The 72,089-nt window shown below is 43.7% G+C and overlaps 1 protein-coding gene across 1 annotated transcript; it reads left to right on the top strand.

The window, feature by feature from the left end:
- Positions 1 to 27,016: 27,016 nt before the first annotated feature.
- Positions 27,017 to 54,930, top strand: LOC138855127 (RAC-alpha serine/threonine-protein kinase-like). The gene is made up of 3 exons (XM_070102494.1): positions 27,017 to 27,159; positions 37,140 to 37,330; positions 54,181 to 54,930. Exons 1-3 carry the CDS (start codon positions 27,150 to 27,152, stop codon positions 54,295 to 54,297), a joined length of 318 nt encoding a protein of 105 aa, XP_069958595.1. The 5' UTR covers positions 27,017 to 27,149; the 3' UTR covers positions 54,298 to 54,930.
- The last annotated feature ends 17,159 nt before the right edge of the window (positions 54,931 to 72,089 follow it).

The raw sequence follows: 72,089 nt of genomic DNA, 5'->3' as shown, positions 1-72,089 counted from the left end.
GTGCTCGTGCAGTACGTTTGAAACGCGCTGCATGGGGCAGGTACCGGTACAATCAAACCACAGAGAGACTTCTTGATTTTAAACAGAAGCGTGCGATCGCTCACCATGTCATCCGTGATGATAAAAGCACTTGCTGGCGAGATTATGTCTCCACCATCACCTCTGTTTCCTCTATGAGTGCAGTTTGGAAAAAAGGTACGAAAACTGAGTGGTAAATATTCTCCAGGCCCGGCTCCTGTTCTGCGGGTTGCCAGTGTTGATATAGCAAACCCACAAGATGTTGCCAGTGAAATTGGCAATCTGGTCCGTATTTCTCAGGGGCTCCATCTATGCCCCTCATTTCTTTCCTCAAAGTCTGCCAGAGAGTTAGCACCCTTGGACTTTTCTTCTCTCAGAGAAGAACAGTATAATGGGCCTTTTACACTTCAGGAACTGGAGACAACACTCAGCTTGCCGATCATCGGTAGCTGGGCCCTACAACATTCATATTCGTATGCTACAACATTTACATCAGTCAGCCCTTGCAGTCCTATTATGCCTTTTCAATCTTATTTGGTCACAAGGAGTCCTTCCAGAGCTGTGGAAATCTGCCATTGTTCTCCCTTTCCGCAAACTGGGTACTAGGGGACATGAAGCCTCCCACTACCATCCCATTGCTCTTACCAGTGCAGTTTGCAAAGTGATGGAACGCCTGGTAAATAGACGTTTAGTGTGGTATTTAGAGACACACAACAGTCTCTCCACTCGTCAATATGACTTTCGTAAGGGCCGTTTTACCATAGACCCCTTACTACGCTTGGATACGTATGTTCCTAATGCCTTTGTGAATAACCACTCAGTTACTGCCATATTTTTTGACCTTGAGAAGGCATATGACACAACTTGGAGGTATAATATTTTGGCCCAAGCCCACTCCTTACGCCTCCGAGGCAATCTACCATCCTTCCTTAAGAACTTTAACTGACAGACATTTCCGTGTTCGGGTTAATAATGTGCTCTCCCTGGACTTTATCCAAGCTGAAGGTGTCCCCCAGGGATGTGTTCTGAGCACAACACTTTTTCTCCTTGCTATAAATGATATGGCCTCTAGTCTTCCATCCAATATTTGCTCATCACTCTGTGTTGATGACTTCACTATTGCCTGTGCAGGCGCTGACTGTCACCTCACTACGGTTTCTCTCCAGCATGCGGTCGACCGTGTTTCCAATTGGGCCACCACACATGGGTTTAAATTTTCCAGTACCAAAACTCACCAAATTACTTTCACTAGATGCTCTGTCATCTCCGATCATCCTTTATACCTCTATGGCTCCCGTATCCCTGAACGTGATAAAGTTAGGTTTCTAGGCCTCCTCTTTGACCGTAGGTTATCCTGGAAACCTCACATTACCTCTCTAAAGACACCCTGGAGTTTACCTGGAGAGAGTTCCAGGGGTCAATGCCCCCACGGCCCGGTCTGTGACCAGGCCTCCTGGTGGATCAGAGCCTGATCAACCAGGCTGTTACTGCTGGCTGCACGCAAACCAACGTACGAGCCACAGCCCGGCTGGTCAGGAACCGACTTTAGGTGCTTGTCCAGTGCCAGCTTGAAGACTGCCAGGGGTCTGTTGGTAATCCCCCTTATGTATGCTGGGAGGCAGTTGAACAGTCTCGGGCCCCTGACACTTATTGTATGGTCTCTTAACGTGCTAGTGACACCCCTGCTTTTCATTGGGGGGATGATGCATTGTCTGCCAAGTCTTTTGCTTTCGTAGTGAGTGATTTTCTTGTGCAAGTTCGGTACTAGTCCCTCTAGGATTTTCCAGGTGTATATAATCATGTATATCTCCTGCCTGCATTCCAGGGAATACAGGTTTAGGAACCTCAAGTGCTCCCAGTAATTGAGGTGTTTTATGTCCGTTATGTGCGCCGTGAAGGTTCTCTGTACATTTTCTAGGTCAGCAATTTCACCTGCCTTGAAAGGTGCTGTTAGTGTGCAGCAATATTCCAGCCTAGATAGAACAAGTGACCTGAAGAGTGTCATCATGGGCTTGGCCTCCCTAGTTTTGAAGGTTCTCATTATCCATCCTGTCATTTTTCTAGCAGATGCGATTGATACAATGTTATGGTCCTTGAAGGTGAGATCCTCCGACATGAACACTCCCAGGTCTTTGACGTTGGTGTTTCGCTCTATTTTGTGGCCAGAATTTGTTTTGTACTCTGATGAAGATTTAATTTCCTCGTGTTTACCATATCTGAGTAATTGAAATTTCTCATCATTGAACTTCATATTGTTTTCTGCAGCCCACTGAAAGATTTGGTTGATGTCCGCCTGGAGCCTTGCAGTGTCTGCAATGGAAGACACTGTCATGCAGATTCGGGTGTCATCTGCAAAGGAAGACATGGTGCTGTGGCTGACATCCTTGTCTATGTCAGATATGAGGATGTCACAGCCGGCTGAACCTTCTTAAAACCCTTACTCATCTTTCATGGGGAGCTGATCGTCGAACTCTCCTTCACCTACATTCCACCCTCATTTTATCGAAACTTGATGATGGTGACCAGATGTATTCAGCGGCCTCTCCTGCTACTCTCTCTAGCCTTAACCCCATTCATCACCAAGGATTACGTTTATGCCTTGGTGCTTTTCGCTCTTCCCCTGTTGAGAGCCTCTATGCAGAAGCTAACATTCCATCCTTATCCGATCAGGGTGATGCCCATTGCCTTCGCTACTATGTATGCTCTCATGATCTCCGCAATCCTTCCATTTATAGAATGGTCACCAATATTAGTAGACATTATTTGTTTGCCACCCCTGTTTGCTCCGTCCCTTCTCTCTGCACCTACATTTGCTCTTGTCTTCTGTTCATTTACCACCTTTCTATGTTCATGTAGCATCTCACTTTTCCCTACCCCCTCTGGAAAGTTCCAGCTGTTCGAGTCTGCTCTTTCTCACTCCCTTGCTCGAAAGCCAAACTGGCTACAGTAGCTTCCCGCTCTCTTTTTCTTGACCACTTCCACTCTCATTCTCATGCCATTGCAGTGTACACAGATGGCTCTAAGTCTTCTGATGGCATAGGATTCGCAGCAGTGTTTCCAGACAGTGTCATACGAGGGCATTTACTATCTTCGGCTAGTATCTTTACTGCTGAATTGTATGCCATTCTTGCAGCACTTATCCGTATTGCATCTATGCCTGTATCATCATTTGTGGTTGTCTCAGACTCCCTTAGTGCTTTACAGGCTATAGAGAAATTTGATACACCTCACCCCTTAGTCCTCCGTATCCAACTTTGGCTACGCCGCATCTCTACCAAGCATAAAAATATTGTTTTTTGTTGGGTCCCTGGTCATGTTGACGTACAGGGCAATGAACAGGCGGACACTGCTGCGCGGTCAGCAGTACATGACCTACCAGTTTCATATAGAGGTGTTCCATTTATGGACTATTTTGCTGCAATAGCTACCTACCTTCACACCCGTTGGCAACAATGTTGGTCTACTCTACTCGGTAACAAACTTCAGTCTATTAAACCGAGTATAGGTTACTGGCCGTCTCCTTGTCATCAGTGTCGAGGTTGGGAGAGTACTCTCTCCTGTCTTAGCATTGGCCATACTCGTCTTACTCATGGATATCTCATGGAGAGGCGCCCTGCTCCTCTCTGTGAGACTTGTCAGGTTCCATTATCGGTCAGCCACATTCTGTTAGACTGCCCACTTTATCAACAAACACGCAGAATTTACCTCCAACGTCATCTTCGCTCCGCTGCTCTCTCTTTACCTTTCCTTCTCGCTGATGGACCCACCTTTCATCCGGACTCTCTCATTGAGTTTTTGACAACTGACTTATTTCACAAACTCTGATGATACCTTCAGCCCTTTCTACCTCAATCTCTTGCTGCCCTCTACCCCCGTACTATCCCCTGCCCCGCTGTTTTCTATAACCTGCTGATCATCCCTCCCCCCTTCTGCCACCCAATACCCTCACTTCCTTCCCTACCCTGCAGCGCTGTATAGCCCTTGTGGCTTAGTGCTTCTTTTTGATTATAATAATAATCTGAGCCTATATATACCCTCTGTGTTTATATATTGTTTGTAACGGCTTGACAAAGCTCCTGGAGAGCGAAACGTTGTCACAATAAAAATGTCACATTAGTTGCACTTGTGTCCTTTTACTTTACATATTGTCGGTAATTCTACCAGCATTATTACAATATATTTTACATGGAGACGACTATAACGTTACACATAGTGTGTGAGGACAGAGATGGGCCATACACTGTAACATAATTTCTTAGTGTTCAAGTATCCATTTATTTATTTATTTATTTATTTATTTGAGCATGATACAGAGAAGTACAAAAGAATACAGTTAAGTGCAGCATGCCAAAGCCCCTTGTATACAGAGCATTATGGGCAGGCTTAAAATTGTTTATAGACAAAGTTATGGTGATAAATTAGACACATGTGCAAGACTTGGGGTATCTTTATTGAGGAAACGTTTCGCCACACAGTGGCTTCATCAGTCTATACTATACAAAGGAGAATGGTGAAGAACAGGAGGAGTTTGAGGTAATCAATCCCTCAGCCTTGAGTCGATGTAATCAGTCCATCAATCTTGGAAAGAATACTTTCTCTTTTGTATGGTCTGATGAAGCCACTGTGTGGCGAAATGTTTCCTAAATAAAGATACTCATGTGTTGCACATGTGTCTAATTTATCAACTAGTCGGTTCTCTGAACCATTTATCTACATTACTGTTATGGTGGCAGAGGGTAATGAAAGACAGAGTAATAATAACACTCAACTCTTCAGAAGTCTCCAGTCACAACGTGGTATGGTGCCCCGTGGCCTGGTGGCCAAGGAGGGTAGAAGCATTGGGAGTGTTTTTTTTACACCGGTTGTCTATGTTCCCCATCAGTAAAATGGGTACCTGGGAGTCAGTCGACTGGTGTGGGTCGCATCCTGGGAAAAAACTGACCTAATTTTCCCGAAATGCTCTGCATAACAAGCGGCTTTCAAAATACATAGTAGTATGTCTTTGATGTCAGCTAGGCCTATATACCTTGTACATGTACTTGTAGAAATAAAGATATTACTGTTAAAACAAAAGGCAGTCGAACATAAACAAAATAACATAGGATTTAATTCTCTCTGCTCCCAGCACCTTACAGACATGTATTAGCAAACATTTTAGGAACACTGGGGCTCAATCTCTGGACACTTTATGTGCCTTTCTAATGTCTGGTGAAGGCCCACTAGATGGGTGTGTTGTTACGATTTTGAATCACCCTCAAAATTTCAGATATCTTTTCATAGCTAATAAAAGTTACAGTGGACCCTCAACCAATGGCATTAATCCGTTCCCGAGGGCTTACCGTTGGTCGAAATTGCGGTTGGTCGAGTTAATTTTCCCCATAAGAAATAATGGGAATAGAATTAATCCGTTCCTGACACCCCAAAGTCTGAAAAAAAAAAAAAAAATTTTTTACATGAAATATACATTTTCTTATATGGAAAGGAATGGGACATGCAGAATAAACAATAATTAAATGTCACTTACCTTTATTGTGGAGTTGTTGATGAGTGCCAGCAGCAGGGGAGATTCAGGATTGTCTATTGCTTGGAAGTAGAATTCCCTTTCATAAAGACTTCAGGTACCAAGTCCTTTGGTGGGGTTACATCCCTTCTTGGTTTTTTAATGCCACTAGGACCAGCTTGAGAATCACTGGACCACCCTCTACCACCATCACTACCACCACCACAACCACCATCACAACCACCATCACAACCAGCACCACCCTCTACCACCATCACAACCAGTGCCACCCTCTACCACCATCACTACCACCCTCTACTACCACCACTTCCTTTTTTTTTTTGTACAAACTTTTTCTTGAATTCTATAGTGTTTCTCACATCCTTTACCAAAGGGTTGGCTCTAGAAGCTTTCTTGGGGTCCATGGTGACTTATTTAGCGGTTACAAGCACTAGAAACGGTGGAATAATACAAAATGTATGGGAGGCACACGTGGAAACCAACCGCAACAGCTTGTAAACAATGGCACACTGAGTCTTGGAGTGGCTGGGCCTGCTCAGGCCATGTTCCGGGTGAACGTCGTTTGTGCCCAAAAAATGCTGCACCCACCTGACAACAGAAATGTGTCACTCATTAATCCATGAAAGAAAATGCTGCAGCACATACTGCCAGGCACATCATCTAAAGGGGACAAGAAGACACAGACCAGCCTGAATATGACCATGTGGCCTGGCTGGCAAAGCTCTCGCTTCACACATGGAGGGTCCGGGTTCAATTCCCGGTGGGGTAGAAACATTTCGATGCATTTCCTTACACCTGTTGTCCTGTTCACCTAGCAGCAAATAGGTACCTGGGTGTTAGTCAACTGGTGTGGGTCACATCCTGGGGGACAAGATAGAGGGCCCCAATGGAAATAAGTTAGACAGCCCTTGATGACGCACTGACTTTTTTGGGTTATCCTGGGTGGAAAACCCTCCTGGTATGGAAAATTTTATAGGGAGTTACCTATATGTCCCTCAACATTAAATGCATACAAGTAATCTCATTGGGAGATAACAACCATATTGTTTACCGTAGTCACCCCGTGTAGACATGTGAGAAAACTTAGCCACCCCTGGTCACTGCAGGTGGCTCCTTCGACCTCACAGTCTCACCCATATCTATCCAAGACCAGTATGAATTGGATAGCACCCACAAGTACAGTGTTACTAATTAATTGTGGACTGTATAGATTATATTAGTTTAACTGAATGAAGGTGGGGAAGGTTACACATGGATATATCCATCAAGGAAAAACACTTGTATATAATTCCACCACTTACCAGATATTCTCTGGTGGTCACTTAATGTAGCCGGATCACTCACAACCTATCCATTTACAACATACCTAACTGGCCAGTATCAGTTTGCTATAACTAGAAGGGTTACTTAACTGTGGGTGATTAATGCTCCTTATTTCCTCCATTCACCATCTCATTTCGATGTCCTGCTACACCGACACGGTTCTTATTCCAGCAGGACGAGGTATCCGTTGATTTGTCCCTGTTTAGAAGTCATGACTCCATAAAAACTTCACTATCCCCAGGACAGGAACCACGAGGTCTACACGTGTTCACTTGGAGAACAGCGACTTATTTCCCTTCAACATTCTCTTAACTTAGTGTTATTATCACCGATTACATTACAATTCAAAGGACGATTTAATGTCTCATAATTATTATGCACATTAGAGGTCACTGCATTAACATCTGAGACCGATGAGTGATGATTAAATCACGGGTATTTTCCCCTGGACACACCCCAATGGCGTCGCACTAGTCACCACCAGTCCTACCATTATTCACTAATTTTACCACGAAAAGACTTGGCAGACGATGCACCATCCCCCCAATGAAAAGCAGGGGTGTCACTAGCACGTTAAGAGACCATACAATAAGTGTCAGGGGCCCGAGACTGTTCAACTGCCTCCCAGCACACAAAAGGGGGATTACCAACAGACTCCTGGCAGTCTTCAAGCTGGCACTGGACAAGCACCTAATGTCAGTTCCTGATTAGCCGGGCTGTGGCTCGTACGTTGGTTTGTGTGCAGCCAGCAGCAACAGCCTGGTTGATCAGGCACTGATCCACCAGGAGGCCTGGTCACAGACCGGGCCGCGGGGGCGTTGACCCCCGAAACTCTCTCCAGGTAAACTCCAGGTATTATAGCGGTCCCAGAAATCACGTTCCCTCACTCTTCACCAGGAACAGTTATGACACTTCCTGTTATGAAGTGAGGCCTATAATAATCCTTAGGCCGCCGTGAATGCCAATTTCCTGGTCCCATGTTTTCCCAGCCTCTTAACTTCATTCCAAACACTCCCGCTCCTGATGCCCCATCTCCACCTCTCCCCTGCCCATCAGCGCAGGCGCAGAGCTTCCCTGTTGGTTCTATTCCATTTTCAAATACATTTTTTGACCCATATCAACACATTAAACACCTATTAGGCACTATAGCTTTGGAAAATTAAAATATTTTCCACACCGAGGTTAAAAATCTGAACGAAATCTTATCTGTCCCTCTTCAGGGACAGAGGTTTTTTAGGACCAGGAGGGAAAAAAAGACTGGCACGAAATGACAATAATCCTACACCAACTGAAGACGCTTCTGGAGCAGAGGCACAGACATTGACCTCCACTCCAGAACAACAGATATTAGAGCCAGCAAATAAAACCCCCTTAAATTCCACCAATATATCAACATTTGTCTTTGCAAACATACAGGGTCTAAAGCCGGCAGTAAACAAAATTTCTTGCATCAGGGGACTGCTCACAGAGTCAAATGCAATGTTTGCAGCATTCACAGAGACCCACATAAAGGATCATTATGACAATGAAATATCCCAGGTTATAACCTATTCAGATGCGACAGACTAAACAGGCAACAAGGGGAGGTTGGCCTGTACGTCACAGAGTCGCTCATTTTCTCAGAAGTACTAAACCCCTCAAACGATGTTAGTTTAATATCTTTATTATGCACCCCATACCCATCCTGTGGGTGGTAGTCGAAAAGATTACAAAGGTACATAATGGGTCCAGGGACTGGACCCCAAAGTTATGATAGCTGAACTAGTTACAAAGGTAATGAACTCCTGGTAGATCTGGTCATAATAATGCCATGCAAGTTACAAAGGTAATGAATCAGCCTCACTCCTATACATGGTTACAATCATGAATAAATTACGAAGTAATGAACCACTGATATGTCCACACATGGTCACAATTGCAATGAGTTATAAATACAAATATTAAGTGGGTCATACACCCACACTGGCTAGCGCGCGCACACACACACACACGAGGGTGCACGCACAGACATGCACACGAGCGTACAAATATATGCATACACACAAGCACGCACACACACACACACACACACACACACACACACACACACACACACACACACACACACACACACACACACACACACACACACACACACACACACGCACACACACACGCACACTCGGGGCCAGGAGCTAAGACTCGACCCCTGCAACCACAAATAGGTGAGTACACACACACACACACACACACACACACACACACACACACAGGGGTGGGTTGATTGCATCTTCTTGGACTGCAAGAAGGCCTTTGACACAGTTCCTCACAAGAGATTAGTGCAGAAGCTAGAGCATCAGGCGCATATAACAGGAAGGGCACTGCAATGGATCAGAGAATGCCTGACAGGGAGGCAACAACGAGTCATGGTACGTAATGATGTATCACAGTGGGCACCTGTGACGAGCGGGGTCCCACAGGGGTCGGTCCTAGGACCAGTGCTATTTTTGGTATATGTGAACGACATGACGGAAGGGTTAGACTCAGAAGTGTCCCTGTTTGCAGATGATGTGAAGTTAATGAGGAGAATTAAATCTGATGAGGACCAGGCAGGACTTCAAAGAGACCTGGACAGACTGGACACCTGGTCCAGCAAATGGCTTCTCGAATTTAATCCTGCCAAATGCAAAGTCATGAAGATAGGGGAAGGGCACAGAAGACCACAGACAGAGTATAGGCTAGGTGGCCAAAGACTGCAAACCTCACTCAAGGAGAAAGATCTTGGGGTGAGTATAACACCGAGCATGTCTCCGGAAGCACACATCAATCAGATAACTGCTGCAGCATATGGGCGCCTGGCAAACCTGAGAACAGCATTCCGACACCTTAGTAAGGAATCATTCAAGACACTGTACACCGTGTATGTCAGGCCCATACTGGAGTATGCAGCACCTGTTTGGAACCCGCACTTGATAAAGCACGTCAAGAAACTAGAGAAAGTACAAAGGTTTGCAACAAGGTTAGTTCCAGAGCTAAGGGGAATGTCCTATGAAGAAAGATTAAGGGAAATCGGCCTGACGACACTGGAGGACAGGAGGGTCAGGGGAGACATGATAACGACATATAAAATACTGCGTGGAATAGACAAGGTGGACAAGGACAGGATGTTCCAGGGAGGGGACACAGAAACAAGAGGCCACAATTGGAAGTTGAAGACACAAATGAGTCAGAGAGATAGTAGGAAGTATTTCTTCAGTCATAGAGTTGTAAGGCAGTGGAATAGCCTAGAAAATGACGTAGTGGAGGCAGGAACCATACACAGTTTTAAGACGAGGTTTGATAAAGCTCATGGAGCGGGGAGAGAGAGGGTCTAGTAGCAACCGGTGAAGAGGCGGGGCCAGGAGCTAGGACTCGACCCCTGCAACCACAAATAGGTGAGTACAAATAGGTGAGTACACACACACACACACACACACACTCACCAACACACACAGCTAAGACTCGACCCCTGCAACCACAAATAGGTGAGTACACACACACACACACACACACACACACACACACACACACACACACACACACGGGGCCAGGAGCTTGGACTCGACCCTTGCAACCTCAACTAGGTGAGTACACACACACATATACACACACACACACACACACACACACACACACACACACACACACACACGCACGCACACACACACACACACACACACACACACACACACACACACACACACACATGGTAATGCATTATTTACAGCTAGCAAAGTCAGGGTATTTCTCCAGAATGGTCTGTAATATACCACTGTGGATAAAATACTTTGCCATTTCTTGAACATTTCTGAGTGAGTTGTTTCTAAATTCATTAATTTGATCACACACTCTCTCTTAATCTTATAATGACGCAGGGTGTGACAATAGTCCATCTGGCAAAGTTTACATTTCGTTTGGTCTACATCTGGTGGTGGTGATTTAACCTGCCATAGATACTTGTAACCCAGCCAGAGCTGGGCGGTAGTGACATCCAAGAGTCTGCTTATCTTGAACATTAAAATGGTATAAAATACCGACAGGTTGTTAGGTAAGACACATATGCAACAGTTAGGTATCTTTATTATGAAACGTTTCGCCTACACAGTAGGCTTCTTCAGTCAAGTACAGAAAAGTTGATAGAAGCAGAAGATACTTGAAGACGATGTAATCAGTCCATCACCCTTAAAGTTTTGAGGTGGTCAGTCCCTCAGTCTGGAGAAGAGCATTGTTCCATAGTATGAAACAATATGGACTGATTACATCGTCTTCAAGTATCTTCTGCTTCTATCAACTTTTCTGTACTTGTTAGGTAAGACACATATGCAACAGTTAGACAACTTTATTCCGAAACGTTTCGCCTACACAGTAGGCTTCTTCAGTCGAATACAGAAAGTAGGCAGGAACAGTAGAGATGTGAAGACGATGTAATCAGTCCAGCACCCTTAAAGTCGTAGAATTTGAGGGACTGACAACCTCAAATTCTACGACTTCAAGGGTGATGGACTGATTACATCGTCTTCACATCTCTACTGTTCCTGCCTACTTTCTGTATTCGACTGAAGAAGCCTACTGTGTAGGCGAAACGTTTCGGAATAAAGTTGTCTAACTGTTGCATATGTGTCTTACCTAACAACCTGTCGGTATTGTATACCATTTTGATTTTCTGTACTTGACTGAAGAAGCCTACTGTGTAGGCGAAACGTTTCATAATAAAGATACCTAACTGTTGCATATGTGTCTTACCTAACAGTCTGCTTATCTTGTTGGATGCACCATAGACATGTGGCTCCTCCTGCATGATGGAATGATGATAGATGGACTGAGTTGTGTCAATCTCCCTAAGTCTTAAGTCAATAAAGTTCATTTGAAGTTCTTTTCGTATTATTGTTCTCAAACTGCTAACTGACAACCAAAGATTGTAATCTACCCCCTCTTTGAAAGCATACAGCTTAGCCAGTTTTGGCAGTAAAGACTGAAAACCAAAACCTTGTCATTGTGGTGGTATACAAGCCTCCAGATGCAACTTCCCAGCAACTCTAGGAACAGCTTGTTGAAATTGACCACTGTCTGGAAAATCTCCCAACTCTTGCCCCAAACATCGTACTACTAGGAGATTTCAACTCGAGACACCTAAAAATCACCCCAGGAGGCAGCTCAGATGAAAATTCACACACATATGAACTATTAAATCTCTGCACCAAATTCGCGTTAAACCAGAAAATATTAGAGCCTACAAGACTAGAAAATACGCTGGACCTCATCTTCACTAGCAACAATGATCTGTTACATAACATAACCGTATCACAGACAATACCCTCAGATCACAACATAATAGAAGTGCAGACATGTATGCACAGGGCTCCTGACCAGCAAAATGTGAGCAGTCATGAAGGTCCCTTCATGAAATTCAATTTCAATAACAAAAAACATACAGTGGGATCAAGTAAACCATGTCCTAAATGATATCCTAAGGCATGAAAACAGGCCTGGAAGATATCCTAAACAACACAGATCCGAACATTTGCCTTGAAAAAAATGAATTATGTGGTTTTTGAGATCTGCTCTAGTAAACACATTCCATTAAGAAAAAGAAAGAGAAGATGTAAACTAGAAAGAGAGAGACGCTCCCTATACAAGAGAATGCGAGAAGTCACAGAGCTGCTGAGAGGGGCCACTGTATCTAAAATACGAAGGGAGGCACTAGTCAATGAAATTGCAAATATTGAACTTAAGCTGAAGGAATCTTACAGGAGACAAGAATCACAGGAAGAACTAAAAGCCATAAAGGAAATTGAAAAAAAAAATACTTCTTATGCCAAATCTAAGGGAAAAACAACATCCAGTATTGGGCCCCTGCTTAGGCGGGATGGGACATACACAGATGACAGCCAAGAAATGAGTGAGATACTGAAGTCCCAATATGACTCAGTGTTCAGCGAGCCGCTGCCCAGACTAAGGGTCGACAATCCAAATGAATTCTTTTTGAACAAAACCCAAAATCTGATCATCTCAAAAATCTCGGATATTATCCTAACTCCACAAGACTTTGAAAAGGCAATAAATGACATACTCATGCACTCTGCCCCAGGCCCAGACTCATGGAACTCTGTATTCATCGAGAATTACAAGAAGCCCCTATTGCGTGCTTTCAGCATTCTATGGAGACCTGGAGTTTACCTGGAGAGAGTTCCGGGGGTCAACGCCCCCGCGGCCCGGTCTGTGACCAGGCCTCCTGGTGGATCAGAGCCTGATCAACCAGGCTGTTGCTGCTGGCTGCATGCAAACCAACGTACGAGCCACAGCCCGGCTGGTCAGGAACCGACTTTAGGTGCTTGTCCAGTGCCAGCTTGAAGACTGCCAGGGGTCTGTTGGTAATCCCCCTTATGTATGCTGGGAGGCAGTTGAACAGTCTCGGGCCCCTGACACTTATTGTATGGTCTCTTAACGTGCTAGTGACACCCCTGCTTTTCATTGGGGGGATGTTGCATCGTCTGCCAAGTCTTTTGCTTTCGTAGTGAGTGATTTTCGTGTGCAAGTTCGGTGCTAGTCCCTCTAGGATTTTCCAGGTGTATATAATCATGTATCTCTCCCACCTGCTTTCCAGGGAATACAGTTTTAGGAACTTCAAGCGCTCCCAGTAATTGAGGTGTTTTATCTCCATTATGCGCGCCGTGAAGGTTCTCTGTACATTTTCTAGGTCAGCAATTTCACCTGCCTTGAAAGGTGCTGTTAGTGTGCAGCAATATTCCAGCCTAGATAGAACAAGTGACCTGAAGAGTGTCATCATGGGCTTGGCCTCCCTAGTTTTGAAGGTTCTCATTATCCATCCTGTCATTTTTCTAGCAGATGCGATTGATACAATGTTATGGTCCTTGAAGGTGAGATCCTCCGACATGATCACTCCCAGGTCTTTGACGTTGGTGTTTCGCTCTATTTTGTGGCCAGAATTTGTTTTGTACTCTGATGAAGATTTAATTTCCTCGTGTTTACCATATCTGAGTAATTGAAATTTCTCATCGTTGAACTTCATATTGTTTTCTGCAGCCCACTGAAAGATTCGGTTGATGTCCGCCTGGAGCCTTGCAGTGTCTGCAATGGAAGACACTGTCATGCAGATTCGGGTGTCATCTGCAAAGGAAGACACGGTGCTGTGGCTGACATCCTTGTCTATGTCAGATATGAGGATGAGGAACAAGATGGGAGCGAGTACTGTGCCTTGTGGAACAGAGCTTTTCACCGTAGCTGCCTCGGACTTTACTCTGTTGACGGCTACTCTCTGTGTTCTGTTAGTGAGGAAATTATAGATCCATCGACCGACTTTTCCTGTTATTCCTTTAGCACGCATTTTGTGCGCTATTACGCCATGGTCTCACTTGTCGAAGGCTTTTGCAAAGTCTGTATATATTACATCTGCATTCTTTTTATCTTCTAGTGCATTTAGTGATCCAATAGTTGAGACAGACAGGAGCGACCTGTTCTAAACCCATGTTGCCCTGGGTTGTGTAACTGATGGGTTTCTAGATGGGTGGTGATCTTGCTTCTTAGGACCCTTTCAAAGATTTTTATGATATGGGATGTTAGTGCTATCGGTCTGTAGTTCTTTGCTGTTGCTTTACTGCCCCCTTTGTGGAGTGGGGCTATGTCTGTTGTTTTTAGTAACTGTGGGACGACCCCCGTGTCCATGCTCCCTCTCCATAGGATGGAAAAGGCTCGTGATAGGGGCTTCTTGCAGTTCTTGATGAACACAGAGTTCCATGAGTCTGGCCCTGGGGCAGAGTGCATGGGCATGTCATTTATCGCCTGTTCGAAGTCATTTGGCGTCAGGATAACATCGGATAGGCTTGTGTCATCTCACAGGGGTCATCTCACACACACTAAAAATAACAGATATAGCCCCATTCCACGAAGGTGGCAGTAAAGCAGTTGCAAAGAACTACAGACCAATAGCATTAACATCCTATATAAAAATCTTTGAGAGGGTTCTAAGTAGCAAGATCGCCAACCACCTAGATACCCATCAATTACACAAACCAGGGCAACATGGTTTTAGAGTAGGTCGCTCCTGCCTGTCCCAGCTACTGGACCACTATGAAAAGGTCCTGGATGCTGTAGAGGATAAACAAAATACAGATGTAGTATACACAGACATTGCAAAAACCTTTGACAAATGTGACCATGGTGTAATAGCACACAAAATGCGTGATGAAGGAATAACAGGAAAAGTTTGTAGATGGATCTATAACTTCCTGACAAACAGAACACAAAGAGTAGTAGTAAACATAGTAAGGTCTCAGCAGCCATGACAAATCAAGGATCATATGTTTGAGCTACCAGTTGTTGCTTTCCATCAAGTCAGTTTCACTGATTGCTCTGAATGACAAGGTGGCAGAGGATCCGTCCTGGGACTAGAAATATTTGTATAGGATTTGCAAAGGAGTGATCACAGGTGTGGCTGATGATAACTTGGCTGCTCTTGAACCAAGTCTACCGTGTGTGTCAAGGTGGAATACTTTATGGAGTAGGATCCTTAGGCTGTATGTGGCAACATCATGACCCAGTCAGGAGCTGAAAAGAGTCGTCATTATGATTTTAAAGTTAAGTTCTCCAATATCTACAGAATCTATCTCCTTTTTTACAACTTACTACATCACTGTTCCATCTTATTTTATTATAAACTAACCATAACTTGTCTTCAATAATTCTACCTCACTTTAAAAAATACTCAATTGCCCAATTTTATTCTAAATCCCTATTATTGCCCAATTTTACTTTAAACTATATTGATCAAACTTATTGTAAACTTCTTTTATTGACCATTTTTACTCCATACTTTTTTAAACTAGTATTTTCAACTACAACTTTTATATTATCCTGTCTACCATCTTACTAGCATATTATAACCAAGTCATTGCCATTTTTATTTTTATAATTTTTTTTATTATTCTTTTGCTACCTTAATTTGTGTATTTTATCCTGTCAATTTAAATCTAATTATACTCTAATTCTTGTAAACAACTTATATAAGACCTTAGTGCAATTACAATTGAGAGTCTTGTTCCTTTATTATATTATTAGATTAATCACAGTTTTACTCTAGCTCATTCTAGCTCAATACATAGTCAATACCAAATTCACTATACTAGACCATAGTGCAATTACTAGTGAGAGACTGGTGCTATTTGTAATTTGTATTTTTATATTATTGGACTGAACCTAGTTGTACTATAGCTCTTTCTAGCTCAATACATAGTCAATACCAAATTCACTATATTAGACCATAGTGCAATTACTAGTGAGAGACTAGTGCTATTTTTAATTTGTATTTTTATATTAGATTAAATTCAGTTGTACCATAGCTCATTCTAACTCAATACATAGTCAATACCAAATTCACTATATTAGACCATAGTGCAATTACTAGTGAGAGACTAGTGCTATTTTTAATTTGTATTTTTATATTATTAGATTAAACCTATTGTACTATAGCTCATTCTAGCTCAAAACATAGACTCCACAAAAGTCATTATTAGACCTTAGTGCAATTACAAGTGAGAGTCTTGTTCTATTTTTAATTTGTATTTTTATATTACTAGTTTATACCTAGTTGTACTTTAGTTCATTCCAGCACAACACACAGACAACATCAACTTCATTATGTGTAGTAGTGACTATACCCTACATGACCAAAATACTCTAGCTATATACTTGTCCAAACTCCCTACCACTACAGATATCAGTACTAGAACTCAACACACAACTCAGGATATAAATAACCATAATTTAAACCTAGAAGATGATTGATCACGTTGACCCTGATCTAAACCTCCATAATCTGACACCCAATCAAAACCTATTGGAAAGTAACTGCCTTTATTACACGGCATCACAAACCACCACTATCCTAAACAATGCTAAAAGTCTATCAGTACTTAACTACAACATCAGGTCCTTAAGCAAACACTATGATGACCTCCTAGCACTCCTTGAATCACTAAAGACACCCTTCTCCTGCATTATTCTTACTGAGACCTGGCTTAAGCAGGACACAATAGATATCTACCCTCTACCAGGATACACAGCAATTCACAACTGCAGACCAAACCAAGTTGGGGGTGGTATTGCAATCTATTACTCTAACCAATTATCTTGTCTTAGCACCACTTGCTTTAGTGATGAATATGGGGAATACATTTTTGCTAATTTTACTGTAAAAAAACTTAAGACGCCTATAACAATCGGTGCCATTTACCGGATACCTCACACAAACATCCCAAATTTCAGTGACTATAACAGTCACTAATAACAAACAGACAAATGAATAAGCACCACCTTCTCTTAGCTGGAGACTTCAACATCAACCTTGGCTTACTGGATGATCAGCCTGTAACTGATTTCATCAACAATATGAACAACACACTTCTCATACCAACAATAACTAAACCAACCAGGCTCATTGAGACAAGTGCAACCATAATAGACCACATATGGACCAATATACTAGCCCCCCTTAAATCAGGGATAATCACAGATAGCACTACAGACCACTACCCTACCTTCCTCCTGACAAACATTAGTAAACCACCACTTGAATACAACAAAGTCTCATTTAGACTCCATGACGAGACCTCAGTAAGGAAGTTCACAGCTGACCTAGAGACTAATGATTGGCCTACAGATTTCTCCAAGGCCAATGGTATTGATGACTGGACAGACATTTTTCTTAACAAATTACTTAGACTATACAACAAACATTGTCCTATAAAAACAAAACAGATCACAAACAAACGGCTTGGTTGCCCATGGCTAACCAGCACCATTCTGAAATCCATTGACAAGAAACACCAATATGAAAAGCAATATAGACAGGGCTTAATACACAAAGATATTCTTAAACACTATTCATCAGCTCTCACCAAAGTAATAAAGAAAGCCAAACAACTATACTACTCCAGTAAATTCACAGACACTAGAGGAGATATAAAAAAGACCTGGAAAACACTCTCTCAGATTCTAGGGACCCACAAACTGAGAAAAACCAAGAATATTGTCCTAACTAAACCTAATGAAACACCACTACATCCCACTGACACAGCTAACAAGATAAACGACTTCTTCTCAACCATAGGATCTAATCTCGCCAGTAAAATCCCACATACCAATGCCCATGCCGGGGACTACCTAGATGGGAATTTCCCTAATTCCTTCTATCTTGCACCAACTGAGCCCACGGAAGTCACTGAGATTATAAAGTCACTTAAAAATAACTCGGGGAATCTGTCTCATGTCCCACCATTACTGTACAAGCGAGCGGCCCATGTCCTTTCGCATGCTATTTCATTACTTTTTAACAAGTCACTAGAGACTAGCACCTTCCCGAAACTACTCAAGATGGCAAGGGTTACACCAATATATAAAGGTGGTGACCCTACAGACTTAAACAACTATAGACCAATATCTAACTTACCATTTTTTTTTTTTTTTTTTTTTTTTATTTAAAATACAATACATAGCTTAACATAAAAACCCTTAAACTAGGGTTGATACACATTGTATATAAACACATTTTGAAACAATCTCTCAGAACGTACAATAGCAAATAAACACAATATTAACAAACACAAGAGGTTACACAAATATACTAGAAAATATCGCTTGTGACAAAACATAACATTAAGAAGATGGGCAATCTTAACCCTATGTACACAAGAACAACAACAAGAACATAACATGTAGGTGACCCCTGTAGCAGGTTCAATAATATAAATAAAACCATAATCCCTTCGGGTATACACCAATTTACATAATATACTGGGACATTGCCAATGCACAATACAATACAATAAGAAGAATAGTATGATAAATATATAAATATATCGGTTACTCACAACCAACACAAATAATCGATAACCGAAAGAACCTACATCACAATCTCATGATAAAACAAAGTACATACTCTTACTCACCTAACTCCCAGTACATAAGTTCCCTACAGTCACACATACTCGCCTTACCACAAGTCTTACGAGTTAGCCACAAAACTAGAAAAGCCATAATCATTCCGCACTCATCTACAGGCTATACACATTATATAACATAGCAATAAAATGCTCGGTACAAACACACAAAACCCCGTTTGCCAGGCCATAGCCGAAAGGTACATCAAGTACTTCAACAAAGAAAGAAGGCAGTAGACTCTGACTTAAGACATCTATAACACATATAACTTCACCACCACATCCACTCACACAACCACATTTTCCTCAACCACGCATTACACAGATACACACAGTAAACCAGCCGTTGTGCATACCCAACCCCGGAGACAAGCCCGTTCCATCCCCTGAAATTCACTCCCCCCCCCCTTTCACAACGTTAACAATGCTCTCACACTCATACTACGGTACCCTGCTGAAAAAGCCTGGTCCCAGCGACTTCCATATATTTCCCGATTATAACACAACGTTCTATAAATGGTCCCCGCCAACACCCTTTTGCGCACCTCCCAATCCCCATTCCTTCTCATTGCCCAGGATACAAAAACAAAATCCGCAATTATATACGTGATTGCACGTTGCACAGGCGCCTCGATGCCTCCCACGTCCAAACTTAACGCCCTCAATACTAATATCCCGCCTCCTCCCACTGTCCTCAGAACCTTACCCATCCATTCCCTGATACTCCCCAAATTATCACAAAAATACACTACATGAAACGCAGTCTCCTCATCCCCGCACACCCGACACGCGCCCTCCACCATCAACCCTCTTTCCTTAAGTGCAGCACCCGACGGCAGTATACCATGGAGAAAACGGAAAAATACCTCTCGCACATTTGGACGCACGCGCATCAACCGTAATCTTTCCCATATATCCTTCCACGCATACATAGGGTAGATACTCTCAGCCTTCACGACTACCTTCGCCCTTACAACACGCTCTAAAACACCCACTCGAACTTTATTAGGGTCCCGTACATGCAGCAACGCCCGCAACACGTCTTCACACACTTTCATCTCCGACCCTCCCCACCACATTCGCACCTCTTCATGCAAGCCATTCACGCCCCTCCCTGCATGACCCCGCACACGGCGTAACCCCCACTTCAAATAAATGCACTTGACTCTTAACCGTAAATCAATCAACCCCAATCCTCCTCTGTTGACCGGTAAAGTAACCACACTCCTACTCAACCATTCACACCCGGAACCCCAAAGAAAATGGAAAACCCTCTTTAACAGCCTCGTAACATCCGGACCTGCTAACGGATATACCGCAGCCACGTGCCAGACTTTACTGTATAACAACACATTCACAACAATCGCACGCTGATGTACTGTCAAATGAGTTGGTCTCAACCCATCCAATCGCCCCACCACTCGATCCACAACAAGTCCAGAATTAACCATCCTCGCCTCTCTCGCACTACGCATATACACTATTCCACACACTTTTATCCTGTCCACCATATTCCAACGTACATTCCTTCCCCAACTCTCTCTTCCCACCCAATCTCCTAAGACCAGTAATTTTGATTTTTCCACATTAACTCTTAACCCGGTAACCCCCGCGAAATTATCAATAACATCTCCAACCGCACGTAAACTCCTCTGCGTTCGCACGAGTATTGTCGTGTCATCCACATACCCTATTATTCCCTGCACTCCACTTCCTACTCCCCAATCCACCTCCATACACGCTTCCACCTTTCTATAGAAAGGGTCTGTTAAACAGGCAAACAACAATTGAGACAGGGGACAACCCTGCCTAATACCCCGACCCATGGATACCCACTTCCCCAATTTCCCATTTACTTGTACACACACTCCCACACCTGTATACAATGTCTCTGCCCAACGTACCACCTCCTCCCCAAAACCCTGCCTCCTTAATATATACCACAACACCTCACGTTCTACACTATCATACGCCGCCTGCCAATCTAACGCTAAGACACCCCCCCCCTGCTCCCCTCCCGACCCTTCCACAAAATTCTTTATAATACTATGCCCGTCATACATCGTCCTCCCAGACACACCATATTGTCCTCTCGCAACCACTCTATCCACCACACACTTCATCCTATTTCCTAAAATTTTTGCAAAAATCTTATAATCAGCACACAGCAATGATATTATCCTAAAGTCCCGCACCGTGTCCTGTTTCTTACCTTTTGGCACTAAAACCACAACCGCAGTTCCTTGCAACCTGCCCATCCTCCCCTCCCTTTTCATCGTATTCATTAGTTCTACTAAGAAGGACTTCAACACATTCCAATGGCTCACATAAAACTCGCAGGGCAAGCCATCCAGACCTGGAGCCTTACCACGTGCCATCCCCTCCAAAGCCCTCCACACCTCCCCTTCTTCAATATCCCCCCCCAACGCCATGCGATCACTGCTACTTAGCACACAAGATACATTCTCCCCCAACCTCCCGAAAGCCTCCCCATCCACCCCTACACTCAGTAAATTTTTTCCAAACCACCTATCAACGTAATCACTCATTGCCTCCGTTGTTCTTAACTCATGTCCCGCCCTATATCCACCTAAGTCCTCATGTACCACCAGCCTATCAATTTCCATAGCCATACGTCGCTGCCTCTGTCCCCTTAACACACAGGCCGATGGTCGGTCACCCCACACCGCCTCTTCAATTCCACCCTGCACTCTCACCGCATCAAATCTATCATTCTGCAAATCACGAATCCTTCCTTTTAACAACTCGATTTCCTCCATGGGATACTGCCCTGCCTGCCCGCCCCTCTCATAACAACTTTGCAACCTACCCTCGAAATACTGCTGCAACCCGTACGTCATCCAACCCTGGTACTTTCCCCATCGCACATAAAACCGCCGGATCCTCTCCTTAGCTACCCCATCCCACCACCCCAGCAAGTCACCCACATCCCTACCCTCTCCCCACAAATTCTCCCACATTGTCCTAAAATCTAACCCCGCCTCCTCCACCCCAAGAAGTCTCACATTTAACTTCCAATACCCTGGATACCTCTTAGGTAAGCTGGCCCAAGTCAAGTCCGTATAAACAGCTCTATGATCCGTGTAAACAGCTTCCACCGTACGCACACACATAACTCGCACACTTCTCGTCACATATAACCTATCGAGCCTGGCCGCGTATCCCTGTCTATGAAACGTATGCTCAACCATTAGGTCCCCACCTCCAATAACATCCCTTAACCCCACGCCCAGCAAAAGATCCCTTAGGCTAACCAAAAAACACCCTGCCCCCCGTGGCTCCACATCCTTTCTACGTACTATACAATTCCAATCACCGCCCATGATTGTTACCGAGGGAAGAGATCTCAAATAATAAACCAAAACATCACGCACAAATTCATTCTTCACCCGTACATCACGCTCCGCCGGCGCATACACACAAACCACTGCCAGTCGCTCACCTCTCCACCATCCATCTACCCGGAGTACCCTACCCTCCTCCCCTCCCTCACATCTAATTACAACAAACGGGCTTGTCTCCCGAATCAGAATTCCAACCCCACCTTTCAAACGGTCCGAATATGCCACAAACACACGATATCCGTCCACATTCAAATCCCGACCCGCCTTAAAGTTATGCTCCTGCATGAATACAATATCTATGGCATGACGCCTCAGAAACCCCTGGAGCCACAAACGCTTCACATTCATACACAACCCATTTACATTCACAGTCATACACCTGAAACCTTCTTGAAGGGTTTTGCACGCTGCCCTGTAACTCCTTTCATAGACACGTCACCAGCCTTCCTATTTTTCCCACCATGCTCACCACAGTGAGCTCTATTCCCTCCCCGGTCGAACACCTGACCGGACACACCTGTGGCGCCTCCACTCACCACATCAGCCCACGGTTTCTTCCCCGGTCTTTGCGCCGGGGTCAAGACATCATCGGAATCAGAGTGCGTTGCCGCCCTCTTCCGCCGAACACTCTCTGCATCCATGGTCTGGTCGGGGGATGCCTCACAATGCACCTCCGCCGCCACCTCGACCACGGTCACCATTCCCGTAGAAGAGGCACCTGCAGTCAGCTGGCTGTCTCTCCTCTCGTCCTCACTCTCCTCAGGTCCCACCACCGATTGTACATCATCTCCAGCTCTCTTCGTCTCCAAAAACTTTTCCGTCAACTGCTCCAGAGCCACATCCTCTGCTCGTTCTCCTCCACTCAACTTGGTCTCCCCTTCCACCAAAACGGAGACTGTAGATTCTACAGGCATTGATGGGCTCGACCCCACCGTCGGGAACTCTCTCTCCACCTCCTCGCTCCAAGACGAACTATGGCCCTTTACAGGCGTCCCGCTGGCAGGCCCCGCCTTCGGGTCAGGCCCTCGCTCCGTTCTTCTGTCTGCAACCTGTCGTTGCTGCTGCCTCTCACACTGTGCTGCCATATGGTCATAAGCACCACATAGCCTGCAGGTCTTGCGCTGCCCTGCGTAATACACCATCACTTGCGTCCTAAAGTCGTCCAGGATGACAAACGACGGGATGGGATGCCTCAGCGTCATCGTTAGGTTGAACGTACCCTCCGGCCAGCCGGCGTACGCCCCATCCACCCAGGTACCTGCCATTGCCAGATGCACAGTACCATAACGTTCAAAAACGTTCCGTATATCTGCCTCGTCAGCTTCGAAAGGCACGTAGCGTACCTTCACCCAAGTGTAGTGTCTCGACACGTCAATTAAACGAACTCGTATTGCCGAGTTTACGTCCACACAGCCATCTTGATACTGCTCCACCAGGCGCTCATACACTGCCGTCGATCGTAGCTTAACGAATATTCGGTAAGCCCCGTTGAGTGATACTCCATACAAATCTTGATCAGCAATGCCATATGTGTCGCGAATAATCAAAGGTAGAAGCACCTGTGCGGACTGAGGCGTAATTACACCCCGCACTAAATCAAAGCACACAGTGTTGACGCGCCTTCTGATAGTCTGCGCCATCTTGTGAAAATCAATCTGCGCAGGAAGGCCTCTCAACCAGGAGCGTGTGCGCAGCACAACCTCACGGCAATAAAGCGATGAGGTCAATGCTAACTTACCATTGCTATCCAAAATCTTTGAGAAACTCGTGCACAGGAGACTGTATTCATTTATAACGGCTCAAAACATACTCAACCCCTGTCAATTTGGATTCAGGAAAAATAAAAGCACTAATGATGCAATCATAAAAATGCTAGATCTGCTTTACACAGCATTGGAAAATAAGGAATATCCACTAGGAATTTTTATTGACCTAAGGAAAGCTTTTGACACAGTAGACCACGACGTCCTACTCCACAAACTTGATCATTACGGTATAAGAGGCCATGCGCTTGCTTATTTCAAATCTTACATTACTAATAGGTATCAGTATGTCACCATTAAAGACACAGCATCAGCAACACGGCCACTTGATACTGGAGTTCCGCAGGGAAGTGTCCTTGGTCCCCTGCTCTTCCTCATATACATCAATGACCTTCCAAACGTATCCCAACACCTGAAACCCATTCTCTTTGCTGATGACATGACTTATGTCATCTCTCACCCTAATCTTGCCACCCTCAACACCATTGTGAATGAGGAGCTGATTAAAATATCGACTTGGATGACAGCCAATAAACTTACGCTTAACACTGACAAAACCTACTATATTATGTTTGGTAGCAGAGCAGGAGATGCACAAATTAACATTAAGATTGACAACACTCTAATTACCAGAAATAATGGGGGCAAATTCCTAGGCTTATACCTTGACAACAACCTGAATTTCAGCACCCATATCCAGCATATAACCAAAAAAGTATCCAAAACGGTTGGGATCCTCTCCAAGATACGATACTACGTGCCGCAAAATGCCCTTCTCACACTGTACCACTCACTTATTTATCCATACCTCACCTATGCTATTTGTGCTTGGGGATCAACTGCAGCAACACACCTAAAGCCAATAATAACCCAACAAAAAGCTGCAGTAAGAATAATCACTAAATCCCATCCCTGGCAACACACCCCCCCACTCTTCATAGACCTAAACTTACTCCCAGTTCAGTACATCCACACTTACTACTGTGCAATCTACATCTACAGGGCCTTAAACTCTAATATCAACCTTGACCTAAAACGCTTTCTTGATAGTTGTGACAGAACCCACAGGCATAACACCAGACACAAACATCTCTACGACATTCCCCGTGTCCGACTAAACCTTTACAAAAATTCAATGTATGTCAAAGGCCCTAAAATCTGGAATACCCTACCTGAGAACTCTAGAACTGCAGACACATTCATCACCTTCAAAACTACCATTAGAAAACATCTTATCTCCCTGATACACCCCGTCAACTAACTACACGAATACCACCTGGTGGTTCACACTTACACTCACTCACTCATTTGACCATAAACAGAAATATTAATCTCAATCTTAAAATAATGAATCCTGTGATACTCCAATACTGAAACTATGTACTGTGCCAAAACAAAAGCATTCACATTGCTAAACTCACAAACTAGTATTTAGTCACTTAGCCATAATACCAACTTACCTCATATTTTGTAATATTTTACAATTAAGAATAAAACTAAGTCTGCCCGAAATGCCTAGCCATGCTAAGCGTTCTAGTGGTACACTCTGTAATCACAATTTTACTACATGTAAACCACACAATAACCAAATTTCTGTAAACTCAGCATTGTAATCCTTATAGAGAATAAACTCTGAATTTGAATTTGAATTTGAATGTGGTTCCACATCATGCTGCAGCCTTATGTTACACACAGTCCAAAGAAAGTCTTCAAGTCGCTGCAATTTATGCGACATCTGAACAGTGAAGAAAAGAAGATAGTAAAGAAGACTGTCCAAAGAAATTCCTACTTTGCTCACACAGATCAGCTGCTTCTTGGTATGTGTGCTGATGAAGACATGACTGTGAAAGATAAAGCTATCTCAATGATAAGAAAAATTAGAGAAGAGAATCAGCAGACAAAAGAAAGTGCTGAGAGCTCTGATGAGGATGGAGAAGATTCTGCTGATGCTGTTGACGAGGACTTGTTAATCTACACTGATGATGAGGACGACAGTGAAAATGAAAAGACTGACAATGTGGCTCCTATTGACAACTCAAGAAAAGTAGTGATTCCCAAACTAAAGTGGCAAGCAAAGAACTTTCATTCCATGATTTACTGGAAGACTGATTTCAAAACTGAGCCTCCTTTCATTGCTTCTCTGTCAGATCAACAGGTTCTGAAAATTATTAAGACTCCACTGGAGGTGCCCAAGTGGCCAAACAACACTCAAGCTGTTGAGAGAGGGATGAAATTGATGACTGAAGCTTGTACTGAAGTAACTGGACAGAAGGCAAGCGATGGATACATCAGGAAAAGAATATTTTCCAGGAAAGTGATGCCCAAATTCCGCACCAAGAAAGACTTCACTTATAACTTGTAATAGTTTAAATAGTTAATGATTGATATAACCCATGTACATTTGATTATACAATCTTCACAACCAACAATTATATTAACCATGTACACTTAATTATTATCTTGACAACCAATAAATTATAACTAATTGCTTTCAATGGTGTATAATTTGACGAAAAGTCGATGGCGATGCTGCAGGGTAAATGGGCATGAAATGGTCTGAAATTTTGCACAGTTTGTTGTGACCATACAAATAATGCATGAAAAGTGCAGCTTGCATATCTAAAATTTGTATTTTTTTCAATGGTCCCTGATGCGCTACCACTTACAAGATGAGCATGGGAGGCACAGCAAGTTACTCTCATGTCTCTGCTTTACTATATTCACTTAACAAAGTTCATTACATTTGAACCCAATGTCATGAACATCTATAAATAAAAGTTCTAGTCTATAAAGAACGAAGAGGCACAATACCGTGACTAGAACAATACACACATAATACGCACATAGAATAGAGAAAAACTCATGACGACTTCATGATAGGCTTTTCTCTCTCTCCTATGTGCGGGTTATTTGTGTGTTATAGTCTGTCATCGCTCCATTGAAGCCTTAGGTGTCGGGTTCATACGGCCCTGGGACTGGTTATCACACTTTCAACCCAACAGCAACAACACCCACCAACCGTAGTGTTGCTGCCATTCACTAGATGACGCTGAAGATCTCGTTGTATATCACTCACTGAGGGCCTTGTGGTGTATCAGTCATCATTCCTACAGGGAGTGACCAGTCTTGCCTGACCTTCCCTTAAGTGACAACTGCTTTGCATTCCTCCACTGCCTCTCACTGGAACATGTCAACAGGTGAGTCGTTACACATATTATCATGATGTTTGAAAATAAGTACTGTGATCATAATATGTGTGTGTCTTCAAGACCACTGTAAAATAATAATGCACCTAAATTGAAACTGAAATGTTATTGAACTATTTGGGGTTATACAGGACCTGGGAAATGAGAGGTAAACAAGTGTGACTGGTAATAAAAAGCAACTCCAGTACTTGGCATCAAGAGCCCGTCATAAGCATCAATAACTTTATTACGGTATCCTAATTTGAAATCATTGCAAAGGCTTTATATAATTATATAGAATTATAAGGGTGTTGGATCCCGGGAAGGTGGGGGTGCCTTCCCGAGGGGGGGGGTCCGCGAAGGGGGTCCTTGGTAAAGGGGTGACTTTGCCATGGGAGGGTGCCTTCGCTAGGGAAGGGGATGCCATCGACTGGAAAGGGGTGCCTTCGCCAAGAGGGTTTCGTTGGTGGGGGGGGGGGGTGCTATCACGAGAGGGGGAGCCCTTCATGATGGAGTTGGTGCCTTGAAGATGGGGTTGGTGCCTTGAGGATGGGGTTGGTGCCTTGATGGGGTCGGTGCCTTGAGGATGGGATCGGTGCCTTGAGGATGGGATCGGTGCCTTGAGGATGGGATTGGTGCCTTGATGATGGGGTCGGTGCCTTGAGGATGGGGTCGGTGCCTTGAAGAGTGGGGTGGTAAAAGATAAATCTGTCTCTGTGCGTGTCTGTCTCTGTGCGTGTCTGTCTCTGTGCGTGTCTGTCTCTGTGCGTGTCTGTCTCTGTGCGTGTCTGTCTCTGTGCGTGTCTGTCTCTGTGCGTGTCTGTCTCTGTGCGTGTCTGTCTCTGTGCGTGTCTGTCTCTGTGCGTGTCTGTCTCTGTGCGTGTCTGTCTCTGTGCGTGTCTGTCTCTGTGCGTGTCAGTCTCTGAGAGTGACTGTCTCTGTGCGTGTCTGTCTCTGTGCGTGTCTGTCTCTGTGCGTGTCTGTCTCTGTGCGTGTCTGTCTCTGTGCGTGTCTGTCTCTGTGCGTGTCTGTCTCTGTGCGTGTCTGTCTCTGTGCGTGTCTGTCTCTGTGCGTGTCTGTCTCTGTGCGTGTCTGTCTCTGTGCGTGTCTGTCTCTGTGCGTGTCTGTCTCTGTGCGTGTCTGTCTCTGTGCGTGTCTGTCTCTGTGCGTGTCTGTCTCTGTGCGTGTCTGTCTCTGTGCGTGTCTGTGTGTGTGCGTGTCTGTGTGTGTGCGTGTCTGTGTGTGTGCGTGTCTGTGTGTGTGCGTGTCTGTGTGTGTGCGTGTCTGTGTGTGTGCGTGTCTGTGTGTGTGCGTGTCTGTGTGTGTGCGTGTCTGTGTGTGTGCGTGTCTGTGTGTGTGCGTGTCTGTGTGTGTGCGTGTCTGTGTGTGTGCGTGTCTGTGTGTGTGCGTGTCTGTGTGTGTGCGTGTCTGTGTGTGTGCGTGTCTGTGTGTGTGCGTGTCTGTGTGTGTGCGTGTCTGTGTGTGTGCGTGTCTGTGTGTGTGCGTGTCTGTGTGTGTGCGTGTCTGTGTGTGTGAGTGTCTGTGTGTGTGCGTGTCTGTGTGCGTGCGTGTCTGTGTGCGTGCGTGTCTGTGTGCGTGCGTGTCTGTGCGTGTGCGCGTGTGTGTGTGCGTGTGCGTGTGTGTGTGTGTGTGTGTGTGTGTGTGTGTGTGTGTGTGTGTGTGTGTGTGTGTGTGTGTGTGTGTCTGTCTCTCTCTCTCTTTTACACAGGGTTTGACAAGGTTAAGTTAAGGATCCCTAGCTTTATTGACAAACTATTTACAGGTTATGGATTCCTAACTTTATTGACAAGCTAAGAGCTGTTACCTACATCAGCTCATTTGAAAGCATTTTATTATGAAACATACAAGTAGGGAACAGGATGAAGTTGGAGCCATTTGTGGGCCAGCATTTTCATCTGATCAACTGACTTCATTTCGTTGACATCATAGTGTTGTACTAATGTGTTCCATACCCGAGTTATCCTAGGGCTAAATGATCTCGGATGAAGTGATGTTCTGGAGAAGGGTACAGTCAGAGTGAAGTTGCTGCTTTCTGCCCGTCTTGTGGTATAAAAGCTTGTTTCACGTTGTCCTCGAAGTGGACCCAAGTGTGGTACTTTGACAATATTGGCCTTGTACATAACAGTAAGGCCACCCACATCCCTCCTGTGTTGAAGGCTCTGCTGAAATGACAAATCTATCCAGGCTTGGTCCAGGCGAGAGATGAGACGTCTTGCTCTGTTCTCTACTCTCAAGCAGTCGCAGATGAGAAGGGGGGCAGGCGAACCAAGAAAGTGGAGCATACTCAAGGCGTGAGCATACTTGTGCCTCGTACAAAATCTTGCAACCCCTGCTATCAAGCAGATGCGAGATACGACGAAGTGCTATAAGCTTCCTGGCTGCCTTGTTTGCAAGATTTACACCATGCTTTTTCATGGTCAGTTTGGAGTCAAATTTCACCCCAAGGATATCAACTTTTTCTCCAGATACCAATACCCTCCCATTCATCCTTACTACTGCACCGGCATTACCATCATGGTGCCTAGAGATCATCATCATTTGTGTTTTCTCATGCAAATGTTACTTGCCATCTATTTCCCCAAGCTGATATAGCTCTTAGCTGGTGATTGATGTAGCTTAGAGCCACTGGCATTTCTTCTTGGATAAGTGAATGTCAGTGTACAGTCGTCTGCATATGCATGGGATACTGGGATGAGATGAAGGTCATTGAAGTAGACATTTATTAACAATGGTCCCAGAACGCTTCCTTGTGGAACACTTGCCCCAATAGGATGTCTTGCTGATTTTGTTACATTGAGAACTACCCTTAGAGATCTACCATGAAGGTAATCACTGAGGAGACATAGCGTAGAGCCTGCAATTCCCAGATCTTGCAGTTTTGCTATGGGACCCTTGTGCATCTCTGTCTCAGTCTGTTTATTCTCTATAAGGATTACAATGCTGAGTTTACAGAATTTGGTTATTGTGTGGTTTACATGTAGTAAAATACTAATTACAGAGGGTGCCACTAGAACACCTAGCATGGCTAGGCATTTCGGGCAGACTTAGATTAATTCTTAAATTTAAAATATTACAAATTGAGGTAAGTTGGTATTATGGCTAAGTGACTAAATACTAGTTTGTGAGTTTAGCAATGTGAATGCTTTTGTTTTGGCACATTGGAGTATCACAGGCCAACTTATGACTAGTTAGGATTCATTATTTTAAGACTGAGATTGATATTTCTGTTTATGGTCAAATGGGTGAGTGTAAGTATGAACCACCAGGTGGTATTCGTGTAATTAGTTGACGGGGTGTATCAGGGAGATAAGATGTTTTCTAATGGTAGTTTTGAAGGTGATGAATGTGTCTGCAGTTCTAGAGTTCTCAGGTAGGGTGTTCCAGATTTTAGGGCCTTTGACATACATCAAATTTTTGTAAAGGTTTAGTCGGACATGGGGAATGTCGTAGAGATGTTTGTGTCTGGTGTTATGCCTGTGGGTTCTGGCACAACTATCAAGAAAGCGTTTTAGGTCAAGGTTAATATTGGAATTTAAGGTCATTTAGATTGCACAATAGTAAGTGTGGATGTACTGAACAGGGAGTTAGTTTTGATCTATGAAGAGTGGGAGGGGGGTGTTGCCAGGGATGGGATTTAGTGATTATTCTTACTGCGGCTTTTTGTTAGGTTATTATTGGCTTTAGGTGTGTTGCTGCAGTTGATCCCCAAGCACAAATAGCATAGGTGAGGTATGGATAAATAAGTGAGTGGTATAGTGTGAGAAGGGCATTTTGCGGCACGTAGTATCGTATCTTGGAGAGGATCCCAACCGTTTTGGATACTTTTTTGGTTGTGTTGGATATGGGTGCTGAAATTCAGGTTGTTGTCGAGGTATAGGCCTAGGAATTTGCCCTCATTACGTTTGGCAATTAGTGTTGTCGATCTTAATGTTAATTTGCGCAACTCCTGCTCTGCTACCTAACATAATATAGTAGGTTTTCTCGCTCTGTCTCACTCACTGTCTCTCTCACTCTCTCACTCTCTCACTGTCTCACTCTCTCACTGTCTCACTCTCTCACTCTCTCACTCTCTCACTCTCACTCTCTCACTCACTCTCTCACTCTGTCTCACTCTCACTGTCTCACTCTCACTGTCTCACTCTCACTGTCTCACTCTCACTGTCTCACTCTCACTCTGTCTCACTCTCACTCTGTCACTCACACTCTCACTCTCTCACTCTGTCTCATTCTGTCTCTCACTGTCTCACTCTCACTGTCTCACTCTCACTGTCTCAGTCTCACTCTCTCACTGTCTCACTCTCACTGTCTCATTCTCATTGTCTCACTCTCACTCTGTCTCACTTTCTCACTCTCACTCTGTCTCACTCTCACTGTCTCACTCTCACTGTCTCACTCTCACTGTCTCACTCTCACTCTGTCTCACTCTCACTCTGTCTCACTCTCACTCTGTCTCACTCTCACTCTGTCTCACTCTCACTCTGTCTCACTCTCACTCTGTCTCACTCTCACTCTGTCTCACTCTCACTCTGTCTCACTCTCACTCTGTCTCACTCTCACTCTCTCTCTCTCTCACTCTCTCACTCTGTCTCACTCTCTCACTCTGTCTCTCTCTCTGTCTCACTCTCACTCTGTCTCACTCTCACTCTGTTTCACTCTCACTCTGTCTCACTCTCACTCTGTCACTCACACTCTCACTCTGTCACTCACACTCTCACTCTGTCACTCACACTCTCACTCTGTCACTCACACTCTCACTCTGTCACTCACACTCTCACTCTGTCACTCACACTCTCACTCTCTCACTCTGTCTCATTCTGTCTCTCACTGTCTCAGTCTCACTCTCTCACTGTCTCAGTCTCACTCTCTCACTCTCACTGTCTGTCTCACTCTCTCACTGTCTCACTCTCACTGTCTCAGTCTCACTCTCTCTCACTCTGTCTCTTACTCTGTCTCTCACTCTGACTCTCTGTCTCTCACTCTTTCACTCTCTCTCTCAATTTCTCTCACTCTGACTCTCTGTCTCTCACTCTCTCACTCTCTCTCACTCTCTCTCTCACTCTCTCACTCTCTCTCTCACTGTCTCACTCTCTCTCTCTCACTGTCTCACTCTCTCTCACTGTCTCACTCTGTCTCACTCTCTCACTCTCACCTTCTCACTCTCACTCTGTCTCTCACTTTGTCTCACTCTCACTTTGTCTCACTCTCACTTTGTCTCACTCTCACTTTGTCTCACTCTCACTGTCTCACTCTGTCTCACCCTCTCACTGTCTCACACTCTCACTGTCTCACCCTCTCACTCTCACTCTCTCACTCTCTCACTGTCTCACTCTCTCACTGTCTCACTCTCTCTCTCACTCTCTCTCACTCACTCTCTCACTGTGTCTCACTCTCTCACTGTCTCACTGTCTCACTCTCTCACTGTCTCACTGTCTCACTCTCTCACTTTCTCTCACTCACTGTCTCACTCACTCACTCACTGTCTCACTCTCACTGTCTCACTCTCTCACTGTCTCACTCTCACTGTCTCACTCTCTCACTGTCTCACTCTCTCACTGTCTCACTATCACTGTCTCACTCACTGTCTCACTCTCTCACTGTCTCACTGTCTCACTGTCTCACTGTCTCACTTTCTCACTGTCTCAGTCTCACTGTCTCACTCTCTCACTCTCTCACTCTCTCACTCTCTCACTCTGTCTCACTTTGTCTCTCTCACTTTCTCACTGTCTCACTCTCACTGTCTCACTCTCTCTCACTGTCTCTCTCACTGTCTCACTCACTCACTCTCTCACTTACTCTCTCACTCTCACTGTCTCACTCTCACTGTCTCACTCTCTCTGTCTCGCTCTCTCTGGCTCTGTCTCGCTCTCTCTGGCTCTGTCTCGCTCTCTCTGGCTCTCTCTCGCTCTCTCTGGCTCTGTCTCGCTCTCTCTGGCTCTGTCTCGCTCTCTCTGGCTCTGTCTCGCTCTCTCTGGCTCTGTCTCGCTCTCTCTGGCTCTGTCTCGCTCTCTCTGGCTCTGTCTCGCTCTCTCTGGCTCTGTCTCGCTCTCTCTGGCTCTGTCTCGCTCTCTCTGGCTCTGTCTCGCTCTCTCTGGCTCTGTCTCGCTCTCTCTGGCTCTGTCTCGCTCTCTCTGGCTCTGTCTCGCTCTCTCTGGCTCTGTCTCGCTCTCTCTGGCTCTGTCTCGCTCTCTCTGGCTCTGTCTCGCTCTCTCTGGCTCTGTCTCGCTCTCTCTGGCTCTGTCTCGCTCTCTCTGGCTCTGTCTCGCTCTCTCTGGCTCTGTCTCGCTCTCTCTGGCTCTGTCTCGCTCTCTCTGGCTCTGTCTCGCTCTCTCTGGCTCTGTCTCGCTCTCTCTGGCTCTGTCTCGCTCTCTCTGGCTCTGTCTCGCTCTCTCTGGCTCTGTCTCGCTCTCTCTGGCTCTGTCTCGCTCTCTCTGGCTCTGTCTCGCTCTCTCTGGCTCTGTCTCGCTCTCTCTGGCTCTGTCTCGCTCTCTCTGGCTCTGTCTCGCTCTCTCTGGCTCTGTCTCGCTCTCTCTGGCTCTGTCTCGCTCTCTCTGGCTCTGTCTCGCTCTCTCTGGCTCTGTCTCGCTCTCTCTGGCTCTGTCTCGCTCTCTCTGGCTCTGTCTCGCTCTCTCTGGCTCTGTCTCGCTCTCTCTGGCTCTGTCTCGCTCTCTCTGGCTCTGTCTCGCTCTCTCTGGCTCTGTCTCGCTCTCTCTGGCTCTGTCTCGCTCTCTCTGGCTCTGTCTCGCTCTCTCTGGCTCTGTCTCGCTCTCTCTGGCTCTGTCTCGCTCTCTCTGGCTCTGTCTCGCTCTCTCTGGCTCTGTCTCGCTCTCTCTGGCTCTGTCTCGCTCTCTCTGGCTCTGTCTCGCTCTCTCTGGCTCTGTCTCGCTCTCTCTGGCTCTGTCTCGCTCTCTCTGGCTCTGTCTCGCTCTCTCTGGCTCTGTCTCGCTCTCTCTGGCTCTGTCTCGCTCTCTCTGGCTCTGTCTCGCTCTCTCTGGCTCTGTCTCGCTCTCTCTGGCTCTGTCTCGCTCTCTCTGGCTCTGTCTCGCTCTCTCTGGCTCTGTCTCGCTCGCTCTGGCTCTGTCTCTGGCTCTGTCTCTGGCTCTGTCTCTGGCTCTGTCTCTGGCTCTGTCTCTGGCTCTGTCTCTGGCTCTGTCTCTGGCTCTGTCTCTGGCTCTGTCTCTGGCTCTGGCTCTGTCTCTCTCTGGCTCTGTCTCTCTCTGGCTCTGTCTCTCTCTCTGGCTCTGTCTCTCTCTCTGGCTCTGTCTCTCTCTCTGGCTCTGTCTCTCTCTCTGGCTCTGTCTCTCTCTCTGGCTCTGTCTCTCTCTCTGGCTCTGTCTCTCTCTCTGGCTCTGTCTCTCTCTCTGGCTCTGTCTCTCTCTCTGGCTCTGTCTCTCTCTCTGGCTCTGTCTCTCTCTCTGGCTCTGTCTCTCTCTGGCTCTGTCTCTCTCTGGCTCTGTCTCTCTCTGGCTCTCTCTCTCTGGCTCTGTCTCTCTCTGGCTCTGTCTCTCTCTGGCTCTGTCTCTCTCTGGCTCTGTCTCTCTCTGGCTCTGTCTCTCTCTGGCTCTGTCTCTCTCTGGCTCTGTCTCTCTCTGGCTCTGTCTCTGTCTCTGTCTCTGTCTCTGGCTCTGTCTCTCTCTGGCTCTGTCTCTCTCTGGCTCTGTCTCTCTCTGGCTCTGTCTCTCTCTGGCTCTGTCTCTCTCTGGCTCTGTCTCTCTCTGGCTCTGTCTCTGGCTCTGTCTGTCTCTGTCTCTGGCTCTGTCTCTCTCTGGCTCCGTCTCTCTCTGGCTCTGTCTCTCTCTGGCTCTGTCTGTCTCTGGCTCTGTCTGTCTCTGGCTCTGTCTCTGGCTCTGTCTGTCTCTGGCTCTGTCTGTCTCTTACTCTGTCTGTCTCTGGCTCTGTCTCTCTCTGGCTCTGTCTCTCTCTCTCACTGTCTCACTCACTGTCTCACTCACTGTCTCACTCACTGTCTCTCTTTCATATATATATATATATATATATATATATATATATATATATATATATATATATATATATATATATATATATATTTAACAAGGTTAGGTTAAGCATCCCTAGCTTTATTGACAAGTTAGTTACAAGTTAAGAATTTCTAGCTTATTGGCAAGCTAAGAGCTGTTACCTACACCAGCTCATTTGAAAGCATTTTTGTTATGAAACATACAAGTACGGAACAGGATGAAGTTGAAGCCATCTGTGGGCCCTTTTTTTTATTTGATCAGCTATCTCGTTGATATTATGTTGTACAAACATGTTCCAGACTCGAGTCAGCCTGATAATAAATGATCTCAGATGAAGTGATGTTCTGGAGAAGGGTACAGCCGGACTAAAGTTGCTGCTTGCTGCCCGTCTTGTGGTGTAGAAGCTCTCTGCTTAGTCCTCGGAGTGGAGACAAGTGGGGTGCCTTGGCAGTATTGGCCTTGTACACGAGAGTGAGGCCACCCACACCCCTCTGGTGTTGAAAGCTCTATTGAAGTGACAGATCTAGCCAGGCCTACTCTCCCTTCCGTCCCCTCCCTTCCGTCCCCTCCCTTCCGTCCCCTCCCTTCCGTCCCCTCCCTTCCGTCCCCTCCCTTCCGTCCCCTCCCTTCCGTCCCCTCCCTTCCGTCCCCTCCCTTCCGTCCCCTCCCTTCCGTCCCCTCCCTTCCGTCCTCTCCCTTCCCTCCTCTCCCTTCCCTTCTCTCCCTTCTCTATTTTTTTCCTCCTCTTCCCTTTCCTTCTCTCCCTTCTCCCTGTCCTTTCTCAGCCACAAAATGAACACCGTCTTCATCTAGACTGAGGTGTATACTTCGTGAACTTCTCAATATACATCTCCCTACTATTTCCTTCCTCAATCTGTGAAACACATACAAACTCTGTCTACAGCTTAGACATTATCACTTGCATCTGCCCAGAATGCCCCGGCATGTTAGTGGCTTTCTTTGTACTTAACAAACCAAAATTGTAATTGCACATTGCAACCATTACAAAGAAATAAATCTTACTTTGTTTTATTTATTCTATAACTGGCAGATTGATCTTGGCACTTTTAGGAGAGTCATATGACACTGATTTAATGGAATACTAACATAGTTTGATACTATATAATTGGTGATGTAATCACGTAAGAGTTTTTGATTGTTAATGTTGTTATTCTTTGTTATATCTTTTTATTGCGACCCGCACTGAATTATCCACATGGTGAAAGTAATCCTTAACGGACACCTCAGTTCCAATCTCTTCTAAATAGGTTATTTTTCCCTGTAATCTACCATGTCCATAATTACTATCGCATTTGCTTTGTCTGCTTTCGTACGGTGAAGTCTAGGATCTTTAATTCATGGTATAACTTAACAAATATTTGAGGACAATTGTGTTGCACAGGTCTGACCTTTGCTCAGACCTCTGCAACACAATTATCTTCAAATATTTGTTAACTTATATCATGAATTAAGGAAAGATCCTGGACTTCACCTTACGTAAACAGACAAAGCAAATGCGATAGTCATTATGGACAAGGTAGATTATAGGGTGAAAATATACATGATATCAGGAGACAGGAAAATTTAGGTGGCTCTTACAACTCCAAAAACTGTCCCCCCCCCCACCTCGTACCACCTCTAGTCCAGACTGTGTCAGCGTAACTCGGCTTTATCAGACCTGATGTTTATTTTCTTGACTAAGTGCTAGACAGATTTAAAAACTAGGATGTCATTCAAAGCTTTCTCCCTTCTTACCTTTTACTTTCTGGTTATTATTATCAATATGAAGCAGTTATTTAAAGAGGTGACTGAAACATCAAGAGATGCTGGACTTAAGTGATACAAAAAAGCATATTTATGCCACAAATATTGAATTACTGACAGATATGTCATCACAAACAAGGAAAACTGTACAAAACTACTGTACATTGTTAAATATGTCTAATTCATAGAACAGTGTGTAAAGCATGTTTTATTTTTTAATTTTCTGAATAGATGAGGTTGGTGAGTCAAGCTGTGCCGTACCTCCTGTGGTGGTGAAGGAAGGTTGGCTCAGCAAGCGTGGTGAGTTCATCAAGAACTGGCGACTGCGTTATTTCTTTCTCTTGGAAGATGGCAAACTTCTTGGCTTCAAAACCAAACCCAAACAAGGCCTCGAGGATCCACTAAACAACTTCACAGTGAGAGTTAGTGTTATTTGCTCTATTGTTATACAGCAGTGTTACATTCTTAGAGGTTACCCCCAAAAATAAAAACTAACATGAAGTCTATTTAATATCTTTTACAAATTTGGTTTTAGCCTGAGTTTTGAGGAGCATATCTCGGTAACTAACCTGCTTAATATTAACGTTCATAAATAATCTCACAATTTTTTTTTTTTAACACTTGCCGTCTCTCGCCAAGGTAGGGTGGCCAAAAATCTGGAAACACGTTTACCATCACTCATTCAATAACTGTTTTGCCAGACGTATGCAGATATCACATATAAAATGAACATCTGCACCTCAGCATCTCCACTCCAGCATCACAGTGTCGTCTGAGTGGCTAGTTGTGCACCCGCAACTCATCCTGTGAGCAGTACAGCAAAAAAAAAAAAAAAGTATTAGAGGTGGCCTGGTGGTTAACGCTCTCGCTTCACACGGTGAGGGCCTGGGTTCGATTCCCAGCCAGAGTAGAAACATTGGACGTGTTTCTTTCCACCTGTTGTCTATGTTCCCCATCAGTAAAATGGGTACCTGGGTGTTAGTCGACTGGTGTGGGTCGCATCCTGGGACACTGACCTAAGGAGGCCTGGTCACAGACCGGGCCGCGGGGGCGTTGACCCCCGGAACTCTCTCCAGATACTCTAGGTCACACTGGACTTTCATCAGTCATCACTGAGCATTGTTACATCACTAGAAAGAAATATTAGACACTTCATATTTTACAATTATTTCAAATAGTTGATGTACATAATATAGTATGGAATACAATTTAAAAAATATATTTTTTCAAGAAGAAATATTGGTTATAATTAGGTCGTAATCTAGAGAGCAGGCACTGAACTTCCTACTTTCAACACTCAAGTTTGGCAAATTAGTTTAGCTGAATCACTTAAATGTTACTTTGCTCACACTTCAACATGCCAAGTTATAAAAACAAAACTGCGCCATTCATTTCGATCTAGCACTCTCCCAAACCTGCTTAATGCTAAAGCCCTTTAACGCTCATTACCTTCTTTACCCACTCCCTCCAACCTCTTCCTTCTATTCCAGATATATAGGTGTTATGCCTGTGGGTTCCGTCACAACTATCAAGAAAGCGTTTTAGGTCAAAGTTGATATTGGAGATTAAGGTCCTGTAGATGTAGATGGCGCAGTAGTAAGGGTGGATGTACTGAACAGGGAGTAAGTTTAGCTCTATGAAGAGTGGGGGGGGGGGTGTTGCCAGGGATGGGATTTAGTGATTATTCTTACTGCAGCTTTTTGTTGGGTTATTATTGGCTTTAGGTGTGTTGCTGCAGTTGATCCCCAAGCACAAATAGCATAGGTGAGGTATGGATAAATGAGTGGTATAGTGTGAGAAGGGCATTTTGCGGCACGTAGTATCGTATCTTGGAGAGGATCCCAACTGTTTTGGATACTTTTTTGGTTATGTGTTGGATATGGGTGCTGAAATTCAGGTTGTCAAGGTATGGGCCTAGGAATTTGCCCTCATTATGTCTGGTAATTAGTGTTGTCGATCTTAATGTTAATTTGTGCATCTCCTGCTCTGCTACCAAACATAATATAGTAGGTTTCGTCAGTGTTAAGCGTAAGTTTATTGGCTGTCATCCAAGTCGATATTTTGATCAGCTCCTCGTTAACAATGGTGTTGAGGGTGGCAAGATTAGGGTGAGAGCAGGGGACCAAGGACACTTCCCTGCGGAACTCCAGTATCAAGTGGCCGTGTTGTTGATGCTGTGTCTTTAATGGTAACATACTGATACCTATTAGTAAGGTAAGATTTGAAATAAGCAAGCTCATGGCCTCTTATAGCGTAATGGTCAAGTTTGTGGAGTAGGATGTCGTGGTCTACTGTGTCAAAAGCTTTTCTTAGGTCAAAAATTCCTAGTGGATATTCCTTATTTTCCAATGCTGTGTAAAGCAGATCTAGCATTTTTATGATTGCATCATTAGTGCTTTTATTTTTCCTAAATCCAAATTGGCAGGGGTTGAGTATGTTTTGTGCTGTTATAAATGAATATAGTCTGCTGTGCACGAGTTTCTCAAAGATTTTGGATAGCAATGGTAAGTTTGATATTGGCCTATAGTTGTTTAAGTCTGTAGGGTCACCACCTTTATGTATTGGTGTAACCCTTGCCATTTTGAGTAGTTTCGGTAAGGTGCTAGTTTCTAGGGACTTGTTAAAAATTAATGAAATAGCATGCGAAAGGATATGGGCCTCTCGCTTGTACAGTAATGGTGGGACATTAGACAGATTCCCCGAGTTGTTTTTAAGTGACTTTATAATCTCGGTGACTTCCGAGGGCTCAGTTGGTGCAAGATAGAAGGAATTTGCGAAATTCCCATCTAGGTAGTCCCTGGCATGGGCATTAGTATGTGGGATTTTATTGGCGAGATTAGATCCTATGGTTGAGAAGAAGTCGTTTATCTTGTTAGCTGTGTCAGTGGGATGTAGTGGTGTTTCATTAGGTTTAGTTAGGACAAAATTCTTGGTTTTTTTAGTTTGTGGGTCCCTAGAATCTGAGAGTGTTTTCCAGGTCTTTTTTATATCTCCTCTAGTGTCTGTGAATCTACTGGAGTAGTATAGTTGTTTGGCTTTCTTTATTACTTTGGTGAGAACTGATGAATAGTGTTTAAGAATATCTTTGTGTATTAAGCCCTGTCTATATTGCTTTTTATATTGGTGTTTCTTGTCAATGGATTTCAGAATGGTGCTGGTTAGCCATGGGCAACCAAGCCGTTTGTTTGTGATCTGTTTCGTTTTTATAGGACAATGTTGTATAGTCTAAGTAATTTGTTAAGAAAAATGTTTGTCCGGTCATCAATACGATTGGCCTTGGAGAATTCTGTAGGTCAGTCAACAATCTCTAGGTCAGTTGTGAACTTCCTTATTGAGGCCTCGTCATGGAGTCTAAATGAGACTTTGTTGTATTCAAGTGGTGGTTTACTAATGTTTGTCAGGAGGAAGGTAGGGTAGTGGTCTGTAGTGCTATCTGTGATTATCCCTGATTTAAGGGGGGCTAGTATATTGGTCCATATGTGGTCTATTATGGTTGCACTTGTCTCAGTGAGCCTGGTTGGTTTAGTTATTGTTGGTATGAGAAGTGTGTTGTTCATATTGTTGATGAAATCAGTTACAGGCTGATCATCTAGTAAGCCAAGGTTGATGTTGAAGTCTCCAGCTAAGAGAAGGTGGTGCTTATTCATTTGTCTGTTTGTTATTAGTGACTTTAATTTCTCACTGAAATTTGGGATGTTTGTGTGAGGTATCCGGTAAATGGCACCGATTGTTATAGGTGTCTTAAGGTTTTTTACAGTAAAATTACCAAAAATGTATTCCCCATATTCATCACTAAAGCAAGTGGTTGGTCATCCTAATTTGCTTCTTCCCCTCTAAATGCTCCATCTTATGAACTCTTCTTCAGTCTTCTCAATTACATTTTGATACACCACATCGTAAGATAATTTCTATACTTCGAATTTTGCGCAAAATATTAACTCGTTGCTCTCACTCATGAGATCTTTCTCCGCCTTCCTCCTCACTGCACTAGTTTAAGTACATTCCCATATCAGTAAGTGTTGGAACCATTGTTCTCTAGTTCATTCATTTTTTCCTTATTTTAACGTTTCCACAGATGCCTCAACTCGTCACTTGCATTTTTCCCATAGCCCACTAAAGATCACCAGGTATTCGCAGACACATCTGCAGAGATGTCCTCTCCCTAACATTGTTACATTTATCTTCACACACCCTCATACCTGATATCCATTCTTTCATTCAAATCAAATAAAATCAAATTTATTGTCTATTAACATTACAGTGTAGTCTGCCCATAATGCCATGGCATGATAGTGGCTCTCCTTACACTGCAACGTATTATAATTACATAATCTCAATGTACTCTTGCAAGGAAATAAAAATTTGTATTTGTAATGTGGGGTTTACATATTTTAAAATACTGGTTACACTGTGTGGTTTACATATTATAAAATACTAATTACAGAGAGGGCCACTATCATGCCTAGCATGACTAGGCATTTCGGGCAGACTAAGAATAATTCAAACTCGATATTAAAGCTCCTATATTGGAGTATCTCAGGCAAACTTATGACTAGTTTAAGATTCATTAGGTAATAGTTTTATTACGTAATTCTATGTATACAGCCAATTGAGTGAGTGTAAGTGTATATTGGAGGGAATCACAGATATCGTGAGTAGGTCTAGTTTGTTTTGTGTGAGTGTATGATACAAGAGAATAGATGGTTTTCATGTAGTTAGCTGACGGTGGGGTGTGTCAGGGAGATAGGATGTTTTTTAACTGTAGTTTTGAAAGTGATGGTTGATTTAAAGACCCTTCATGTACATTGAATTTTTGTATAGGTTTAGCCAAACACGAGGAATGTCAGATTTTTGTGCCAGGTGTTGTGCCTGTGGGCCCTATCACAACTTATCAAAAAAGTGTTTTAGTTCAAGGTTAATATTGGAATTTATGGTTCTGTAAATGTAGGTTGCACAGTAGTAAGTATGGATGTTCTATACAGTGAGTAAGTTTAGATCTTTGAAGAGTGGGGGGGGGGTTGCCTGGGATTGGATTGTGTGATAATTCTTACTGCAACCTCTTGTTGGTTTATTATTGGCTTTAGATGTGTTGCTGCTGTTGATCCCCAACCACAGGTAGGGGATAGATGAGTGAATAGTATAGTGTGAGAAGGGCTGATTGTGGCACGTAGTAACGTATCTTGGAGAGGATCCCAACCGTTTTGGATACTTTTTTTGTGTGTTGGATATGGGTGCTGAATTTCAGCTTGCTGTCGAGGTGTAGGCCTAGGAATTTGCCCTCATTATGTTAGGCAATAAGAGTGTTGTTGATCTTAATGTTCAGTTGTGTAACACCTGATCTGTTACAAAACATAATGTAGAAGGTTTTGTCAGTGTTAAGTGCAAGTTTATTGGCTGTCATCTAAGTAGATATTTTTAGCAGCTCCTCGTTAACAATGGTGTTGAGTGTGGCAAGATTTGGGTGGGAGATGACATAAGTAGGGTCGTCAGCAAAGAGAATGGGTTTCAGGTGTTGCGATACGTTGGGAAGATCATTGATGTATAAGAGGAAGAGCAGGGGACCAAGGACTCTTCCCTGTGGCACTCCAGTATCAAGTGGTCATGTTCATGAGGTTGTGCCTTTAATGGTGACGTACTGATGCCTATTAGTAAGGTAGGATTTGAAATATGAAAGTGCATGGCCTCTTATACCATAATGGTCAAGTTTGTGGAGTAGGATGCAGTGGTCTGCTGTTTCAAAAGCTTTTCTTAGGTCAATAAAAGTTCTAGTGGATATTAGTTATTTTTCAGTGCTGTTTAAAGCAGATCTAGCATTTTTACAATTGCATTGTTTAAACTTTTATTTTTTTTCTGACGCCAAACTGGCAGGTGTTGATTATACTTTGTCCTGTTATAAATTAATATAATCTCTTGTGCACGAGTTTCTTGAAGATTTTGGATAGCAACGGTAAGTTTAATAGTGGAATATAGTTGTTTACATCTGTGAGGTCACCTTTGTGTATTGGTGTAACCCTTGCTGTCTTGAGTAGTGTCGGGAAAGTGCTAGTTTCTAGTGACTTGTTAAAAAGTAATGAAAGAGCATGCGAAAGGACATGGGCCGCTCGCTTGTACAATAATGGTGGGTCTTGTGACAGATTTTCTGATTTATTTTTAAGTGACTTGATAATCGTGGTGACTTCAGTGGGCTCAGTAGGTGCAAGATAGATGGAGGTTGGCAAATTCCCATTTAAGTAATCACTTGCTCGGGCGTTGGTACCTGGAATTTTACTGGCGAGATTAGATCCTATGGTTGAGAAGTCATTTATCTTGTTAACTATATCAGTAGGCTGCGGTGGTGTTTCGTTCGGTTTAGTTAGGACAATATCCCTAGTTGTCTGCAGTTTGTGGGTTCCCAGAATCTTGAGTGTGTGTTTTCCAGGTCTTTTTTTTATATCTCCTCTTGTTTCAGTGAGTGCTGGAGTAGTACAATTGTTTGGCTTTTTTTATTAGTTTGGTGAGAACTGATGAATAGTGTTCAATAATTGTATATTAAGCCCTGTTTATATTGCTTTTCATATTGATGTTTCTTATCAATGGATCTTAGTATGTTGTTAGTTAGCCATGGGCAACCGAGCCTTTTATTCGTGATCTGTTTCGTTTTTATAAGACAATGTTTGTTTTATAGTCTAAATAGTTTATTCAGAAATGTCTGTCCAATCGCTGATAACAGTGACACTGGAGAATTCTGTAGGCCAGTCAACCGTCTCTAGCTCTTCTGTGAAATTACTTATTGAGGCCTCGTTATAGTCTAAGTGAAACTTTGTTGTATTCCAGTGGTGGTTTACTAGTGTTTAAGAGGAAGGTTGGGTAGTGGTCAGTAGTGCTGTCTGTGATTATCCCTGATTTAAGCGGGGCTAGTATATTGGTCGATATATGGTCAATTATGATTGCACTTGTCTGTCAGTCTGGTTGGTTTAGTTATTGTTGGTATGAGAAATGTGTTGTTCATTCATTTTTTTTTCATTGGCTATGTGTTGTTACCCTCATCACCTTGTTCTTCTCTACGTTCGCTGAATGCTTTCTGCCAATCCTTTGGTACCTTCCCTTCCTCCATGCATATATGGAACAAATACAGCAGCCACTCCAGAACTGTATCTCAACCAGCTTTTAACATCTGTCTTAACTCCATTTGTCACTGCTGCTTTACCACAGCCTCTCACCGCCTCACGTACCTCCTTTGCATTATTTTCTAAATATTCTTTACTCCTCTGTTATTCCTCCCTGTCCAATTTATGAAATTACTGCCTCCCTTTCGTCATTGACATTTAATACCCCTTAAGAAAGGTTTCTTGACGCTGGTGCGGGGCTCTTGATCTATTGAATTGGATCTCTGCTCCGGTTCCCTGAATTGAGCCTGAATGCCTTCCATCCCCCCCCCCACATGCGCTGTATAATCCTATGGGTTTAGCGCTCCCCCACGATTAAAACAATGACATTTAACAGCTACTTAAAATATTACTCTATCATTCAAGCATCTCCACGTCTCCATCTAAATTCTCTCGTCTTATGTTTTTAACTGCAAAGTATATTTGTTCATAAGGTTTACTCAACCAAAATTGATTTTATTCTCAGCAAAATTTACTGACTTTTTCCCAGCTTACATTCTCTTTGAGTAATCATTCCTCTTGTACCCAAAACTGTTTCACGCACTAGCACTACAATCTTCAATCTACACATTCTCTATTCTACTTTCTCTTTCCTTGTCCTCTTTCTGGTATATCTTTCTCGTAATCGTTTTTATCTTTTTTTGTCTCCGCCTTTGGTTCATTCACATCTGTTATATGTTGGTAGACAGCAACCATATAGGGAGGTACAACCGTCCTCTCAAATCAGTGTGAACTGGAACCCTGGTGGCATGTTTACACTCCGACAGCATTGCTGATCTTTTCTTTGTCACATGAAAATGTAAGAGGGCAGGCATATCTCAAATTACTACTTACATTCAGTAAACACTTTTCTTTACATTCCTATGTGTTCAAATCCCGTGGTACGGGCGGGATTTGAACCCATGGCGAGTGAGTCTTAAAACTCCAGGTCAGTGCACGACACACTCGGCCAGTGCTTATACACTGGCCTGTAGTTTTACGACTCTCCTATCATGGGCTCAAACCTCACCCGTACCGTGGTTTATTTGCAGTAGTGTTCATGCAATTTTCTTAATAACGATTTCGTAATAACACGGTTAATCCATTAATATTTAATTTTCCCTGTAGAAAGACTTGTCTGATACTGGACTGAGGGGGACAATAATCCCCAGAACAAGTAACAGAAAACTCGTTGATGCCATTATTTTTTCCTTCCTCTACCTTTTATTTTCACTATATCTACCACTAAATAATGATCTGATATCTTTCACCCCGCAAAAAAAAAAAAAAAAAAAACCATGGGTCTACATCAGACAATCTTCTACCAGCATACAGTTTAACATACTGTTGTCACTATGGCCTATATCAGTTCTTGTACTCTAATTTATATTTGTTTTATTTAATTATTTATTACCCATCCTTTTTCTATAATTAAATCAGGGATCACCATTATCTTTTACTTTTGGCACTCCAAACTAACTACACCATCTATAACAGTCTCTCCAACATCAACGTTCAAGTCCCCTACAACAATTTTTCTTTTAGTTGGTTCAAAACTTCCTAAATATTCACTTAACATCTCCCAAAATCTCTCTTGCACCTTCCACTTTCCCCTAAGTACTTAAATACCTGCTAGATTTGATTTTTCCCATGTCTCGCCTACTGTATATTCTAATCAATAATTCTAAAATATGAACATTAGTACCCACCTTTCCTTTCCATAGTTGATTATCTCAAATTAACACTGTCAGTTCACTGTATCTCTGAGTATTATGTGAGAGATACCAAGTGAGCCATGAAAACGTTGAATAGTTGAATTAACTGCTGGTTACTCATCTGTAAACACACTGGATAGGCTAACGCTCTCGCTTCACACGGCGAGGGCCTGGGTTCGATTCCCAGCCAAAGTAGAAACATTGGACGTGTTTCTTTCCACCTGTTGTCTATGTTCCCCATCAGAAAAAATGGGTACCTGGGTGTTAGTCGACTGGTGTGGGTCGCATCCTGGGACACTGACCTAATTTGCCCGAAATGCGGAGCATAACAAGGGAGTTTCTATATAGTAGTATGTCATTGTTGTCAGCTAGGACTGTATACCTTGTACTTGTAGTAAATAAAGATATTATTATTATTATTATTATTATTATTATTATTATTATTAAGGAATCCAGCGAACTTATGAGATTTTTACATTAAATTTCATAGACTTTTTATATTGTACCTCAAAAATGTATCCTCCGTTGTGGTTAAATGTTACTTCTACTGGGTAGCAAGGCAATTAGAAGAGATTGCAAAACTGACTTACTAGTATTTTTGAGTTCTTGGAAGTATTCCCTGCAGCTTCACATTCCTAACTAAAGCCTAGTAAACTCGGGGTCGTGAACCAAGTCCAGCTGAGCAGCTGTCAATGTAGTTAAGTGTATTTTTTTCTAATCTCGTTCTATATATTTATAATTGATGGGTTACGTGAGGAATAGGAATTAATATCTTGGGTAAAATAATTATTTATTGCTCTACCCTTTCTGAACAATATATGAATGTGTTTAATTCTTAAATGTAATGCTTTGAGACATCTATACCTGTTCCACTGTATGTGTCAGCCTGGCTCCCAGTATAATACAGAACACGTGATCTTAAACTCAGATACATGACCTGAATGTCTCCAACGATGCTGGGTTCACCTTAATGTGGCGAGAATCCTTGAACGAAAAGAAGTTGAATGTCCTAGCTCTAAGCGAAACCTCTTCAAGGGGGGCTCCTTGGCGTGGTGAAGAGGCTCTTGGTCTGAGGAATTAGCCCTGTCGGTCTTCTTCCTCAGACCGAACCTAATTACCCCCCATTCTCCCCTCCCCTATCCCATCCTCCCCATCCTCCCCTTTTTCCATTCCTCCTCCTCCTCCTCACCCCTCCCTTTTGCCCTTCCTCTTTTTAGCCTTCGTGATTTCTCCCACAGGCGCGCTAGTTCCTAGGTAGGGGAAAGGACACCGGGGTCCATCCCATTCCGTTGAGGTTTCTTGGCGGTGGCGTAGTTTGCCGTGGAATCTGGATTGCCTAGGGATGTCCCGATCCCTCTCCGGTATCCCGGAGTAGCTTTGGGTGTCTTTTGGGCGACGGGTGTATCTCTGGAAGCCACCTTTCGGATTCCGGGGGTGGTGGCTGAAGGAGGTATGCTTTGTGGCGGATATCCGGCCGCCCTCTCTTTTGTCCACCGAGGTAGCTCGGCAGATGTGAGGTTGCTATCCCAGATTGCTGGTTTACTGGCATGAAGGGTAGGGTATGGCACGGGTTCCATGCTGCATCTGCGCTACTAGCGGTGTCGAGTCCTCTTGGGCGCGGAGGGAGATTTCTGGCCCTTTCATTCCTCCTAGGAACTATCCCTCCCCGGTCCCCCCTTTTTTTTTTCTTTTTTTTATTTTTATTTTCTTTTCTTCTTTCTTTTTTTTTCTTAAAAACAAAAAGAAAGAAGTAACCTAACCATGGCAGCCCTAGTCCATGAACCTGGTACCCCCGGGCCCCTTCTTGATACCGCACCCCGTTCTGACCCCGCCTCGTCTTTGGACCACTCTTCAGACATTCCTCATGCCTCTGTACCTATTGCCGGTGCTGTTTCCTCACCCGCTTCAGGTACTGAGGCCTCGACTGACTCCTTCGATTTATCAGACCTTCGCTCTCCTCTGACTATGCTTCCGGCCTCTCCCTCTATGGTGCGGCAATTTTCAAATCGCCGACCCGTTCCACGTCGGACCAACTCTGGTCCCACGCCTAAACATCAACGACAATTACCTGCTGATGATACTTCTCCACCGTCACCTTCTCGTTCTTCTCAGAAACGATCGACACGTCCTTCACTACCTTTCCACGCTCAGTTTCAGACTGAACAGTGGACTAAATTCTTCACTTTACGACCAACTTCCTCTACTGCCTATCTTTCTGACCATAGTATTGGCAAGGCACTCCTACGCCATGTTGGTAAAGATATTTCATTTCATGCTCTTAAGAGCGGTACGCGCATCATTACCGTACAGAATGCTACCCAGGCTCGTGAGCTCTCTCGTCTTTCCCATATAGATACTGTTCCTGTCACCCTTGAAAAACATCATTCCCTCAATTCTTGTAGTGGTACCGTTATTCTGCCCCATACCATAGTTCAACAAAATTTCCAGACATGTGGCACCGACATTCTAGAACAGCTGGAACTCCAAGATCTCCCAATCCTCAAGGTAGACACTTACGTTCTTCCTGCCCGTGGGCGGAGACGATACCCTAGCAATGTGGCTCGTTTAACTTTTGACAGCCGAGAACTCCCATCCTCCGTTTATATAGCAGGACATCGGTTACAAGTTCGAAAGGTGATCCCTACACCACAACAGTGTAGAAATTGCTGGCGATTTGGCCATCCAGCGAAATATTGCAGATCTATCGCCGAATGCCCAGTCTGTGGTGCCGATGACCATTCTAATACGTCTTGCAATCGATCTCCCTCTTGCCTTAACTGTCATGAGGCTCACCCTTCGTACTCTCGCCGTTGTCAGGTCTATTTAAACGAGCGGGAAATCCGTTACCTCAAAGAGACAGAAGGTCTCCCTTATGCCATGGCAGTTTCTCATCTCCGCCTCCAAGGGAGACTCCCACGTGTTTCTTATTCCCGTGTTTCAAAACGTCCCCCCACTTCTGGTATCCCATCTTCTACACCCACCTCTGTGGTTACCTCTCCCATAATCACTCCTGTATCTAATCCTTTTGCTGTCCTCGGCTCAGACGTCCCTACTTCAACGCCTCAGTCTAATCTCGCTTCTTCGAGTTCTCTCTTACAAGCCTCAGTATCGACGAGACCTCGTACGACACCTCTTCCCAATCGTCCCTCTACTTCTCAAAAGTCAAAAAAAGGTCCGGTACCACCTCCTACCCATCTTCCACCTCCTCATTTTACCCTCCCTGTCTCTGTCCCTAGTTCTTCCCCTCTCACTGGCTCAGTTACAAGTGCAGAGGTTCACCCTCCTCCTCGTAATGTACCTTCCTCCCCTGTTCCCTCCCAAGTTTCTTCCTCTTCTGCCACCTCCCAGGTTCCTGTCTCTTCTGTCCCCTGCCACGCTTCTCCAGTTCCCTCCACCCTTTCGCCCCCCCCCCTACCTTGGTACAGTCCAATACAGTTCCAATCTTTACTCATCCTCCCCCTACCATTCCCAATATTGTCTCCCATACGACATCTCTGAATTCCGAAACACTTGAAGCAATCTCTGAATATATTGCAGAGACCAAACCATCAATGGACACTGATCCACCTTCCGCTCTTTCTCTCTCCTCTGCTCCATCTGCGCAACTCCTTTCTTCACAGCGCACCGTTCCTTCGCTGCTTGAACATTTTCCACTGCCTCCGCATGTGGACTTTTCTAACCCTTCTAGTCCGTAGGAACCCTTACCTGCGGATTTCAAGTATCTTTATCATTGCCAATAATGGCCTTTTTACAGTGGAATATACGCGGCCTCAGGGGTAATCGGGGTGAGCTTCAGATGTTACTCTCCCAGTTTGCCCCTGTTGGTGTTTGCTTACAGGAACCAAAATTACACTCTGCTGTTATTTCTCACATCTCAGGCTATAATTTATTGTATTCTTCAGATCCTTTTCCTGATGGGACCTTTAATGAAAGTGCCCTTCTTCTCCGCACTGATATTCCGTACCATCAGCTATTTATTCATACTTCGCTGCATTACACAGCAGCCCGTATCCACTTACATAGGTGGTATACGCTCTGTTCTTTATATCTCTCTCCTTCTCGGGCATTATCTATTCCGGATTTTACCTTCCTTGTTTCGTCATTACCGCCACCGATTCTGTTACTTGGTGATTTTAATGCCCACCATTTCCTCTGGGGAGGGTCTCACTGTGATTCCCGTGGAATTCAGTTAGAGGCTTTTCTTGCCACCCACCCCCTCCATGTTTTAAATACAGGTACTCACACCCATTTTGATCCTCGGACTCATACTCTCTCTTGCATCGATCTCTCAGTTTGCTCTTCCTCCGCCGCATTAGACTTTACTTGGTCTGTTCTCCCGGACTTACATGACAGTGATCATTTCCCAATCATTCTTACTTCCCCTTCATATTCGCCACCTCTTCGCACCCCACGCTGGCAATTTAATCGGGCAAATTGGAACCTTTACTCACACCTGACTGTTTTTAAAGAGGTTCCTTCTTCGTCCTCCATCGATGAGCTTTTACACCTCTTCTCGTCCTCCGTTTTCACCGCAGCTTCTCATTCTATACCCCAAACTTCGGGCAGGCATTCTCAGAAATGCGTGCCTTGGTGGTCTCCTGCTTGTGCTCGTGCAGTACGTTTGAAACGCGCTGCATGGGGCAGGTACCGGTACAATAGAACCACAGAGCGACTCCTTGATTTTAAACAGAAGCGTGCGATCGCTCGCCGTGTCATCCGTGACGCTAAACGCACTTGCTGGCGAGATTGTCTCCACCATCACCTCTGCTTCCTCTATGAGTGCAGTCTGGAAAAAAGTACGAAAACTGAGTGGTAAATATTCTCCTGACCCGGCTCCTGTTCTGCGGGTTGCCGGTGTAGATATAGCAAACCCACTAGATGTTGCCAATGAAATTGGCAATCATCTGGTCCGTATTTCTCAGGGACTCCATCTATGCCCCTCATTTCTTTCCTCAAAGTCTGCCAGAGAGTTAGCACCCTTGGACTTTTCTTCTCTCAGAGAAGAACAGTATAATGTGCCTTTTACACTTCAAGAACTGGAGGCAACACTCTCAGCTTGTCGATCATCGGCAGCTGGGCCCGACGACATTCATATTCGTATGCTACAACATTTACATCAGTCAGCCCTTGCAGTCCTATTACGCCTTTACAATCTTATTTGGTCACAAGGAGTTCTTCCACAGCTGTGGAAATCCGCCATTGTTCTCCCTTTCCGCAAACCAGGCACTACGGGACATGAAACCTCCCACTATCGTCCCATTGCTCTTACCAGTGCAGTTTGCAAAGTAATGGAACGTCTAGTAAATAGACGTTTAGTGTGGTATTTAGAGACCACAACAGTCTCTCCACTCGTCAATATGGCTTTCGTAAGGGACGTTCTACCATAGACCCCTTACTGCGCTTGGATACGTATGTTCGTAATGCCTTTGCGAATAACCACTCAGTTATTGCCATATTTTTTGACCTTGAGAAGGCATATGACACAACTTGGAGGTATAATATTTTAGCCCAAGCCCACTCCTTAGGCCTTCGAGGCAATCTACCATCCTTCCTTAAGAACTTTTTAACTGACAGGCATTTCCGTGTTCGGGTTAATAATGTGCTCTCCCCGGACTTTGTCCAAGCTGAAGGTGTCCCCCAGGGATGTGTTCTGAGCACAACACTTTTTCTCCTTGCTATTAATGATTTAGCCTCTAGTCTTCCATCAAATATTTGGTCATCACTCTATGTTGATGACTTCGCTATTGCCTGTGCAGGCGCTGACTGTCACCTCCTTACAGTTTCTCTCCAGCATGCAGTCGACCGTGTTTCCAATTGGGCCACCACACATGGGTTTAAATTTTCCAGCACTAAAACCCACCAAATCACTTTCACTAGACGCTCTGTCATCTCTGATCATCCTTTGTACCTCTATGGCTCACGTATCCCTGAACGTGATACAGTCAAGTTTCTGGGCCTCCTCTTTGATCGTAGGTTATCCTGGAAACCTCACATTACCTCTCTGAAGGCAACTTGTCACAGCCGGCTAAACCTTCTTAAAACCCTTGCTCATCTTTCGTGGGGAGCTGATCGTCGAACCCTCCTTCACCTACATTCCACCCTTATTTTATCGAAACTTGATTATGGTGACCAGATCTATTCAGCGGCATCTCCTGCTACTCTCTCTAGCCTTAACCCCATTCATCACCAAGGATTACGTTTATGCCTTGGTGCTTTTCGCTCTTCCCCTGTCGAAAGCCTCTATGCAGAAGCGAACGTTCCATCCTTATCCGATCGCCGTGATGCCCATTGCCTTCGCTACTATGTACGCTCTCATGATCTCCGCAATCCTTCCATTTATAGAATGGTCACTGATATTAGTAGACATTCTTTATTTGTTCGCCGCCCCTGCTTACTCCGTCCCTTCTCTCTTCGCCTTCATTCGCTCTTGTCTTCTCTTCAACTACCACCTTTCTATGTACATGTAGCATCTCACTTTTCCCTACCCCCCTGGGAAGTTCCAGCTGTTCGAGTCTGTTCTTTCTCCCTCCCTTGCTCGAAAGCCCAACTGTCTACGGTCACTTCCCGCTCTCTTTTTCTTGACCACTTTCACTCTCATTCTCATGCCATTGCTGTGTACACAGATGGCTCTAAGTCTTCTGACGGCGTAGGATTCGCAGCAGTGTTTCCGGACAGCGTCGTACAAGGGCATTTACTATCTTCAGCTAGTATTTTTACTGCTGAATTATATGCCATCCTTACAGCACTTATCCGTATTGCATCTATGCCTGTGTCATCATTTGTGGTTGTCTCAGACTCCCTTAGTGCTTTACAGGCTATACAAAAATTTGATACACCTCACCCCTTAGTCCTCCGTATCCAACTTTGGCTACGCCGCATCTTTACTAAGCATAAAGATATTGTTTTTTGTTGGGTCCCTGGTCATGTTGACGTACAGGGCAATGAACAGGCAGACACTGCTGCGCGGTCAGCAGTACATGACCTACCAGTTTCTTATAGAGGTATTCCATGTACGGACTATTTTGCTGTAATATCTTCCCACCTTCACACCCGTTGGCAACAACGTTGGTCTACTATGCTCGGCAACAAACTTCAGTCTATTAAACCGAGTATAGGTTACTGGCCGTCTTCTTATCACCAGTGTCGAGGTTGGGAGACTACTCTCTCCCGTCTTCGCATTGGCCATACTCGTCTTACTCATGGATATCTCATGGAGAGGCGTCTTGCTCCTCTCTGTGAGAATTGCCAAGCTCCATTATCAGTCAGCCACATTCTGTTGGACTGCCCACTTTATCAACGAGCACGCAGAATTTACCTCTGTCGTCGTCTTCGCCCCGCTGCTCTCTCTTTACCTTCCCTTCTCGCTGATGGACCCACCTTTCATCCGGACTCTCTCATTGACTTTTTGACAACGACTGACTTACTTCACAAATTCTGATACTTTCAGCCCTTTCTACTTGTATCTCTTGCTACCCTCTACCCCCGTACTATCCCTTGCCCCGCTGTTTTCTGTAACCTGCTGATCATCCCCCCTCCCTTCTGCCATCCAATTCCCTTGCTTCCTTCCCTACCCTGCAGCGCTGTATAGCCCTTGTGGCTTAGCGCTTCTTTTTGATTATAATAATAATCTAAGCGAAACAGATGAAGTGGGGATAGGGGAGTTTCAGGTGGGACGAATGAAGAGGATTAGGTCAGGAAGGTGGGAAGACATTTTGGGAGATATTAAGCGAGTGTTTAGGGAGTTTTGAACCAAGTGTGTGTGTGTGGTAAGGGACCTAATGTTGAAGTGGGAGAAGTTGTTGTAGAGGGCGTAGTACGTACGTCTGGGGTATCCTGGAGAGTTTACCTGGAGAGAGTTTCGGGGGTCAACGCCCCCCCGGCCCGGTCTGTGACCAGGCCTCCTGGTGGATCAGGGACAATCATAAAATTATTTCTGTTGTACAAGAGAATCAATATCATTTATATGATCTTTTAAGAGTATCTTCAAAATACGCATACTATGTACTCGCCTAGTTGTGGTTGCAGGGGTCGAATCACAGCTCCTGGCCCCGCCTCTTCACTGGTCGCCACTAGGTCACACTGCTCCATGAGCTTTATCATACCTCTAAATAAAGCTATGTATGGATCCTACCTCGACTACATGACTTCCCAGACTGTTCCACTTCCTGACAACTCGGACTGAAGAAATACTTCCTAACATCCCTGTGATTCATCTGAGTCGTCAATTTCCAACTGTGACCCCTTGTTGCTTTGTTCCATCTCTGTAACATCCTGTCTCTTTCTAACTTGCCAGTTCCTCTCGGTATTTTATATGTCGTTATATCCCCCCCTGTCTCTCCTGTCCTCCAGTTTCGTCAGGTCTATTTCCCTTAACCTCTCCAGGTGCTACACAACCTGTGCATTCAGAGATATGACGACTTTTTTCTGTTGCAGCGTTGCCAGATACTGAAAACTGAAAAACCTCGTTCAAACACATTTGTTATAAGAGGACTTCACTGGAGAGCTGTCATAGAGCGAAGTTTTAATGCCGAGACAGCTAGTAACAGGTGAGCAACTGTTGGAAGGTCAGTCCTCTGGGTCCTGACCATATAAATTATCATTTGCATAAACACAACACTTTTTTAAATGTTGGTCCAACTTTAATGTTTATTTTCGTGAAAATTCATGAACAGTTTATAAAGGTTTTTCGTGGATTTAAAATATTTGGTTTCCTAAAATAATCTGTTCGTTTCTATGTAATCTTGATTAAGTTGACAAGTTAATTTATAAGCAACATGTAAAACTAATAATTGAACCTGTTGAATAACTGGAAGTAAATATGTTAGTGTACGTGAATGGTATACAAAATCGACAAGATGAATTTAGACACGTGTGCAACATCTGGTTATCTTTGTAGACGTGTCGCCAACCAGTGGCTTTATCAGTACTAAAGACGTCTTTTGAATATAGTTCTATAGTCTTTCAATATTGTCCTTGTATTGATGGCGAAATGTCTACAAATAAAGATACCCAGATGTTACCCATGTGTCTGTCTTCAGATAAGTTATTGTTGTCATTATCATCACTCTCACTGTTGATGGTAATAAGTGATTATTTGTAGCTACAATAGCAAGACTTCAGTTTGTGTTGTCTCATCTTCAATTTTTAGACTATCGTAGTTTTAGAATTTTCAATGATTGTACAGTAGCACAGAGTACAGTGTCATGTAAATAATTTCCTTGTTGTACCACTGCAAAGTATTCTATATGTATTCCTTTAGTTATCTTGCTTAGTTTAGTGCTATGGCCGCTCACTGTGTCAGTTGAAGTTAATAAATCTTCCTCCTGGTTGAAGGTGACAATTCTATCACAATCGGGTAAGCTCCGATTTTTTCAGCTCTTATTAGTAGTTTCCATTTTATTGATCTAGGTCAGGTTTGTTTTTTTACACAGGGTTTGACAAAGGTAGGCTAAGGATCCCTAGTTATTGACAAGCTATTTACAGGCTAAGAGCTGTTAACTACATCAGCTCAATATCTATTGTCAATATCTGTTTTTTTTCTCTCTTTTTAGATGAAGATTTAATACTATTGCTGTATATTGTAATTTGATCTAAAGGAAGATGTGACGTTTTTTCTACATTTACCTGTTTGTAGTACTAAACACTATTTTAAATGTGATCAATGTTGTATTCTTCTAGTTACTCCTAAATAACAGCTACTAGGTCCTTTCCTTTATTTTTGAATAATACTGTATAAATTCTTCCTTCGTCCAGCTTTCACTTAACCCGTTACTTTATATAATCTTTGTGTATGTTATTCCATTATCCATCTCATACTCTACTCTCTCAATCAGTCCAGTTTTTCCTGCAGTGAGTCATTTTTATTCCTTTTTTGCCTATAATTTTTTAATCTGAGAAAAAGTATTCTCTTAAAACCTCTGCCATCTCCGAGTGAGGGTCACCCAAAATGTCTTGTGTTGCCAGAAGTGTGTTGCCGTTACAATTCGTTGATTCTCCAAACTGCAAGATTCGAGCATACCTAACCCATTTTATCCTCAAGCCCTTCATAAGTTTTACCTTGCTCACACTCCGGCCATAAATTAAAAAAAAAATCCTCTGCTACCTCAACAATCTATAAACCACCTTTACTCCGCCCCTTCCAGCTCTTCATACCCACATAAGAGCTACTTTACTCTGAAACAGTATACTTTTCTCTTCCTAAGATACATCTGTCTCCACAGACGTCTGAAAGCATCACCAACCCCTTTTTTCCTGGTCAGTTTACTTCTTTCATTGACCAATCTTACGACAATTCACTTCCCAGAACTTTTGTTTTTCTCCTCATCTTGCTCTTTTATCTGTTCACTTTTAATTTTTATTACATAACCTCCCAAACTCGTCCACTAACATTTGTAACTTGTCTTCAGAATCCCCCAAAAGAACTGTCATCTGAAAAGAGCAGATGTGGCAACTCCCACACTGTATAGAATTCATTATCCTTTTATCTCGCTCCCCTTGTATTCAATTATTTTACAACCTCCATTTGTAAATGTTAATGCATCCTTGTCGAAAGCCTACACTTACTGGAAAAATAATCCCCCCCCCACACTTTTCTACATATCCTAATTTGAGCTTTATTATCTGCATACATGCTTTCTTCTACAGTAGTGTGAATATTAATCGAGACACTGATGAAATAAGACATGTATTTGGGAAACTAATGTTTATTTGAAAAATACACGGCAATAATATGAGAAGATATGACTATCCTTTACTATAATAAGCATTTCTTCACGCTTTGGCATAGAATCGAACAATGCTGAACACATTTTGGTAAGCTCTTCGTCGTGGTACCAGGTCCTAATAACAGAGCAATTAGCTTCTCCACAGTTGAACAGTCCTGTTTTGCATTCCTGCGTTTGACTATTGTCCATAGATTCTCAGTTGGGTTGAGGTCAGGAGAGTTTCCAGGACAATTTAGAACGCTTCGAAGAATGTCAGTATTTCTGTGGATGTGTGGCATGGAGCAAGATCCTGCTGGAAAAGGCTTTCTTCATCAGGAAAGTCTCTGTCCACACTGGAAAGCAAAATGCAGTGTTAGTGTTCAGCAGAGGTTTGTGGATATACGGAGGTGGGTGCGGGAGGGAAGAAGAGCAATTGGTGGAATGATGAGCTAGAGAGAGCAATAAGAGAAAAAAGTTAGTATATGAGAAGTTTTATACAAAGTGGAAGTGATATGAGGAGGGATATGCAAAAGTAGAGCAGATCAGAGTGAGTGACATGGTGTCGACAATTTTTTTCTGAGAATAGGAGTCCCCTTATAGGGAGGCTCCTTGGCACACAGCCCCGCAGTCTGAGAAATTAGACCTTCCTCAGATCGAACCTAATTACCCCCAATTTACCCTTCCCTTTCCTCTTCGTCTCCCTATCCCTCCACTTTCCCTTTCTATTTTTGCCTTTGAGGTTGTTTCCTTAGGCTTTGCTGTTTCTAGACCAGAGAAGGGGTTCTGGGGGTCCATCTCCTTATGTTGAGGTTCTTTGTGGTAGTGTAGTTTGCTGTGGAATCTGGATCATCTAGAGATCCCCATCCCTCTCCGGTCTACCGAGGGGGGAGGGGGGCTCCAAGTGTCTTTAAGGTGATGGGTGTATCTCTGGAGGGCTGCCTGTCTGATTCCAGGTGGTGGTAGCCGAAGGAGGAATGCTTTGTGGCGGGTTTCCGACCGCCCTCCCTTTTGTCTGACGAGGCTTGGAAGATGCGAGATTGCTGGTTTGCTGACTTGAAGGGTAGGGTATGGCATAGGTTTCATGCCGCATCTGCACTTTTGGTTCTGCTGAGGTTGTCCTCTTGGGCAGGGAAAGGGAGACTTGCAGTTCTTTCCCCTTGCGAGCTACCCCTTCTTGCTTCCCTCCTTTTTTTTTATCTTAAAAACAAAAGAAAAGTGATATAACCATGGAGTCTTAAGTCCATGAACCACCACCACCTCCTGGGCTCCTTCCTGTAGCAGTACCCTCTGACGACCTTGCCTTGTTACCGGACCATTCTTCGGACCATTCTACAGCCCCTGTATCTTTTGTGGGTGACATTTTGTCCCACACTCAAGATAGAGGCTCAGCCTGACTCATTTGACACCTCTGACCTCTACATGTCTTAGACTGTGCTTCTGGCCTCTCCTCAAATGGTGCGACGGTTTTCAGATTGCTTGCCCCCCTCAAAACGGACCACCTCCGGTCCTGTATTTAAACTACTGCGACCTTCTTCTGATGACATTGTTTCGACTCTCTCTGCTCAGAAAAGACCAACACGACAGTCACTTCCTTTATATGCTACGCATTATAGGACACAAAGGACGAAGTTTTTCACTACAACCAACATCTTCAGAATATCTTTCTTATCATAGTATCAGCAAGGCGCTCCTACGCCATGTTGGTCGCAATATTCCGTTTCATGCTTTCCAGAGCGGTGTATGCATCGTCACAGTACAGAATGCTAGCCAAGCTCACGACCTTTCTCTCCTTATAACCATAGATGCCATTTCTGTGACACTTGTAAAACATCACTTTCTCAATTCTTGCAGTGGTATTGTCATTCTACCACATACCATTGTTCAACGTAATTTACAAACATGTGGTGATGACATTCTGGAACAGCTTGAACTCCAAGATCTCCCGATCCTTAAAGTAGATACGTATGTACTGCCTGCAGTTCAGAAGTCCGACAGGTGACCCCTACACCACAACAGTGTAGAAATTGCTGGCAGTTTGGCCATCTGGCGAAATATTTCAGGTCCATGGCTGAATGCCCAGTCTGTGGTGCCGATGACCATACCAATACATCTTGTGGCGTACCTCCCTCCTGCCTTAACTGTCATGAAGCTCATCTATCGTATTGTCGTCGTTGCCAGGTTTACTTGAACCAACATCAAATCTGTTGTTTCCAAGAGACAGAAGGCTTTACTTACGCCATGGCAGTCTCTCATCAATGCCTTCAGGGAAGACTGCCCCGTATTTCTTATTCTCGAGTTACTAAGAGACCTCCAACCTCTGGGGTCTCAATTCCTGTGGTCTCCCCTGCAATCACACCTTCTACAGTCACTTCTGTATCTAACTTTTCTGCAGTCCTGGACTCCAAGGTCCCTACCTCGTCACCTCCTACTGTTCTCCAATCTTCATCTCGCATGTAGCTTTGGTGTCTACCAGACCTTGCACAACAGCTCCTTTCCCTTGCCACTTTAATTCTTCAAAGTGTGACAAATTCCCAAAGAAGAAATCTTTCATTTCCAGTCTCAGTACCTGGATCTTGACCTCTTCCTCAACCTGTTGAGTGTGTGGAGGACCATACTCCGCCTCGTTCAGTACCTTCCTCTCCTGTCCCCTCCTAAGCTTCTCAAATCTCTAACCTCTCGTCTCCCCCCCCCTCCACGTTGGTAAATTCCGTCGTCACCCCAGTCTTTACTCACTCTCCTCGCTCAATCTCCAATGTCGTCCCACATAAAACGTCCTTGTTCTCTGAAACAATTGAAGCTATCTCTGACTACATTGCAGAGACTAAAACTAATGAACATTGATCCACCTCCTGTTCCTCCTCTTCACTCTTCTCCATCTGCACAACTGTCTTCGTAGCGTCCTAACCCTTCACAGCTTGTTCGTTTTTCGCTGCTTCCACATGTGGACTTTTCTAACCCTTCTAGTCCGTAGATAGCTCTACGTTCCGATTTCTTGTATCCTTCTCTTAGCAAATCATGGCTTATTTACAGTGGAATATCAGAGGCTTCAGAGGTGACCCGGGATGAGCTTCATTTTTACCTTTTGTGTATGTTTACAAGAACCAAAATTATGCTCCGCTATTATCTGTACCATCTTGGGCTATGTTTTATTATGTTTATCGGATCCTTTTCCCGATGGAACCTTTAATGGAAGTGCACTTCTTATATGCAGCGGTATTCCATACTATCAGCTCTTTGTTCATACTTCGCTGCATAACACAGCAGCCCGCATCCATTTGAATAAGTGGTATACAATCTGTTTTTTATATCTCTCTCGTTCTCGGGCATTATCTATCCCGGATGTTGCCTTTCTGGTTTCTTCCTTACTGCCACCCCTATAGTTACTTGGCGATTTTAATGCTCGCCATTTCCTCGAAGGGAAGGGGGTCTCACAGTGACCCTCACGAAATTCAGTTGGAGGATCTTCTCGCTTCTCTGCCCCTCCATGTTTTAAATACGTTTACTCCCACCCACTTCGATCCTCGTACTCAATCTCTCTCTTGCCTCGATATCTCTGTTCTTCCTCAACTGCACTAGACTTGGTCTGTCCTCCCGGATTTGAATGACGGCACTCATTTTTCAGTCATCGTTACTTCTCATTCACACTCACCACCTCCTCGCAACCCATGCTGGCAATTTGACCAAGCGAACTGGGACCTTTACTCACGTCAAACTACTTTTACTGAGAATCATTTTTCGTCCTCCGTTGATGAGCTGTTACATCTCTTCTCGACCTCAGTTTTAACAGCAGCTTCACATTTTATACCCCAAACCTTGGGTATGCATTCCCAGAGGTGCGTGCCTCGGTGGTCACCTGCCTGTTCTTAGGCAGTACGTTTGAAATGCGCTGCATGGGGAAGATGTTAATACAATAGGAGTACAGAGCGCCTCCTTGATTTTAAGCGGACGAAAGCAGCCGCCCACCGTGTCATCCGTGAAGTTAAACACGCTTGTTGGCGGGATTGTTTCTACCATCACTTCGGCTTCCTCTAAGAGTGCAGTCTGGAAAAAAGTACGGAAACTGAGTGGCAAATACACTCCCGACCCTACTCCCGTCCTTCAGGTTGCCAGTGTCGCTATAGCTAACCCTCGTGATGTTGCCACCGAACTTTGTCATCGTCTTATCTGTATCTCTCAGGAGCTCCATCTCTGCCCCTCGTTTCTTTCCTTCAAATCTGCCAGAGAGTTTGAGCCCTTCGATTTTTCTTCTAGAGGAATTGGTCAACACACTCAGCTTGCCGATCATCGGCAGCTGGGCCGGACGGCATTCATATCTGTATGCTCCAGCATTTATATCCGTCAGCCCTTGCATTCTTCTTACGTCTCTTTAATCCTATTTGGTCGCGAGGAATTCTGTCCTAGCTGTGGAAATCTGCCATTGTTCTTCCTTTTCGTAAACCAGGTACTTCGGGACTAGGTGCTTCTCACTATCGTCCCGGTGTTCTTATTAGTGCAGTTTGTAAGGTGATGGAACGTCGGGTAAATAGACGTTTGGTATGGTATTTAGAGAAATAGTCTCTCCACTAGTCAATACGGCTTTAGTTAGAGCCGTTTTACTATTGACCCCTTATTCGGTTTAGATACGTAATGCCTTTGTCTAAAACCACTCGGACTTGCCTAGTATGGGCCAACAGGCCTCCTGCAGTGTTCCTTCTTTCTTATGTATCTCCAAGTTGTGTCTTACGACTTGGAGCTATAACATCTTGACCCAAGCTCACTTCTTAGGCCTCCGAGGCAACCTACGAATTTCCCTAAAGAACTTCTTATCCGAGAGACATTTCCTTGTTTGGGTTAATAATATGCTTTCCCTGGACTTTGTCCAGCTGAAGGTGTCCCCCAGGGATGTGTTCTGAGCTATAAAAGATCTGGCATCTATTCTTCCATCTAATATCTGGTCATCACTACGTTGATGATTTTTCTATAGCTTGTGCTGGTGCTGACTGTCGCCTCATTGCAGTTTCTCTCCAGCATATGGTCAACCGTGTTTCCACTAAAACAGTAACACACCATTGTACCTATATGGCTCGCCTATCCCAGAATGTGATACTGTCAAGTTTCTCGACCTTCTGTTTGACCGTCGGTTATCCTAGAAACCTCTCATTACCTTCCTGAAGGCAACTTGTCATAGCCGGCGGAACCTTTTTAAAACCCTCGCTCATCTTTCATGGGGGCTGATCGTAGAACTCTCCTTCGACTGAATTCTGCCCTAATTTTATCGAAACACGATTATGGCGACCAGATATATTCAGTAGCCTTTCCTGCAACTCTCTCTAGCCTTGATCCCATCCATAACCTGGGATTACGTTTATGCCTCGGTGCTTTTCACTCTTCACTTGAGAGCCTCTATGCAGAGGCGAATATTCCGTCCTTGACCAATCAAAGTGATGCTCATTGCCTCCGCTATTTTGTTCGCTCTCATGACCTGCGCAATCCTTCCATAATAGTGGATGTTAGTAGAAGTTCCTTATTTGTTCGCTGTCCCAGTTTACTCCGTCCTTTTTCTTTTCGTCTACATTTGATCTTGTCTTCAGTTGCCACCTTTCTATGTTTATGCAGCATCTACGGGTGTCCTGTAGCTCGGTCGCTAGCGCACTCACTGAGGTCCAGAGTTCGAATCTCCGGTACGGCTGGGAAACATTAGGACGTGTTTCCATAAGACACCTGCTGTCTATGTTCACCTATTAGTATAAAATGGGTACCTGGGTGTTAGTCGACTTGTGTGGGTAGCATCCTGGGTCAAAATTCACCTAATTTGCTCAAAATGCTCTGCATAACAAGCGGCTTTCTATATAGTAGTATGCCATTAACATCAGCTAGGCCTGTATACTTTGTACATGTACTTGTAGTAATAGATATTATTATTATTATTATTATTATTATTATTATTCTCCTCCTTTGGGAAGTTCTGACGGTTCGTGTCTGTTCCTCCCCACTGCCATGCGCGAAAGCCCAAATATCTAGGGCTGCTTCTCGCTCTTTTTCTTAATCACTTCTAGTCTCATTCTCGTGCCATCGCAGTGTACACCAATAGTTCCAAGTCTTCTGATGGTGTCGGATTTGCAGCAGTGTTTCCAGACAGCGTCGTACCAGGGCATTTATTATCCTCAGCTAGCATTTTTAAAGTTGAATTGTTTGCAATTCTCGTAGCACTTATCCGTACTGCATCTATACCTGTGTCACCGTTTGTGGTAGTTTCAGACTTCATTAGTGCTTTACAGGGCATACGAAAATTTGGTTCGCCTCATCCCCTGGTTTTTCGTATCCAACTTTGGTCACACCGTATCTCCAGCAAGCACAAAGATGTTTTTTGTTGGGTCCCCGGTCATGTTGACGTACAGGGCAATTAACAGGCAGACACTGCTGAACGGTCAGCAGTACTTGACTTCCCAGTTTCATATAGAGGTGTTCCATTCACAGGCTATTTTGCTGTAAATGCAAGCGTTGGCAACAAAGTTGGTCCGATCTGCTCCATAACAAACTACATACTATTAAACCGAGTATAGGTTTCTGGCCATCTTCTTGTCATCAGTGTCGAGGTTGGGAGACTGCTCACTCCCGTCTTCGCATCTGTAACACTTGTCTTACTCAAGGGTATCTCAGAGAGGCGCCCTGTTCCACTCTGAGAATTGTCAGGTTCCAGTCTCTGTTAGCCATATTCTGTTGGACTGCTCACTCTATCAACGAGCACGCAGAATTTACCTCCGACGTTATCGCAGCTCTAACGCCATTACTTTATCTTCCCTTCTTGTTGATGGACCTTCATTAACCCAGTCTCTCTCATTGGCTTTTTGACAGCAACTGATTTACTGCACAAACTTTGATGATGATGCCTCTAGCATTCCTCACAGCCCTTTCTACCTCTCCCTCTTACTACCCTCTACCCCGCACTAACCCCTGCCCCTCTGCAATGCATAACTTTATAATAATTCCTCTCCCTCTTGCTACCCAATACTCTTGCACACTTCCCTGCCCTGCTACGCTGTATGACCCTTGCAGATTTAGCGCTTCTTTTTCATTATAATAATGGAGTGGGGTTAAGTTGAGAAATCCCTAGGAATAATTGGACTTTACAGTTCGAAATAATTGAGGAGAATTTTTAGATGATTAATGTTAATGAAGATAGGGAAGCTGTGATTTCGTGCATTAGGCAGAGAGGTATGACATTTTTTTATGAGTGAGTAATAGTCAGATATGAGTGTGGGGGAGGTGTTTGAGGCTATGAGTGAAAGAGGGTAAAATAGATGGGATTGATAGGATCAAGACAGAAATGTTAAAAGCAGGTGGGGATGTAGTTTTGGAATGGTTGGTACTTTTATTTAATAAATGAAAGAGGGGAAGGTAACTAAGGAGTGGTAAATAGTATGCATAGTTTCTTTGTATAAAGGCAAAGGGGACAAAAGAAACTAAAAATTATAGGGGAATAAGTCTGTTGAGTATTCCTGGTAAAGTGTGTGTGGTAGTTATTGTTGAAAGAATTAATAATAGGATCGCAGATGAACAAGAAGGCTTTAGGAAGGGTAGGGGGACGCGTAGACGATGTGTTTACAGTGAAGCATAAAAGTTAACAGTATTTAGATGAGAGTAATGAAGTCTTTGTTGCATTTTTGGATTTGGAAAAGGCATATGGTAGGGTGGATAGGGAAGCAAATGAGTTGCCAGGATTGCCTTGAATTTGTTACTATTCATCGGTCCCTCAAGAATAACGAGCCGTTCAGGGCCTTTATTCGTGAAAGTACTCCAAAACATCTTAAATGGGTGTTTTGGCGCTTGTTGAATGTATCCATTCCGAAGAGGCTCGCCTGTGCTCCGTCTCACTACCCCTGATATATACCCACGTACTTCAAGATGTGCCTTATCTGAAAATACAACTTTCCTTCATTCATCTGTCATCTATCCCTTATGATCGAGTGCCCACCCCAGCCGTTATTTACTGGCTTTCTAGAAGTTCTGCCAACCTCAGGGAGCAGTCGTCAAATAGCTTAAGGTTCAGCATTTACGCCACTTGAAGCCTGTGAAGGCGTACTCAGCCCTGTAACAACTTCCGACAGTATTACTCAGGCTGGCTCCTCCTCAGGAAAATTAATGAATAGAAAAAGAAATAATAAGTCAAGCATAAACACTTTATTATATAGAAATTTAAAATGTAAAACACTTAAATATGAAATATTAATCCTACATTAAAGAAAATGAAAAATGAAAAATATAAATGATAATTGAATTCAACGCTGTTTCCAACCCAAGTGTTGCAACCTGCTTGTTTCCCACACACACCCATACCTCTATCTGATGGAAGATAGAGGTATGGGTGTGTGTGGGAAACAAGCAGGTTGCAACACTTGGGTTGGAAACAGTAAATGTATAAAAGGCATTCAGCATGAAGTTATAAATAAAGACAATAGATCAGGTCAGCAAACAAAGGGGGACAGCAGAGGGCAGCAAGGGACTAGCTCCCTTAAGGTTTACTATACTAATAGCAGGAGTGTAAGAAATAAGATAGATGAGCTAAGATTAATTGCAAGTGCAGGAGACATAGATATTATTGCTATAACAGAGACCTGGCTCAATCTGAAAGATAGAGAGATGCCCTCTGAATGTCACATACAAGGCTATAAATTATTCCACACTGACAGGGTCAACAGGAAAGGTGGTGGAGTAGCGATGTATGTCAGAGACAATTTAAATTGTTGTGTTAGACAAGATATTAAATTAGAAGCGTCAGCCACTGAATCTGTTTGGTTACAGCTTCTCGAGGGCCGAGAAAAACTAATTTTGGGTGTGATTTACAGGGCCCCAAATCTTGATAGGGAGTGCAGTAAACTTCTATGGGACGAAATTCGTAAGGCATCTACATACGAAAATGTTGTGCTAATGGGAGATTTCAACTATAGACAGATTGACTGGAGCAATTTGACAGGAAATTTAGAGTCAGGTGACTTTCTTGATACGATCCAGGATTGTTTTTTAAAACAGTTTGTGACAGAGCCAACTAGGGGAAATAACCTCCTTGACTTGGTTCTTGCCAGTAGGGAAACACTAATTAATAATCTTGAGGTTAATGATGAGCTTGGGGAAAGTGATCACAAATCACTCAGTTTTAATATATCATGGAATTCCCCTAATAATGGCAATCAAGTCTCCGTCCCTGACTTTCGCTTGGCTGATTTCATAGGACTGAAAAATTACTTAGGTGGGCTGAACTTGAATGACCTGACTAAGGGTCAGGTAGGTGGTGATGGTTGCCGATATGATGCTTTCCAGGGCATAGTTCTAGCTGCTCAGTCAAATTATGTTCCAAATAGGGAAATCAGATCAAACAAAAATGATCCTAAATGGATGAACAATAGATTAAAATATCTGATTGGTCAAAAGAGAGGCATATATAGGCAAATCAAAAGAGGAGAGGGGCAATTGAGAAATCGATATATTCAGTTAAAGAGAGAAATAAAAAAGGGAATTAGAAAAGCAAAAAGAGATTATGAGGTTAAAGTTGCAAGAGAATCGAAGACTAACCCAAAAGGATTCTTTCAGGTATACAGAAGTAAGATCAGGGACAAGATAGGCCCACTCAAAAGTTCCTCGGGTCAGCTCACTGACAGTGATAAGGAAATGTGTAGAATTTTTAACACATACTTCCTCTCAGTTTTTACACAGGAGGATACCAGCGATATTCCAGTAATGATAAATTATGTAGAACAGGACGATAATAAACTGTGTACTATTAGGGTCACAAGTGACATGGTCCTTAGGCAAATAGATAAATTAAAACCTAACAAATCCCCAGGCCCTGATGAACTGTATGCAAGGGTTCTAAAGGAATGTAAAGAGGAGCTTAGCACACCTTTGGCTAATCTTTTCAACATATCACTACAAACTGGCATGGTGCCAGATAAGTGGAAAATGGCAAATGTGATACCTATTTTCAAAACAGGTGACAGGTCCTTAGCTTCGAACTATAGACCAATAAGCCTAACCTCCATAGTGGGAAAATTTATGGAATCAATAATTGCCGAGGCAGTTCGTAGCCACCTTGAAAAGCATAAATTAATCAACGAATCTCAGCATGGTTTTACAAAGGGGCGTTCCTGCCTTACGAATTTATTAACTTTTTTCACTAAGGTATTTGAGGAGGTAGATCATGGTAATGAATATGATATTGTGTATATGGACTTCAGTAAGGCTTTTGACAGGGTCCCACATCAGAGACTATTGAGGAAAATTAAAGCACATGGAATAGGAGGAGAAATTTTTTCCTGGATAGAGGCATGGTTGACAAATAGGCAGCAGAGAGTTTGCATAAATGGGGAGAAATCAGAGTGGGGAAGTGTCACGAGCGGTGTTCCACAGGGGTCAGTGTTGGGCCCCCTGCTGTTCACAATCTACATAAACGACATAGATGAGGGCATAAAGAGCGACATCGGCAAGTTTGCCGATGACACCAAAATAGGCCGTCGAATTCATTCTGACGAGGACATTCGAGCACTCCAGGAAGATTTGAATAGACTGATGCAGTGGTCGGAGAAGTGGCAGATGCAGTTTAATATAGACAAATGCAAAGTTCTAAATGTTGGACAGGACAATAATCATGCCACATATAAACTAAATAATGTAGATCTTAATATTACGGATTGCGAAAAAGATTTAGGAGTTCTGGTTAGCAGTAATCTGAAACCAAGACAACAGTGCATAAGTGTTCGCAATAAAGCTAATAGAATCCTTGGCTTCATATCAAGAAGCATAAATAATAGGAGTCCTCAGGTTGTTCTTCAACTCTATACATCCTTGGTTAGGCCTCATTTAGATTATGCTGCACAGTTTTGGTCACCTTATTACAGAATGGATATAAATTCTCTGGAAAATGTACAAAGGAGGATGACAAAGTTGATCCCATGTATCAGAAACCTTCCCTATGAGGATAGACTAAGGGCCCTGAATCTGCACTCTCTAGAAAGACGTAGAATTAGGGGGGATATGATTGAGGTGTATAAATGGAAGACAGGAATAAATAAAGGGGATGTAAATAGTGTGCTGAAAATATCTAGCCTAGACAGGACTCGCAGCAATGGTTTTAAGTTGGAAAAATTCAGATTCAGGAAGGATATAGGAAAGTACTGGTTTGGTAATAGAGTTGTGGATGAGTGGAACAAACTCCCAAGTACCGTTATAGAGGCCAGAACGTTGTGTAGCTTTAAAAATAGGTTGGATAAATACATGAGTGGATGTGGGTGGGTGTGAGTTAGACCTGATAGCTTGTGCTACCAGGTCGGTTGCCGTGTTCCTCCCTTAAGTCAATGTGACCTGACCTGACTAGGTTGGGTGCATTGGCTTAAGCCGGTAGGAGACTTGGACCTGCCTCGCATGGGCCAGTAGGCCTTCTGCAGTGTTCCTTCGTTCTTATGTTCTTATGTTCTTATGTATATAGGGGTGTCTGGTGTTGGTGACACTGTTGTTGAAATCTTAGCCGTTGCTGATGTGGGGGGGGGGGGGTCGCAGAGGTTGGTGACCACCACCGGCTAGTTCTTCACAGAGTATCGTGGTGAGTATTCTATCCCGATGACAGGAAAGCAGGTTCTTTACCGCTGCAATGATGTGGGGTTACGTCCTGCAATTTCATACAGGTGCACAGGTAATTAGATCCAAAATGGAGAAGTCTCTGGACGTTAGTCCTTCTCCTGTTCTTCTCGTTGATTGACAGGTGACCCTCACTGTCATCCAAGCTGAAAAGATAGACAGGTTACCCACTGCTTAAATAATCACTCTCCATGGCAGTGTACATTACTCAAAAGACGTGGTGATTATTACAACAGTCAACATAGAGCAAGACTGAAAGGACTAAGTTTATTATTGGTCAAAAGTGAAGCTTTTAACCAATAAATCCACTAGAATACAAGGCAGGCATGTACTTAAAGTAGTGTTGGGAGCTGCGAGTCGAGTGATTTACTGTTTGACCAGAGCCCCATACGTCACCTTTCGAGGGGGGGGGAAGAGGGAGGGGAAGGGATAGCGGGAGCTAGACTGACCCTACGTTAACAAGCAGCCGGCAATCAAACTATCACTTTAGGGGTGGGGGGGAGAAAAGGCGGGAAAAACGGGAGCGTGACTTACCCTACCTTAACTAGTAGCCGGCAATGAAACTATTGTTACTATATTGCTACTCCTATCTATTGAACTTTTCCCTCACACTCCCCCATACCAAGACTTATAGTCAAGGAGTATAAGAAGAATAGGCGAGGAAAAAGTTCTAACATGTGGAAGTCGCGTAAGGCAACAAATCTTTTACTGACTGTCACGACTTAATCAGTCAGAGAAATAATTGGATGAACCATTGATATACACAATATGGAACTTAAAAGCCTGGAGTGCCAATGTCCACCTCAAGAGGCGACTGTTGGTTCCCTTAAAAGTTTCTAGGTATATCAAAGGTTTGTGGTCCGTTTCTAAAATGAATTCTTTTCCCAGCAAATAAAATTTAAGTTTGGAGATACCCCACACAAGGGCTAAACATTCCTTTTCTATTGTAGAGTATCTTGTTTCTGCAGGAAGGAGTTTCCGGCTTAGGAAGCATACAGGGAAGGGAGTACCATCATGGTATTATAGTAACACCGCACCTAAGCCAGTATTGGAGGCATCAGTTCTCAGACAAAATGTTTTATTAATATCTGGAATCTTAAGTATAGGGTCTTTCGAGAAGATACTTTTAATCTCATTAAACTTTTCCCGAGCTACGTCGGAAAGTTCAAGAGGTTCCTTCACAGACTTTTTTAAGGAAGTCTGATAAGATGCCTGTAAGATCAGCAAGATTCGGGATAAACGGTGCATAAAAATTTACAGAACCAAGAAAGCTACGCATGAGCTTCTTGGTTTTGGGGAATTTAAATTCTAATAAAGCTTTGATCTTACTGGGGAGAGGCTGCAGAGTGTTATTAGAAAGTATCAGTCCAAGATATCTAATCTTGTTATACCCAAGGAAGCATTTCTTCGGCTTGGCAGTGAGGCCATGTGAGCGTAACCTACGCAAAACTGATGTTAATGTTTGGATATGTTCGTACCACGTGGATGTCATTACGTAAATGTTATCAAAATAAACTGAAACATTTGGCATATTACCCAAGACCTTTCTCATCAGTCTCACGTAGGTAGCACAGGCAGTTACCAAACCGAAGGGCATAGTTCTATATTGCATCAGTCCTTGGTGTGTAGGAAAAGCGGTGTACTGCTTAGAAGAAGGATCTAACATTACTTGATGATATGCCTGCGCAATATCAATCTCTGAAAAGAAGCAAGAGTCATAAAATTTGTGTAGATCGCTATCTATTAAGGGCATAGGCTCAGCACCCCTCAAGGAAGGTTCCTTGATGTTGGTGAGGGGCTCTTGATTTAGGGAATTGGATCTATGCTCCAGTTCCCCGAATTAAGCCTGAATGCCTTCCACATCCCCCCCCCCCAGGCGCTGTATAATCCTCCGGGTTTAGCGCTTCCCCCTTGATTATAATAATAATAATAGGCTCAGCATCCCACCGAGTTATAGCATTAAGGCCTCTGAAGTCAATAGCAAGTCTATATGAATTATCCGCCTTCTTAACCATGACTACTGGTGAGCAATATGCAGATACTGAAGATTCAATGATCTTTAATTTTAATAATTTGTCTACCTCTCGGTCAAATGCATCCCTAAGGTGAACTGGAACTGGGTATAATTTTCGTTTGATAGGATTGTCCGTCACTAAGTCAATCTTATGGACTACCGTGGAGGTAACACCTGGAATATCAGTAAAGACGTCTGAAAAGTTACACATTGAAGTAGTTCATGTCTCTTATGGTCATCCAAAGATTCATTAATATTAATGTTGGTTGCGCCCGAGTGGTCAAGAGTCACCAAGTCATGTAGTTCATCATAGTCTAAGTTAGAGGTGTCAATTACACACACTTTACATTCTTCAGTTGTTTTATCAAGTTCGTGTGGAAAAACTAAGTCAAAGTTATTAAGGCAGTTAACCGAATTTCTTAGGTAATATTTCTTAAGGATGTTGATATGATAAAGCTTAGGTTTCCCCTTGACTTCTATGAGGTAGTCAACTTTACCACAAATTTTTAACACTTTATATGGACCTTTCCATGCTACTAATAATTTATTTGACTTGATAGGCAAAAGTACAAGAACTTCATCACCTACTTTAAAACTTCTCCTCTGACTTTTGGAATCAAAATATGTTTTGTACTGGTCCATTGACAAGCTTAGGTTTTTCGAAACTATGTCAGAGGTCTCCTCAAGTTTGGATCTAAGGTCAAGGAGAAACTGGTAAGAAGACTGAACCTCAGCATTTACCTCCTCATTAGTCCATAAGTCATGAAGGATGGACAATGGGCCTCTGGCCTGTCTACCATAGAGAAGTTCAAAAGGTGAAAACCCCAAAGTCACTGGGAACTTCCCTCATGGCAAACAAAGCACAGGGTAGGTAACGATGCCACTCCTTAGGTTTAAGGGAGCAAAGTTTTCTTAAAATGGACTTGAGAATCGAATGCTGGCGCTCAATCCTCCCATTACAGCTGGGATGATAGGGTGTGGTGAAGAGAGGCTTCACTCCCAGAAGTTGGTATAGATGTTGCATTAAGTCAGATGTGAATTGTGTCCCACGGTCAGACAAAATTTCTCTAGGGATGCCCACTCTGGAGAAGATGGGCAAAAGGGCTTCAGCCACCTCTGTAGTAGTTATGGTCTTCAAGCGTATGGCTTCAGGGAAACTCGAAGCATAATCAACTAATGTTAATATATATCTATATCCCCCAGATGAAAGTGGAGATAAAGGACCAACGATGTCAATAACTACTCTTTCAAACGGTACCGTAAAGATAGGCATTTTGACCATAGGTACTCGCCTGGTACCTCGGGAGGATGACAGTTGGCAAACTTTACATGATCTACAATAGGTAGTGACATCTGAGGACATTTTTGGCCAAAAATAGGTTTCTCTAATTTTATTTAAGGTTTTACGATGCGAGAAATGTCCGGCCACTGGCAGGTCATGAGCCATTTTAAGAACAGTCTCTCTGCATTGACTTGGAGCAACTAAGATGGGATAGTCTATCTCATCTGAATTTAATTTGAATACTGACTTGTACAAGATACCTTTTATATATTCAAATTTATATGAAAAGTTTTTCCTTTGGATAACTTGATTTTGTTTAGCGGCATTATGGCAATTCTGAAGAGAAGGGCAATTACGTTGTAACTTGACAAAGGAGTCCTTCGATATATCTAAAGGCTTAAAGTCAGGGAAAATCAAAGGATGGACAGTAGGAGAAGCCTGGGCTTTGGTCTGAGCCCTAGTCAAGACATTTATGGTATCGGAGGTGATATCTTCACTTTCCTCTAACAAGTGAACCGGTGATCCTACTACCTCGCTTTCGAGAGTAGCATCACTGGTTTTTAATCCCACATGAATCTCACGAGACATTGTTTCATCTGAACTTTCGAGGGGCTTCTCCGACTCTACAGGAAGAGGATCTAAAACACTTATATCCATCTTTGGTGATGAAAGGTCAACCTCAGAAGGAAGAATTGCACCTTTTACATTACCTATTAGTACGGAGCAAGAAGTGATG

The sequence above is a fragment of the Cherax quadricarinatus genome, chromosome 82, assembly GCF_038502225.1.
Source record: "Cherax quadricarinatus isolate ZL_2023a chromosome 82, ASM3850222v1, whole genome shotgun sequence".
Taxonomy (NCBI): domain Eukaryota; kingdom Metazoa; phylum Arthropoda; class Malacostraca; order Decapoda; family Parastacidae; genus Cherax; species Cherax quadricarinatus.
The sequence above is the reverse complement of the archived record's forward strand: the minus strand, read 5'-3'. Positions and strand labels throughout refer to the sequence as shown.

Bases quoted from the DNA above. Each gene is read 5' to 3' on its own strand.
- LOC138855127 (XM_070102494.1), top strand. The intron at 37,331-54,180 runs GTTAGTGTTATT...TTTCTGTTGCAG, and splicing joins TAAACAACTTCACAGTGAGA to CGTTGCCAGATACTGAAAAC.